This window comes from Capricornis sumatraensis, chromosome 2, assembly GCF_032405125.1.
Source record: "Capricornis sumatraensis isolate serow.1 chromosome 2, serow.2, whole genome shotgun sequence".
Taxonomy (NCBI): Eukaryota; Metazoa; Chordata; class Mammalia; order Artiodactyla; family Bovidae; genus Capricornis; species Capricornis sumatraensis.
The window spans coordinates 121,581,601-121,650,269 of NC_091070.1; the positions used below are offsets into that span (position 1 = coordinate 121,581,601).

Below are 68,669 nucleotides of genomic sequence, written 5' to 3' on the forward strand. Positions count from 1 at the left end.
GGAAGGGATTTCCTGTTAATGCTATTCAGCCAAGACCAGAAGTAATCTGTCAACCTTGTGACTACCTACTGAAGGTTAAGAGATAGACATTCCCTCTCTTTTATCCACTTCTTCCTTCTTCACTCTGTTTCAGGAAAATGGTATTGATCACTTTTGCTCCAAGATGAGGTCAGAAGTTTCCATTATCCAATCATCCATCCATTCATTCATTCACTTATATATACATAAATATCAATGACAAAATTTTCTTTTTCCACAGCAATTGCTAGAAGTCTGGAGGAAAGATCACCTGAAGACCCCAACTCTGATACCTATGAGTGTGTGAAAAATATCATACTGACTTTAAAAATAACTCTTTAATCATATTCACATAAGAGGAATAAAGGGCAGCACCAGGCTGACTAGGGAAGGGAGCAAGTTCTCCCTCTGTCCAGATGTCAGCCTGGCACCGTTCTGAGATCACACACACAAGTAGGGCTGGGTGTGGAAGCAGAATAAGGGAGAGGACTGAAGAGACAAAGGTAAGAGGGGAGAGAAAGGGCTTGCAGTAGTCTCAGTCGGTGGACTCCAACACAGATTCACTCAGCGCAAGGTCCCAGTAGTGCTCAGCCCCATGCTTTTTGAAATGCTCCCGAGCCATGTTCTCTGTAGGGCACTGTTTGAACTTCATCTCCCCAAAGCTCCGGTCTTTGGCTGTACCCTGGGAAAGAGACAAAGCATGTAATAGAGACACTACAATTTCTAACTTAAATCAGATATAATAGTCTCTTATAAAACCTGGTAACACCGTGCAGCAACGTGTCTAGCTGAAAGTGATTTTATGGTAAAAACAATTCTAACCTCTACCCCCCTGGGTATCTGCCAAGTTCTCATGACTTTCTATGGGTTTGTTTTTTTAATTGAATGCAGGATTTCTGTGTTCTGGTACCTGGATGGAAGAGTATGTCAGGAAGGACTATGGGAGATGGGATGAACTTGTTTCCTACCAGGCCTCTAGGACCTTTGAGGAGAAAGGAGTTAGAGGCTAAAAGGACTCTTTTCACAAGACTTAGTGAGATCTTAATACGAGCGGGAGGGTTTGGGGCCCAATGACAAAGAATAATACAGGGGTGAGGGGGAGAGAGGAATGGGCGTGAGGGGGGCTACTTGCAGACAACTACAACAGAAAGATACAGTACTTGGTGGAATCATGTTCTCACCAAAGGCTGCAATGTCAGTCACAAATGCAACCTCAAGAGGCTTTTCAGAGACCAGATTCCACAAAGGAGGCAAGAGCAGAACTTGGCTTGTTTCTGAATCTGAGAGACAATTCCTGAGGACTCTCAGAGGTAAATGAAGAGAATTTTAAAGAGATGATGGGGCTGGAATATTAAATATGCAAGTGGTGACTTATGAGACACAGAAACAGTTATAATGCTTATTATCACCTAATTAGTATGCATAAATTGGAGGAATCTGGGATAAGACAGGACACATGGAAAACAATCAGTAGCAATTACCTATAGAGTGGTCTTAAGGAATCAGGGAGCTGGAAGGGACTATTTCAGTCAGGCTCTGTGTGGTTAGAATGTATTCTAATGAGCATTCACGACTTTTGAATTAAAATACTACTTTTTTTGGCCACACTTCGGGGCATGCAGGATCTTAGTTCTCTAACCAGGGACTGAACCCATGGCCCCTGCAGAAGTGTGGAGTCTTAATCACTGGACCACCAGGGAATTCCCAAAGTACTACTTTTATAATAAAGAACTGGTTCCAAAACATGAGCACATTTTAAAACTAGAAGATACTCATGTATTCAACCTAAAAGAATAAAATGAAAAAATTAAATCAACACAAAGGTAGAAAATACTTACAATGCATAAAATGTATTTTGAAGTGGTAATATAAAGGATTACTGCAGTATATCAAGTTAAGAGTACAGTTACTGAGGAAAGAAACCTTTCATGCTTTCTGGAGAAATAGGACAATATTTTACATTCCACAAAGGGTGAATGAGCCCTTAGTTCACAACTTGGCCTGAACAAGCATATTCACTCATTTATTCATTCTTCAGAACTAATAGTGGTTCACTAAGAAAATTTTAGGGATGAAAGGATTGTACAACCATAAGAATCTTCCATTTAAACAGTAATTTAGTCACATTTTACAAAGCATCATTACATAATAATTAGGTTTTCCACACACACAAAAAAAAACAATAGCGAGGGAAAATAATATCCACATTTTATAGACAAAGTAACATTATTTCATATTAAGTGTTACTTCATTGCCCAGTTGCACAGCTAGTAAGTGGTACTGACAACTTAGTCAACTTTATATTCTTTTTTTTTTTTGGCCATGCCATGCATGATCTTAGTTACCCAGCCAGGGATCAAACCCATACCTCCTGCATTGGGAGTGTAGCATCTTAACACTGGACCACCAAGGAAGTCCGCAACTTTATACTCTTAAGTCTAGTACTTCTCTCACTATATCCAAAGAAAAATCCTACAATTCATTTCCCTCTTTCCAAGTGTCATATCCATGACTGTGAAATAAATAAACGGAGAATTTGTATTCTTGCCACCAGTTTTCCATAGTTTTCCCCAGATGGCATAAACTATATACCCATCAGTTTAACTAGAATATAACCAGGAAGGACTTGCTGCCAAATACTTAACAATGAATTCCAAAAAGAAACACAAATTACTTAAGGGATTAGTTATTATTTATAAACAGTCAGGAATTAGCTAAAGTTTTGCCTCACTGTTTAACAGAGGATCACCTACCTCCCAGACTAGTACACATTTGTTGGTTTTCTTCACAGCTTCCTCATCAGATTCCTCATCATCTGGAAAAGACAATATAGCTAAATCTTGCTCTAGACTTATACTAGACACCAAGATTTAGATTCCAAACAAATAGTATTCAAGCCTACCCAAATTCTTTTAAATATTACCACTTTTTCTCATGTATTGGGATCAACTATCTTCTGTTACTCTTTATTTCCCCCCAATTAGACTGATATCTCCTATCCAGCAGGGACATTAATTAATTCAACAAACATGGATTGAGTACCAACTCTGTGTCAAGAGCTGTGCCAAGTACTGGGAATAAGGAGATAAAAGAACAATAAAAACTTGTCCTAAGCACTTCAGATGCCAAAACAATAGAGTCCATTCTCAAGGAGTTTTTAGGCTAATGAAAAAGGGCAAATATATGGAATGAAAATATCTTAGAACACTTGCAAAACAAAATACAGGTCAATTATCATAAAAAGTGTACTTTAAGTACAAAAATACAATGAGGAAGAACAAAAAGTATAAGGCCAAAGTTATGAGAAATAAGGTTCTCTGCACATGGTAAATGCTAACCCAGGTCTTCAAAGAATAGAAGAATAAATTTTGATGTAAGAATGATGGCCAGGAGGATGTCAAACAAATATATACAAGATAAGCGTGGGGAAACGAAAAGTATATTTTTCTGAATGAAGCAGAACTTTTTTTGGTCTAAAAAATTTTTTTTGCCTTCAATCCTCTAAAAAGCTTTTTATCAAAAAACTATACAATATAGACAATGCACATATGAGCGTGCAGCTTGCTGAAAATTCACAAACTAAATGTACTCATGTAGCCGGTATCCAGATTCTGGGCTAACAGAGAAACCAGCAAGTAGAAAGACCTTACAGGACAGGCAGGAGAATAACTAATATTCATACAGTAAATACTTTATGAATGTCTAGCATATTTAAAGTCCAAAAGGGTTTTTCTAAAATTCTTGAACATTATCTAGTATCTGCAAGAGTGTTAGAGAGAGGGAATAGATGAATGGACCAAGTACCATCCCACCCACCTCCCACTTAATCCCCTCTAACCCCCATTCACCATCTCCCTTTGTATTAGATGTCTGTTCATCCCACTTTATCCGATGCAGCATGAGACGCTTAAATTTCTTCTGGGCCTTGGGGCCTAGAAACAGAGAAGAAGAATTTTGCCAGAGTTGTGGAAGACAATGGGGTAGAAGGAACCTCTGAGCTCACTCAACGCTCAGACATTAATATGGTAGCTGAAGCAATCCCAGGAACCACATCTTAGGTTCTTCTACTTCAATAAATAAAGAAACAGAGGCCCAAGATATTTGACACAGGTGTGACTCTAAGGTGCCATCTTTTCCTCCTTTCTCCCCACCAGGCTCGTCACTCCAAGGCCTAGTTGCCTCACGTGTTTCAGACTCACCCCCTTCCACTACTACCACGTTGACATCCTTGTGCAGTACCACCACCCCTGTCAGGTACAGCTGCCCCGCATTGGCCTCAATCTTGAACTTCTTGGCTGGGTTGCTCAAATTTCGAACTCTGGAGAAGGGAAAGTTTAGTTATGGGCTTCATTTTAGCATCAGTAGCTGACTGAATGGAATGGCAAATAAAGATGGGTCCAAAATAATTTTCTTTCTAAAAACAAAGGCATTTGGAGGAGGCAAATATACTAATGCTTGAAAGGTAGAATTGATGAATCTAGAAGTATTTCTACTGGCTTAAACTTCTTCAAAGTCTAGCACAGTACACTTTACAAAGTAGCAGGTAATCAAAATTTACTCTAAGGAGAGCTATTACCCATCATCCACAAATATTTATATGCTTGTTTATTCTTGACAATATAAAGTTCAACAAATTCTTTGCCCTCTAGATGCTTATAATATAAAGTAGTCACAATGCTATGCATGCAAATTTCTATAAGAATACACGAAAAACTGTTAAGAGACAATTACCCATAGTGAGTGGTCCTGAGGATCAGAGAATAGGAAGGGGACTTTTTCAGTAAGTGTCCTTCTCTATTGCTAGAATGTTTTTTATCTTAGTAAGCATTCACTACTTTTATAATAATGTACCATTTCTATAATAAAGAACTAGTTACTAAACATGAGCACATCTAAATAAAAGACATATATGTACTTGACATAAAAGAGTAAAATGAAAACATTAAATCGACACAAACGGTAGAAAATAATTAGTTAGTTAAGTCGCTCAGTCGTGTCCGACTCTTTGCGACCCCATGGACTGTAGCCCACCAGGCTCCTCCATCCATGGGATTCTCCAGGCAAGAATACTGGAGTGGGTTGCCATTTCCTTCTCCAGGGGATCTTCCCAACCCAGGGATCGAACCCAGGTCTCCTGTATTAGAAGCAGACGCTTTAACCTCTGAGCCACCAGGGAAAATAATTACAACACATAAAGTCCATTTTGGAGTGGAAAATAAAAGGATTACTTCAATACACTAGGATAAGGATACAGTCAACTGAGAAAAAAAACTTTTAATGTTTCCTAGAAAAAGAGTATTTTATGCTTCATAAAGAATGAATGAGCCTTAGTTCACATCTTGACCTGAACAAGCATATTCACATTCATTCTTCAGAACTAACATTAGTTCACTAAGACCTCAGAGACAGAAGAGTAAGTTTTTAACCCTCATCGCTATAAAAGATCTACTAGCTCTTGAAGTATACCAGGATCATTAAAGAGTAGAGTTGATGTTAGGTATGCTTTATACCAGTGATTCTGCCTTGAGCACTTGGAAAATGTTTTGGTATTTCTAAGGGAAAGGCTGGCCCAGTCTGGACACCTACCTATATACAGATATGTGTACCCCCTGTGAAATGTCTTCTTTAAGCTTTTTAATTTTCTTGACCTTTCTCTGTTCTGCTGTAAGTTTTCGGGCAGCATTGGCCTCTTCATGCGCTCTGTCGTGACAGGAAGGACATCCACAAGTGAGAAAGGCATTGAAGATCAGAAGCAGGGCTGAGGGAAAGAGAGAGCAACGGAGAACTCTCCCCTCCCTCCAAATATGGATCCCCCAGAAGAGTTCGGGAAAGGTACCTGCCCTGGGTTTCCACCCAATCCCATGGCACTTACTTCTGTCTTTTTGCCATCTGAGCTCTGACATGGGCTTCTACCTTCGTGGGGTCTTGAACAGCTTCTGTTCCTAAGACTCGCATCAGATTTGAAATTCTCACTGCAGTGAAGAGTTGAGAGAGATTAATTTCCTAAGTCACCACTCCAGCTAGGGTAATCTGGCAATCTCTTCCTACCAATTCATATTGTTCACCTATTTCAAATATGCTCAAAACTCACTTCCTCCAAATACTTCTACCTTGAAAGCCTAATTAATTCAGCATTTGCGGGAGGTCAATTAATCTCAATAACTGGTATACATATATTCACACTGCCTGAAAATTCGTGAAAGAAAACGAACTTAATTTTGTTGGCATTTTTCACGTTCACTGCAGCATTTAGTGAAAGATCCTATACATAACAGTGCTCACTCAAAATACTACTAACTGATACTGGAAACTATAGGAGTGAGGTTTTTTAAACTGCATTTTCATTTTTTAAACATTTAAGAATTATGAATACAACAACTCTGGGCAAATACTCCAACTACTATCTCCATAAACTTCAAGACTATTATTCTTCCAGGAAGGTAAGAATGTTATATGGTCAATATTACTTAAGAAAAAGGCTTAAATGACCTGTACAATAACTGTGTTGACCTGACTTAATAAAGAAAGACAGTAGAAAATTTGGGAAAGGATAAACCAATGAATGATTCTGAGAAACAAAAGGCATTCAAATAGAGAGAGATACTAAAGATCCTCTAGAATGACAGGAAGAAAAACTTGCCACCCTTTCTTCCCTGCCTCTAAGATCTGTACCTTTGGGTTCTGGAGGAGGCATCAGGCCCAGCCTGACTTTCTCTTGTAGCTCCTTCTGTGCTTCCCTCCTCGTTTGCCTTCGAAGTTTCTTCTGTTCCTTCTTGGTCAGATATACTCCCAGAGTAACTGGTGTGTCATTGTCAACTGTCAGGCAGAGAAATGAATATACCAAAGCAAGAAGCATATTACAGGGATATAAGTGAGTATCAATCACATTAAAAAGAACTTTACAGCAACACAGATGGACCTAAAGATTGTCAGACTGAGTGAAGTAAGTCAGACAGATAAAGACAAATATACAATGCTTTTATGTGGAACCTAAAAAAAGAGCACAAATGAACTTATCTTTTAATAAGACAGAAATAGTTACAGCCGCTGAAAACAAACTTAAGCCTACCAGGGACTGTGGGGAGAGGGATAAATTAGAGGACTGGGATTGACGTATACCCATTACTTAATAAGGATCTACTACATAGCATAGGGGACTCTACTCAATACTCTATAATGGCCTATATGAGAAAAGAATCTAAAACAGAGTGGGTTTATGTATAAATGCTATACTTACTGTGCTGTACACCTGAAACTAATACAACATTGTAAATCAATTATGTCCCAATAAAAAATTTTTTTAAAAAAGGACCTTTACCTTGTTTTTAGTTATTTTTAGGTCATCATAGTAGTATTACAGTTATGTTTTTATTAAGTATTCTTGGAACTTCCCTGGTAGTACAGTGCCTAGGACTCTGTGCTCCCAATTCAGGGGGCCTGGATTCAATCCCTGGTCAGGAAAACTAGATCTCACATGGTTCAACTAAGAGTTCGCATGCCGCAACTAAGACCTGGTGCAGCCAAACAAATAAATAAATACTAAAAAAAAAAAAAGGAGTAAAAAGTATTCTTATCTTTCATGAGTCATGTTCTAACTTGTTTTTCTTTAAGCAACTGAACTCTTTAATAAACTGAAATGTGGTGGATATCGAAAAAATGATTAGAGCTGCTCTGACTGCTCTGTGTGAGGATTTGGGGTAGGCAGAGGGCATCCAGAACCCCATCTGGATCCTACCTACTAAACCTCAAGGTGTCTATGGAATCCAACTTGAAAACCACTGGCCAAGATGATGAAATTCTAATTTAAGAGTTACAGGGATTAATTAGGAAAAATCCTCTGGGCTCCCAAGTCAATTTATTAAAACAAACCCCCTACATTCTTCTAATGATTCACACTGAAGACAACTAAATAGATTCTGATTAAGTACAATTCAGTGGTTATTACCTTTTTATTATCTCAAAGTCTCAATCTATTTTTCTGAATTTATTAGAGATCCTGATAAGCAAATTTACTGAGTAAAAACTAACCTTCTCTGTTCATCTCAAATCTGATCAAAGTGTTAGCAACTTCTGTGATCACTTGAAAAAGGAATGTCAGTTAGTGTTATCTGTACATATGAGAAAATTCTGCATTGTAAGTGATTTATCCAGGGGTTTTAGGTACAACTAAAACCCATCTCCTCTGACTAAGCCAACAGACTTTCGATACAAAACAGATAAACAGAAAGGCTGAGGACAAGGCAGACTGAAGATGGCAGGGGTTTAGTGGTGGTTTGCTAGACTAGAGTTGGGAGTCAACACTACTGCAAAAGCCCAATGTGAAATACAGATATACATCCGTGAGGCCATCTCTAGTTTAGACCTCAATGCTCTGTAACAGCTTCACTGTCCAATACTGTAGCCACTAGCCACATGTACTATTTAAACTGAAATTAAAATTGAAAAAAAAATTTAAAAAATCAGTCCCTCAGCTATATTAGTGCAACTCAGTTTTCAAGTTCTCAGTAGTCATGTGTGAATAGCAGCTATAGTACAGACAGCCCAGACAGAGATTACATCCATTATCACATAAATTCCTATGGGCTAATACTTCTCTAGAGCTTTGACCGAGTAATCTCTACATTACCTGGAGGGTTGAGCTGGGCTGGATGTTCAACAAGATTTGTGATTCCAAAATAATCTTCTCTCTTGGGATTTTCCTCTGTACTAAAATTGGAGGAAGAAGGGAAAACAGGATATGTGGGTAGAGACAATTCCAAGAGAGAGGCAATCTCAGAAACACAATGAAAAAATCCACTTGCCATAGTGTATTCTAGTACTTATTAAAAGTATTTGCATATCTATATATGTAATTAGATTACATATAATTTTCAAGATAAGAAAATGGTCCCACTAAGGTTGGATGCACTCTCTACACCAGTCATTCTCAACCTTTTCTACCCTAACACACTTAACAGATACCATATTCTGTCATTAGTAACAATAATTCTCTGGGACAGTGGTTGACAAAGGAGGCATAAGGAAAGGCTGAAGCACAGTCCCCTTAAGTCATGTATCAGAATAATGGAGCAGATATGATTAAAGCTCTCTGAATGTTTCTTATATACTTTATCATTCTCTCCCTCATCAACTAAGAATCCTTTCTCTATTCTAGGACTGGATCTTTAAAAAATTTAAGCATCTGTTATAAGTAGCAAAAGAAGGTAATTAAGAAAACAAATATGCTAAAAACACTAACAATGTATAACAAAGCAAGCAGAAAATATCTGTGTCCAATCCTCCTACACTGATTGACCCAAAAAACTAAAATCAACCTGTAGAACATGTTCTTTATGGAGCCTGTATATGGTTATCTATTTGGCTTAGATTTAAAATTTTTACTTAATGCACAAGTACCATCTTTCGCATTATAACTCTAGCTTTATTAAAAGGTATTAACCAACAAACTCACAGGTCAAAGCCATTGGGAATGATGTAAGAGTCCCACCACTCAATTTCAGGGATGTCACCTTCCTTCAATTCCTTCTTAGGAGCAATGAGGGCCAGTCTAGTTGAAGTATGAATGCCTGTTTTTCGAGCAGCCTGTGAGATCTCTGCCTGCAGCTTCTCTAGTTGAGCCTAAAGACAAGGTAAGACAAGAAGATAAACTGGAATCACAGAAAATAGGGAAGTAGTAGAATCCCAAATCTTAAAACACTCCCTTGTGGAACTCTTTATATATAACACAACAAATTCAGATTTTCTGAAAGCTAAGAAAAAAGAGCTGTTCTGCTTTACTTTATTCATTACTTGGTTGATTTCCATATATTTGGCTCTCATCATCACCCCTCTATCCCAGTGCGTGCCTGCAGCAAATATGCAGAAATGGAATTCTATGGAAAACTTCTGAGAGGATGAAAACAAGAAGGTCAAAGTCATTGAATATATGGTCAATTAAACTATCCAGGAATGTGGACTGTCTGCAGCAAATTTTAATAGCAGGCTAGTTTTCCTCAGACGTCCTGAGGTTTCTGAACAGTTTCCCTCCACTGATTGTTGTATGTAGAGAATTTTCAAATTCAATTTCCTTTCTACCTAAGTAGAACGTAAGTAACTGAGAAACCAAATCACTAAAAATCAAGTATTCCAGGAATACAGTATTTTAAAAATTACTCATTGCTTTACTACTTATTTATCTAATTGCCAAAAACATACAGAGAATTAAGTTGACAGTATTTCAGGATTATATTCAGTTTCCTTTGTCACCTTCCTAACTTCTTCAAATTTCTAGATTTTATTCTAAGCCAGATACCTTTGTCCGTAATCGTTGGGCAATCTTTTCAAATTTGCCCTTGTCATGGAATTTAAAAGTGCGTCTCTGGCGCTGGGAAGGGGCAATAGAGACTCGTGGATCAAAAAAGGTATTAGATTCCATGTCTTCTGATGGCTTTTCTTTTAGCTGCTGCTTGAATTGTTCTCTCTTCACAGCCCGAATATTGGCCTTCAGAGTAGGCATTCTGTGTGTCAGCTCAATTTCCTTGCCTGTTGCATCTACAGTTCGACCTTGTTCATCAAGAATCAGTGGTGTAGGTTTAGTTTGATCTTTTAACTCCACCTTCCTGAAAAAAAGCCCAAAAAAGGAATAAATCCCATATAAAACAATAAGGCAGGCAAACAGACAAAAAATAAAAACAAATCAAAACCCACAAGAGACAATTAGATTACAAAATTCTAAGGAATATAAACCCATCAATGAATAATAACATCTTGACTGAATATATGAAGCTGGACAGTTGAGTATGGAGTATAATCAGATGAAATGAACTTACAAATTACAATGGGAAGAAGTTAGAATCCTATCATTCTTTACTCCTGAATTCTTGAGTCAGGGAATGGCAAACCAATTGAGGTGCTAAAAATAAAGCCTATCACTTTTACCCAGTTGCACAGAACGCTCAGATCTGGTCTCACACAATGTGGTCTAATGGAAATAGCTCTTGAGTTAGGAACCAGGAGACCTGATCCTATTCCTAGCTCTAGTACTGGAGGAATAATCTTAATTTTAGTTTTACCATTCGTAACAAGAAGATAATTAAACTCTGCAACAAGGAAACCAAGAGAATAAATTCAATTGGTATTTACTGAACATATGTAAGAAATATGAAACTAAGAAATGATTTAAGTTCCTTGGAAGAAAAGGATCAGTAACACTTAAAGGTATTTATTGCTTCTCAAGCTTCAGAAAAAAAGAGTTCCATGAAATAGATACTCACGGGGGAGCAATGCCCATAGCATGGAGATTGGCCAGGCCCACCATGTTGGCATTGCCGATGAGACCTGGCTTCAGTGCCAGCTGGGCTTGGATGCGGGCTTGTAGTTCAGCTGCTTTCCTTGCCTTCTCAATGGCATCATTCATGAAAGTGGCAGCCTGAGAGGGCTGAATAGTGTTGCCAATTGGAAGTCGCTCTGGTTGGGAGGATGAAGGAGTCTTTGGCTGTGAGATAGAGAAAAAGAAATCAGAATCAGAAAAAATTAACATAGGCAAACAGATCTCTCTCTTTTACACACACACACACACACACACACACACACACGGAGCGGTGGACTGTGGTAAATTGAGGGTGGAACATGCAGTCATTTTCTGGACTCTCATTTGAGTGGGTGGCAAGAAATTATGTGTTTAACAGTCTTCTTTTCAGAGAAACCTGAAAAGAGGTTACAATACCTGAGGTGTAGGGGGGCTAATGAAGCTCAGTTGCTTTTTCCTTTCCTCAATTTGCCGTGTTGCTGCTTCCATCATCTGTTTGATCTGCTCTCAGTGGAGTAAAAAGTTGAAAAACAGTTAACATCTCTTCTTTATTTCTCCCATACAGGTTCCCAAACTCAAAGGGCTTTTAGATCTAGAGAAACCAGTATTTTTTTAATGATCCCATTATATTCTGCCTGTACCATAGGCTAGCAAATTTAGTAAAGATAAGCTTACACAGTTAATCACTGGAATTTTTCAACCTATCTTCCCAAGGCAGGACTGGCATGTTAAGTAGTAACACAGCTTGATGAGTAAGACTCTGGAGTCAGGGAAACCTGAGTTTGAATCTTAACTCTGCCATTTAATGCCTGTGTGACCCTGAACATGGTATTTAATTCTTAAATCTGCAAGTGTCTAAAAGGAGTAAAAACAGTACCTATCTTACAGGGCAACTGTGAACATTTAAATAATGCATGCAAAACTAATAGAATCCATAACATTATTAAAAAAAAAAAAACCAAAACACTACTGGTCCCTGAGTTCCTAGTTTGGGTAACCAGCGTCCACAATGTAGACTTGCTTCCTAGTCTCCATCAATTCCTTCCTCTGTCCTAAGGAAATTCAGAAAAATTAGCTTTGAGAACATGATCCAGTAACTCTTCTTGAATTTTCCAAAAGAGTCTGCTATCAAGGTGCTTCACGGTTATTTTTTTAAATTTATTTTTAACAATTTCTTAAATAGTGACATATTTACATAGTTTAAAATGCAAAAAGTATATTCTGAAAATATTTACTATTTATATGGTATCAGAATTTTTAAACAATGCCCATTTTAAATACACAGATAATTTCTATTTAAAAAAATACCAAGTCAATCTGAAATTATTTAAGTGGATTAAGCTTTCTGCATTATATTATTTGGAAATTCTTCTCTGCCATCATGCTGAGTTCTACTTATTTCAATAATTTTCTTAATGACACAGTGAGGTAGGTATTTGAGCAAATGACGTATGTAACACACCTTCCTTGAAACATAATAGGTGCTCAAAATGCTATTTCAATAGCCTTCAACTGGGCTGTTGTTGTTGTTATTCAGTCACTAAGTCATGTCTGACTCTGCGACCCCATGGACTATAGCCGGCCAGGATCCTCTGTCCATGAGATTACTCTGGCACGAAAACTAGACTGGGTTGCCATTTCCTTCTCCATTCAACTGGAATCTCTCCTGATTAAACCAAGAAATGATGAAACATAAAGCAGAAAAGAAAGTTTTCCCAATGCTAACATTTAGTTTAAATTAAGGACACAATAAATCCATCTCTTTCTTCTTCAGCTCTCAAAATCACTGCTTCCAGTTCTTAACTACTAACCTGGAGCTTAGTCAGCATGCCAGGACTCTCTGAGGGAGGCCCAGGGATCACTTCTGGCTCCTCTTCTACCTCCTCAAAACGAGGTATCCGTCGCTTCTTTACTCCTGATGATTCCTTGGAGATCTCAGAGTCATCACCAAATACTTCCTAAGGGAACCCAAGGTGAAAGAAGAGTTGTATCCCTGCCCATGGGAGAAGGGAAGAACAATTCTAGTCCTTATCAGTATTCTGTGGCTTTTCCCAGAGTCTTCTATACCCTCCACCAAATGGACCATTCACCCATCTCAACTTCATTATTTTCCTACTCCAGTCAAACAAATTTCATCCCCATATTCTTATAAATGTTCCCATCCCAAGGTCTTTGCAAATCTTACTGCCCACATTTGTAATTATCTCCCTCAACTTTTCCCCTAATCCAAACCCTGCCTAAAACTCACCTCCTCCAGGAAGTTTTCCTCATTAATAATCTCATCCCACTCTGATCATACTGTTGTTTCACATCCTTGTAGCACTTAAGAACTTGGTTCATACTAGGTAAAATTACATTGTTGATATTTGCTTGCCAAGTGTTAAGTCTTTCAATGTCACTATGTACTTTCTCCCAACTAGCGTCTAAGCTCTTCCAGGATAGGGGTTTTCTCTCTTCTTCAATATTCCCCAATAACACTTTGTTCTCATTTAACAATGGGAACTCAAATATGTTGACTAATTTGCAGGATGAACTTAACAGGACCAAGAGTGGCCAACTGGAAGGGACAATGGGAAAAAGCAAATGTACACACCGGTGGTAGGCTTTGGGTGACATCCCCTCTTCACTAGGAGGGCTCGTGTTTTGCAAGGACATATCCTCGGCCAGGGGCGAGCGCTTCCTGGAACTCCTACAGTTCAAGAAAAAGGACTCTCCCATAATATATTGTGTGGGATGGGGACTGAATGGACCAAAATGGGACCCAACTCCCAAGGCTACCTAGATTTCCTTCAATAAACCATTTTTATTAATCCCACCCAATGTAGTCACTTTATTTGTAGCAGGCCCTCAGCACTTATACAGTAGCATGTCCTACCAAAAACATAATCTTCACTCTACAGATCTGTGAATTTCTCCTTAAGTGTAACAAAATTCAACTAAGTCTGCAACTTTATAGTCAACCTTAAAATTTCCATGAAAACTGCTACTTGGATTTTATAATTTTGTGACTGTATTTTGTTCAGCCCTCCCATCCCTAAACCCTTGAACTGTAAATTCCTTTAAGGCAAGGACTATCTTTCATTCTTCTGATCACCCTGCAAAACCCTAAACACAAACAGCACACAAATCTCTATTTCCCTTGGTTCCACAGCTGGGTCAGGGACCAAACAGACACAGCTTATTCACTCTTGTGCCTCAGGAAAAGCAAAAGGATAGCCAAGGAATCAAAAGCACTTTGAAGGTTTGATGGAAGTCACAGAAAAGATTTTAAGAGACAGACAAAGAAAAGAGATAGATCAGCTACTTGACACTGTTAATACTGAAAGAGACCATGACCAATCAGCAGCTACCAGATAAAAAGTGAAGAAAGTAAGGGAGTAATGATGGTCCCTTTAAGTATTCCATTCATGGAGCCAGGTGACCGGCAATATGCTATACAGCAGAGTAGGCTCTCAGGACATACGGTAAAAAGTGAGTTCTTAGGTATCCCGTCTATAAGTCATTGCAGAGAAATATCTGAAAAGCAGGAACAATGAGGTCTATAGCTCAGGCAGCAGTGAAGTCACATTCTGAAGCAATCTATTAGGCCTCAAATAAATCAAAGCATAAAATCTTAAAGTAATCAATTTATTTATTTTTTAAAAAAGGAGATTTAGGGAAACATAAGAACCAAAACTCCTACCCGTATATGAAAAAGGACAAAGCAACCGTTTTCTTGGAACATTTTAACCCATGAACTTAGGCAGTTCATTACCATAAGATGGTGATAATACAATGTCACCCCTTCTACTTCTATATCTAAGTACCTCTCTTAAATATCAGGTATTCTACCAATGGATATTAAAGTGTGAGCCAGGTAAGCTCAGCAACTTTGTTACCATTCACAACACTCATCAGATAGTTAACCGTAACCTACCTTTAGCTCTCGTTTCCTGCTCCGGTCACTGCTGGACTTGGAATGCCTAGAGCTTCGGCCTTCCTCCACAGCTTCAAACAGTTTGTCCACAAATCGGAGAGTAGAATCATCAAGAAAAGGTTTCAGATGGTCTGACAAGAAAAAAAAGAGGTGGCAAGGTTGAAAAGGTATTTCGTCCAGATACCAACACTGGAATTTTATGCCTAGGAGGGAGGGAAATGCTTTCTTAAGTTTTTTGTAGGATTCTCATAAATTCTCTTACACTGAATGATTTTGCCCCATGAGATAAAAATACAGTTTTAATTTTTTGGAGTAGGAAGTAGCAGAGCCAGAGCAACCTGTTTAGGCTGAGCATCAAAGTTTAGGATGAATAACCACTATAACTTTTCCTAAACTGAAAGCTGGAGGAGACTACCATTAACAAAATCTACCTCCTTCAACTTTTTAAATGTATTTTATAGAGACGTCTATATGTTTAGATGTTGACCTGAATATACCCATCTGACCTTAGCATATTTCCTAAGTAAATATAATTTAGGTAACTCAGTGCAGCTGTCAAAGGAAATAAGTCTGAGATTCAAAATATGTCACAAATAGTATTAAAAAAAAAGAAAAAGAAAAATTAATTATTTAGGCTATTTACATTATAATGGAGAGTGAAAAAGCCACCTTAAAACTAAATATTAAAAAAACTAAGAGGATGGCATCTGGCCGCATCATTTCACAGCAAATAGAAGGGGAAAAGCTGGAAGCAGTGACAGATTTCCTCTTCCTGGGCTCTAAAATCACTGCAGATGGTGACTGCAGCCATGAAATTAAAAGACATTTGCTTCTTGGCAGGAAAGCTATGGCAAATCTAGACAGTGTGTTAAAAAGCAAAGACATCACTTTGCTGACAAAGGTCCATACAGTCAAGGCTATGGTCTTTCCAGTAGTCATGTATGGTTGTTGAGAGCTGGACCATAAAGAAGGCAGACAGTTGAAGAACTAATGGTTTCAAACCCTGGTGCTGGAGAAGATTCTTGAAAGTCCCTTGGCCAGCAAGGAAATCAAACTAGTCAATCTTAAAGAAAATCAATTCTGAGTATTTTATTTAGGATTCATGCTAAAGCCAAAGCTCCAATACCCTGGCCACCTGATGCAAACAGCCAACTCACTGGAAAAGACCCTGATGCTGGGAAAGATTGAAGGCAGAAGGAGAAGATGCCAACAGAGGATGAGATGGTTGGATGGCATCACCAATACAATGGACATCAACTTGGGTAAACTCCAGGAGATGCTGAGGGACAGGGAAGCCTGGTGTGCTATAGTCCATGCGGTTATGAAGAGTCGGACACAACTTGGATACTGAACAACAACAATTATAATGCAAGAGAAAATAAAATGTGGCCTGACCTTTTTTTAGATGCTCCTAACATAGAGAATTTTGGGGAAGTTCAAAGCAGCATTTGTAGTCATCTAATATGTTAACCCAAAAGATTCAGAAAGATCACACATACCAGCTGCTTTCTTCTTGTCCATGCCCTTCCCCACACAGTTCAGTGCTGCTGTGACCACTGTGGGCTCCGAGAAACCCAGCACCCTCTTCACTGTCTTCTCTATCCATGGTTTCAATTCATCCAGCTCCCTCTTAGATAGCGCCATTCTTTGGGAAAAGGAGGATAGCTCAAAACAGGATTCAATACTGCACCTAAAAAGAAATCAGTAAAGTTAGAGGACAGGAAAAGACTAAAAGGACCCCAGGCAATGATTAATATATCAGGAACGCTTTCCCCACTGCTATTCTCAATCCTGGGCAAGTTCCTCTAACTTCATTTCAAGCCAAATACTCTCAACTTATACTTCAAAACAGAAAGAACTACATTCTGTTTTTTAACCCTAACTCAGTAATATCATCAGCTAATCAATGAAATCTGTGGAATAAACAAACAACCCTTAGGAAGAACCTAGTCTAAGAAATGAGTTCTAGCTTCTTTTCTGATTATCATATTCAACAAGGACTGTCAAACATATAACATGAAAACAAGACTGAAAAAGCCCACTCACAGGCCAACTTTTCTATTCTTCCTACTTCCAGGCAGGCATTCCTTAACCCAGGGCTTCTTTTAAGGGACACAAATAAGAGATGGCTTATCTGGGTTACATTTTACATTAAAGCTCCTAATCCTCAAGACTGTTCTGTCACATTTCTCTGTATTCATTGTGATCCCAGTGGGAATTCTGTACCCAGATCCTTTTCTTTTGTTCTACAGGGTCTCGGTCATAAATAATCCCTCAGTTCAGAAAAGGTTACCCTCATGCACTGTGGTGACCTGAATGGGAAGGAAGTCCAAAAGGGAGGGGATATATGTATATGTATGGCGGATTCATTCTGCTGTACAGTAGAAACTAACACAACATTGTAAAGCAACTATACTCCAATAAAAATTAATTTAAAAAAAGATTACCCTCATTTTGGATGTACTCTTTTCACCTTTATTCGTCTACTTTTTAGCTTAATAGAGAAACCATCATACAAGACTCTACAACAATCTGTTATTTAATGCAAATTGGTACAATTCTTAAACTTTATTCATGTTTACAGTCTTATCTCCTACTGAAATCTCAAAACTCTACATGAGCAGAAAGAAAATTTTATTTCTATAATTTTCTCCATATTGTCTAAAAGACAATAAATTAGACTGACCTCAATTCCAAGTTAACCTCCTCCCAGAAGTGCCACACATCAGGGTTCGATCTGGGTGTCAATTTTTCAAGATGTTTTAAGACATCTTTTCCCTAAAAGGTACAGCTTGATTAACTTCTAATTGTTGGCAGGTTTATCCTCCAGAAGACCTATTGCTAAATACTGTATGTAATTTTGGTATAACCATATGAAACTAGTAGCTTAAAGTCATGAAACTAGGGGTGTAATATTTTGTGCCTCAGTGACATGTAATATGAATAAATCTGCAGTGGCTTTATTTACCCATCAGGAGATAGCAGGATAGCCTATCAATCTCAACATGTTAACTGTGCATTGCTCAAAAGAAGCACATTCAGACACCATAGAGCGAAGAGCTCACACGCACCTCTAACATTTACCAGCCTTCTGACAAGTAACTCCTCTGAGCCTCAGTTCACTCATCCTACAAAATGAGGACAACTGTCATTCTTATAAGGCACTTAATTCATTCAATAGATATTTACTGCAAACCTAGTAAGTTTCAGGCAGCCTACTGAGTGCTGAGGATACACACAACGGTGAACAAGACAGGAATTCTTGCCTTAACAGAACTTATGTTCCACTGGAACTGAATCATAGGCTAGAAAGGGTAAACAATTTGAAAATCCAGAGTTACAAATGGGGCATCACTCTATTAGATGAAAGGTGTGCCCAAGCACTATACTAACAAATGTACACAACTTCAACCCATTTCTCCGTAAGATAACGTGCAAACTAAACAGCCAATAGGCAAAATAAAAGTTCCAAACAGTAATGAGCTTCGTCACTCATCAATTGTTCATCAGTAACTGCGTGGGGTAGGGGTGGGGTGTGGTTCTGGTGTGGAAGGAGAGGAAGGCAGAATGATCTTTGAATGAGCAGTGAACAGAATTTAATCTTCTGAAGGATTTCCTTTCTCTGTGTTCTTTGCTACAAGTCGAATTTCATCCCTGAAACTCCCATTCGTTTCTTTTTTGCTCTTTCCGTCTCTCTAACCAGCCCCCTACTCACCTGTTCTACCCCAACTCCTCATCTCAGGGCTAGTCCCCTCAGCTCGTCCCTTTCCCGCCCCCGCCCTTTCCCTCTCAACAACCTCATTCCAACCCGTTCTCCCACAGAACCTTGTTCTTTTCTCAGCTTCCTTTCCGCTGAACCTTCCCGTCTCTGTCCTTCTCTCGAACTGAACCCTACCCCAATCACTAGGACAACAGGACACCCTCTCCGGGCCCCGGGCCACTACTCACCTCACAAACTTCAGCCCCTGAGACGGAGCCCGAACGTTACACCGGAACCGGAAACGCTCTGGCCGCCCTCTGGCCTGCCGTCTCTACCGCCAAGGCCGCCGCCACGCCGCGGTCCCACAACGCGTGACGAGGGAGGGTGGGGCCGCCGGTTCGCGCAGCCGTAGTGGCTACTTTCCCCCCAAAGAGGGAGCGCATGCGTAGCGGAGCCCTAAAGTTTAACGTTTGCTAGTTCCTCGCCTCATTGGTTTCCCCAGGTAAAGGTGTGCAAACGTTAGTGTTACCTGAAGCATAAATTGGGCTGCCTGTAGTATTCCTTCCAGGCTTCCCTGGTAGCTCAGACGGTAAAGCGTCTGCCTGCAATGCAGGAGACCTGGGTTCGATCCCTGGATTCGATTCCTGGATGGTGAACATCCCCTGGAGAAGGAAATGGCAACCCAGTCCAATACTCTTGCGTGGAAAACTCCATGGATGGAAGTGCCTGGTAGGCTACAGTCATGGGATCGCAAAGAGTCGGACACGACTGAGCACCTGCACTTTCACGGGTAGTATTCCTAGTGTGGCGAATAAGTGCACTACGGTTATGCTAGAACTAAAAGCAGGGCTTCTGCTTTGGGGCTAAACCTGGACTTTCTAAAACAAAGTAAACCCTCCGAGAGTAGTGATCCCTAGCATCCCCTCCTTAGCTTTTGTCCCTAACTTAACACTGGTGTCGGAGATCACTCAGGAAAAGCGAGTATAGGATTCTGAAGATGGTAGCCCCTCCCCCCTTTTAGTGTTTTTTTTTTTCCCCTTCCATTCTTTCTCAGAACAAATAATGACTATCCATTACTATATGTCATGCATCCACTGAGATTCAGTATTACCTAATGATTTAAGCAAGAGCATGAGTTTTAAAGCCGTCTGTATTTATATTCCAGCTCTCCCACTCATTAGCTGTGACATTAGGCAAGTTCCTTAAGCTGTTTCCTCACCTGTAAAAGAAAAAAAAAAAAAAATCCACCTCATAGGGTTGTTGTGAAGACCACAGAGTGACAGTGCTTCTCAGAGAGTTCAGTAAAGCTGCTTGGTATATAACTATACATGTAGAGGTCCTAAACTTACATGACGAAGTCTAAACTCTTGATTCTAACCACCACCGTCTACCCCAAACCAGCTCCCAACACAGTCTCCCTCATCTCACTTAATGGCCACCATATTTTTACAGGTGATGAAAAATTGAAATTATAATGGAGTAATCATACTTTAAAAACCTTCATGACCCAGATAATCACGATGCTGTGATCACTCACCTAGAGCCAGACATACTAGAATGTGAAATCAAGTGGGCCTTAGAAAGCATCACTACGAACAAAGCTAGTGGAGGTGATGGAATTCCAGTTGAGCTATTTCAAATTCTAAAAGATGATGCTGTGAAAGTGCTGCACTCAATATTTCAGCAAATTTGGAAAACAGCAGTGGCCACAGGACTGGAAAAGGTCAGTTTTCATTCCAATCCCAAAGAAAGGCAATGCCAAAGAATGCTCAAACTACATGGTTGCACTCATCTCACACGCTAGTAAAGTAATGTGCAAAATTCTCCAAGCCAGGCTTCAGCAATACGTGAACTGTGAACTTCCAGATGTTCAAGCTGGTTTTAGAAAAGGCAGAGGAACCAGAGATCAAATTGCCAACATCCGCTGGATCATTGAAAAAGCAAGAGAGAGTTCCAGAAAAACATCTATTTCTGCTTAATTGACCATGCCAAAGCCTTCGACTGTGTGGATCACAATAAACTGTGGAAAATTCTGAGAGAGATGGGAATACCAGACCACCTGACCTGCCTCTTGAGAAACCTGAATGCAGGTCAGGAAGCAACAGTTAGAACTGGATATGGAACAACAGAGTGGTTCCAAATAGGAAAAGGAGTACATCAAGGCTGTATGTTGTCACCCTGCTTATTTAACTTCTATGCAGAGTACATCATGAGAAATGCTGGGCCGGAGGAAGCACAAGCTGGAGTCAAGACTGCAGGGAGAAATATCAATAACCTCAGATATGCAGATGACACCACCCTTATGGCAGAAAGTAAAGAAGAACAAAAGAGCCTCTTGATGAAAGTGAAAGAGGAGAGTGAAAAAGTTGGCTTGAAGCTCAACATTCAGAAAACGAAGATCATGGCATCCGGTCCCATCACTTCATGGCAAATAGTTGGGGAAACAGTGGAAACAGTGGCCAACTTTCTTTGGGGGGGCTTCCAAAATCACTGCCGATGGTGATTGCAGCCATGAAATTAAAAGATGCTTCCTGCTTGGAAGGAAAGTTATGACCAACCTGTTGCTGCTGCTGCTGCTAAGTTGCTTCAGTCATGTCCAACTCTGTGTGACCCCATAGGTGGCAGCCCATCAGGCTCCCGCATCCCTGGGATTCTCCAGGCAAGAACACTGTTGTGGGTTGCCATTTCCGTCTCCAATGCATGAAAGTGAAGTTGCTCAGTTGGGTCCGACTCTTCGTGACCATGGATTGCAGCTCACCAGGCTCCTCCATCCATGGGATTTTCCAGGCAAGAGTACTGGAGTGGGGTGCCATCGCCTTCTCTGTGACCAACCTAGATAGCATATTATAAAGCAGAGACATTACTTTGTCAACAAAGGTCCATCTAGTCAGGGCTATGGTTTTTCCAGTGGTCATGTATGGATGTGAAAGTTGGACTGTGAAGAAAGCTGAGAGCCGAAGAGTTGATGCTTTTGAACTATAGTGTTGGAGAAGACTCTTGAGAGTCCCTTGGACTGCAAGGAGATCCAACCAGTCTATCCTAAAGGAGACCAGTCCTGGGTGTTCATTGGAAGGACATGCTGAAGCTGAAACTTCAATATTTTGGCCACCTGATGCAAAGAGCTGACTCATTTGAAAATACCCTGATGCTGGGAAAGATTGAGGGCGGGAGGAGAAGGGGACAACAGAGGATGAGATGGTTGGATGGCATCACCGACTCAATGAACATGAGTTTGAGTAAACTCTGGGAGTTGGTGATGGACAGGGAGGCCTGGTGTGCTCCGGTTCTTGGGGTTGCGAAGAGTCGGACACGACTGAGCGACTGAACTGAACTGAATCATAGTTCAGATATACAAAAATGCAGCTGGGAGGCCATTAAGGATCTGGTTTCAGACACATCTCTGCCTGACTGAGAACTTGAACTTTCTTCTTTGAATTATACCAGACCCAAGAACACCACTAGTCATATTCAGAACAATACATGCCAGCTGCAACTTACGGTCTCAGGGTCTTCCCTTGTAACCATGCAACAAATCTGACCCCCAGCTGACCCTTACTTAACAAGTACCGCTGGGGATTTCCTGGTGGTCCAGTGGTCAGAACTTTGTGCTTTCACTGCTGAAGTCCAGGATCAGAACTAAGATCCAGCAAGTTGACTGGTACAGCCAAAAAACACACAAAAAAACAAACAACCTTACTTCTTGTCAGCTCCAAAATATAATTATTGATAAATAACTAATGTACCTATAATGTTGTGGGTTTTAACTTCATAAGCCTTCCACATTTTGTAGTCCAATTCAGTTCAGTCACTCAGTCACGTCCGACTCTTTGTGACCCCATAGACTGCAGCACGCCAGGCTTCCCTTTCCATTACCAACTCCCAGGGCTTGCTCAAACTTGTGTCCATCGAGTTGGTGATACCATCCAATCATCTCATTCTCTGTCGTCCCTGTCTCCTACCTTCAATCTTTCCCAGCATCAGGGTGTTTTCCAATGAGTCCGTTCTTCACATTGGTGGCCAAAGTATTGGAGCCTTAGCTTCAGCATCAGTCCTTCCAGTGAATATTCAGGACTGATTTCCTTTAGGATTGGCTTGTTTGATCTCCTTGCAGTCCAAGGGACTCTCAAGAGTCTTCTCCAACACCACAGTTCAAAAGCCTCAATTCTTCTGTGCTCAGTTTTTTTTATAGTCCTACTCCCACATCCATACATGACTACTGGAATAACCATAGCTTTGACTAGATGGACCTTTGTAGGGAAAGTAATGTCTCTGCTTTTTAATATGCTGTCTAGGTCTGTCATAGCTTTTCTTTCAAGGAGCAAGTGTCTGTTAATTTCATGGCTGCAATCACCATCTGCAGTGGTTTTGGAGCCCAAGAAAATAAAGTCTCTCACTGTTTCCATTGTTTCCCCATCTATTTGACATCTATTTGACTGGATGCTATGATCTTAATTTTTTGAGTTTTAAGCCAACTTTTTCACTCTCCTCTTTCACTTTCATCAAGAGGCTCTTTAGTTCTTCTTCACTTTCTGCCAATAAGGGTGGTGTCATCTGCATATCTGAGGTTATTGATATTTCTCCCTGTAGTCTTTTTTTTTTAATTTAATTTTATTTTTTTTATTAAATTTTAAAATCTTTAATTCTTACATGTGTTCCCAAACATGAAACCCCCTCCCCCCTCCCTCCCCTCCCTGCAGTCTTGATTCCAGCTTGTGCTTCCTCCAGCCCAGTGTTTCTCATGATGTACTCTGCATATACGTTAAATACACAGGGTGACAGTCTGACATACAGCCTTGACATACTGCTTTCCCAATATGGAATCATTCCGTTGTTCCATGTCCAGTTCTAACTGTTGCTTCTTGACCTGCATACAGATTTCTCAGGAGGCAGGTAAGGTGGTCTGCTATTCCCATCTCTTTTAAGAATTTTCCAGTTTGTTGTGATCCATACAAAGGCTTTGGCGTAATCAATAAAGATGTTTTTCTGGAACTCTCTTGCTTTTTCAATGATCCAGCGGATGTTGGCAATTTGATCTCTGGTTCCTTTGCCTTTTCTAAATCCAGCTTGAACATCTGGAAGTTCTTGGTTCCTGTACTATTGAAGCCTGGCTTGGAGAATTTTTTGAGCATTAGTTTGCTAGCGTGTGAGGTGAGTACAATTGTGCGATAGTTTGAACATTCTTTGGCATTGCCTTTCTTTGGAATTGGAATGAAAAGTATCTTTCCCAGTCCTGTGGCCACTGCGGAGTTTTCCAAATTTGCTGGCATATTGAGTGCAGCACTTCCACAGCATCATCTTTTAGGATTTGAAATAGCTCAACTGGAATTCCATCACCTCCACTAGCTTTGTTTGTAGTGATGATTCCTAAGGCCCACTTGACTTCACATTCCAGAAGTCTGGCCTTAGGTGCATGATCACACCATCATGGTTATCTGAGTCATTAAGATCTTTTTTATATAGTTCTTCTGTGTATTCTTGCCACTTCTTAATATCTTCTGTTTCTGTTAGGTCCATACCATTTCTTTTATTGTGCCCATCTTTGCATGAAGTGTTACCTTGGTATCTCTAATTTTCTTGAAGAGATCTCTAGTCTTTCCCATTCTGTTGTTTGCCTCTATTTCTTTGCATTGATTGCTGAGGAAAGCTTTATCTTTCCTTGCTATTCTTTGGAACTCTGCATTCAGATGGGTATATCTTTCCTTTTCTCAGCTATTTGTAAGGCCTCCTCAGACAACCTTTTTGCATTTCTTTTTTTGGGGGATGGTCTTGATCACTGCCTCCAGTACAATGTCATGAACCTTCATCTATAGTTCTTCAGGTACTCTATCAGATCTAATCCCTTGAATCTATTTGTCACTTCCACTGTACAATCGTAAGGGATTTGATTTAGGTCATACCTGAATGGTCTAGTAGTTTTCCCTACTTTCTTCAATTTTAGTCTGAATTTTGCAATAAGGAGTTCATGATCTGAGCTGCAGTCAGCTCCCGGTCTTGTTTTTGCTGACTGTATAGAGCTTCTCCATCTTTAAAAAAATTATTTTCAGATTACAAACTACAAAAACCAAAACTACAAAATGTTTAAGAAATTCCAAGATTTTAAGATAATAGGTTCACTGGAAAATTGCAGTTATTCTTTAAGGAGATTATTAGAATTTCCCAGGGAACACAAGATTTTTGTATTTAAAGTCTGGCTTTTAATAAATTTGAGAAAAATGTACTAAAATCAACCTTCTCTGATGGTGCAGCATGAAACAATGAGTAAATTTTGGCTTTGAGTAACAAACTGAAGGTGCTTCTTGCTCAACTTACTCATGCCTATTTGCTCATTGTATCTACGATATTTAAAACTAATGTCTCACATAAATGGTGGTGGTAGTTTAGTCGCTAGGTCTTGTCTGACTCTTGCAGCTCCGAATAGTCACTCCAAAAAGTCTGTTAAATGGGTTAATGAGTTCCAACTCTGTAGTTGTAAATTTAGGTTCAGTGCTTTCAGTCACCTGGATTCAACTCCCCGTAGGGAAATGGGTTTTTAGGAACTGATTTTATTTCCATTATTTGGAATCAGATAGATTTAAATTCTTAGAATTTATGTAAATAATTTGCCAAGGTCATGACTGAATCTAGATCTTTTTGACTATGTAAAAAACTATGTATATTAGATAGCTGGCACATACTAGAAGTTCCAATCTTTTCCTTTTCCTTCAACTACCTTATTTTAATACAGTGATCCATTATTACTTTACTTGTTTAGTGAGTTTTTATTCCTTAGTATTTTCAGTTAACCCATAGGCATACTTATTTTGTACTTAGAGCACTTCTGAAAACTTTAAAAGTGCAATGTGAGTGTTACTCAACAGAGTCCGATTTTAAAGAGGTAGCTGTTTCTGGAGCACTAAAGATAAGATCCTTAAATTATGATCAGAACAGGCCTGCCAGAGGCAATCAGGTAGACATCTAAGAGAGGGCAAAGATGCCTAAGATCAAGGCAGGAGTTATTGAATCTATTATCCTGTAACTGTGTAAATACTAAGCCGTGCCGCATGTATGCTCAGGCACATCCGACTCTTTTCGACCCCATGGACTGTGGCCCACCAGGCTCCTCTGTCCTTGGGAGTATCCAGGCAAGAATACTGGAGTGGGTTGCTATGCCCTCCTCCAGGGGATCTTCCCAACCCAGGGATCAAACCTGCATCTCTTACGTCTCCTGCATTGGCAGGCAGGTTCTTTACCATTAATGCTACCTGGAAATGCAACAGGTACTAAACCACCCCTCTTCTAAAGCTAATGCAGAAATAAAAAGATTAGGACAATCCCTATTCATTAAGTGACCATGAGGTATCTTCTAGCTTCCAGAGCAGGGAGTGGAAGGTCTTTCTTCCTTCCACGACGCACAAGCTGATTAGGACTTCAGCCAGACAGCTACTCCCTTTTCACATACGAGGCCTTTTCAGTTGGCTACCTGCTACAACCCATCATTGTTCACTGCTCCAGGGAACATGGAAGATGGTCAGGACTGGAGATGAGGACAAAAGGGGATAATTTCAGAGAAGAATTCCAGACCTTAGCCACCCATTAGTATTTTGCAGGGAAGACAGAAACAACTTTAGCCTCAGGGAAATGCTGACAAGTGACAGACCCAGTTCTCCTATCTATCATTTTGGCAGAAGCCAGGTCTTTATTCTTTAGCAACAGCAATTGGCAGACGATACCATGCCATGGCTCAAAATCATTCAAAAGTGATGTACTGAAGACAAAATTCAGAGACTGAAAGGTTCAATCAGATTCAGAAGTATAAATATTTCTTATGAAAATGAGATTGTATAAAACTGTTTCATCACATATTTAATCAATAAATATGGTTATCGTGAAAACGAGAAAAAACACTGAGACAATTAAAACCAGAAGAAATCTGAAGTCATGCTGCTGTACCACAAGGGGGCAATGTTTGAGCACTAGTGATGTGGAGAGGTAGGAAGTGAGGCAGTTTGCTCTTTACTTAACTTTTTAATGCTGAGAGGGCTCCAGTCAGGGTCAGGAGAGGTGACTACCCTTTGCATTCTACGGGGGTTGGCACTAACTGTCTTTGTACTAGCAGGCATGACTGTCAGGGGACCAAGGTCAGAAAAAACACAACAGGAGAGGAAGCAGAGCAGCTGGTCTTCCCACAGTGGTCAGCTGCCCCAGCTCTCACCTGGAAGTGCCTGCTGAGGAGAGGGAGGGGTGGCAGTCAGAACCTCCACCTGGAATCTCTTTTGAGTACTACAGGGCAATGATTCTCAAATGTTATCAGGGATCAGAATCACCTGCAGGGCTTATTAAAATAGACTGCTGGGCTCCAACCTCAATTTCCAATTCAGAAAGTCTAAAGTAGGTCTAAAACTTACATTTCAGGCTGTTTTTCAGGTGATGCTGCTGATTTGAAGATCGCATTTTGAGAACCACCACTGTAGGTTTTTCTGGCTTTCTCTTAACACTCCCCCATTCCTTCTTTCCTACCATCCATCTACTGCTTTCATTTCTACCAACCCTCCATTAGCTTCCTTTAGGAAAACTAAAGAAATGACAAAACAGGGGTAAATGTTAAGACTGTCTTAAAGATTCTTCTGGGGAAGGGTTTCAGCTCTCTACTCCTCTGATTGATGGGTGTTTCAGAAGTGGAACTTCCTCTAAATACATTCATGCCTCCTCTCCCTCTACTGAACTGCCTGCCAACAGTTGGAAGGCAGTTCAGTAAAGAGGTCTAGATCCTTTTCCAGTCATAAGATCTTGCTTTGAGTTTCATAAAAATGAGTTAGAACATGGGAGATATACTCTACTACATTTGAGAAAAATTTCCCACCTCAGACTGCTTTTTAAAAAATTACAGTAAAATATACAAAACATAAAATTTACCATAATTGATCATTTAAGCATACAATTCCATGGGATTAAATACATTCACATTGTTGTGCAAGTTCCACCATCATCCATCTCCAGACCTTTTCATCTTCCCAAACTGAAACTCACACTCATTAAACAATAATTTCCCATCCCCCTCCTGTCAAACCAGCCCTTGGCAACCAACATTCTATCCCTAGACTACTTTTTGACTCAGTTTGTCTTTTGACTTAATGAAAGAGAGTATCCACTGCTGACTAGTGGAATTGCTTCTTGTATATATGTGATTGAGTTTATTTTAAGAAAGGTAAACGGGATTGGAGGAAGAAAAGAGGTGCAGACAACTGGTAAGGGTTTTCATACTGGGCCTCCTAACCACAGGCCTCAGCAGCCCTGCCATGGATCCGCCCGATTCTTTCGCATCAAGAAGTTGATCTTGCGAGCCATTTCCATGTTGTAGATCCGCCGGCAGGTTTCATAGCTTTCCCTCTGTCGCCGACGGCAAGGCTTCTCGTAATACCGCCGTCGCTTTATGTCCTCAATGAGCCCATCCATGGTAAGGATTCTGTATAAGGACACGTAATGAAGTTAGAGGCTTGGGCTCATTGTTATTCTTTTCCAGTTTCACAATGATCAGAAGTCAACTGACCAAACAATTGGTATCTCTAAAAATGAGTGCAATGGTGACAATACAGCATTCACTGCCTACATATACAGGCCAGGCCCCAGATAGTAATATGTGGGAAAACAAAAAGGCAATTAATTATACAGTCCTTGTTCTTGGGGAGTTTATCATCATTATCATGTTCTCAACCATTTTTGTTTCCTACCACAACACACCTGAGAGAGATGGCAGTGGCAAGGGGGGTCTCAACCAATGGTCTCAACCATTTCAGAATCTTCAAATGGGACAAGTCATTTCCAGTAGGAAAAAAAATAATTAGAGGTGATTCCTACCTGGTCCTTAAGAGGAGAATGTAGTTCCACCCCTACTGTGTTTAAGAGCTGATGCAGCTCAATTATGAACATTTGAGAAATCTCTGGGCCTACTTCATACAGGGAAAGAAGAGGCCCTTATCACACCAGTGATACAGATAGAAGCATCAAAATAAGAGCCTCAACCATGTTTTTCCCATGTACCACATGCTCCAACCACACATCTGACTACTCCCTGAACACATGAATACTGAGTCTTTTTTTTTAAGTGTTCATAGGAGCTATTTTTTTTTCAATACCAGGTCTTTAACTCAAGGCTGCTTCTTCAGCCTAGAATGCCATCCACAACTCCAAACTGCCAGCCTTCGAGGTTTTCCACGTTTTTTTTCCCCTTGGGAGATTTTCCACATCTTTCTGATGCCAAATCCAGATACCATCTCTCCACAAACCTTTCTCATCTTAGAGAGAAGATAATTTGCTTTGCTGAACACCTATTTAGAGATTATTTCATTTTGCCATTCTGTTAGTTGTCTAACAGATGTCTCCCCCCTTAGACTGAAAATCCTTGAAGGCAGAAAGTGTATTTTATTCATCTTAATTTTGCTCAGTTTGGTTTTTTTCCTGCCCACCTAACTACTTCAACAGTTCCTCTTGCTGGATTCATAACATGCATACCTCAAAATCACCTCTTTGTTCTCGCACTGAGTCAAGAAGACACAGGGGCTTATTCTATTACTTACCTTATCCTGAGGCTCCTGAGAGCTCTGGCTCCAATCTGCAATTTGTCTCTCCCTCTCAACCCATCATCAGCTGGTCCTGAGAAGTCTGGAGGCACCTGCTGCTGCTGCCCTCCAATCTTGCATTGTTTACATGACCCCATTCCTGGCTACTCTTTCCTTTCATTACATGTAAAAAGTCAGTCAGAAACACAATTGGAGATGGCTAAGTCGGTAAAGAATCCGCCTGCAATGCAGGAGACCTTGGTTCGATCCCTGGGTTGGGAATATCCCCTGGAGGAGGGCATGGCAACCCACTCCAGTATTCTTGCCTGGAGAATTCCCATGGACAGAGGAGCTTGCAGGCTGTAGTCCATGGGGTCACACAGAGTCAGACACGACTGAACAACTAAGCACATAATTAGAGGGGAGACAGAAGAAGCAGGAAATAAAAATAAGAGAAACCACCTACTCCTTCTACTCAGTGGGAAACCCTATGTATTGCTGCTATGTTATACCAGAAGCCCAAGGGAACAATAATAGATTGAACATGAGCTTGAAAAGATTTGAGCTTTGGGTACATTACAAATGTGAATAGACATGGGCACCACTGTCCTTCGGGATCTTTTAGACTCCTGCTGATTTCTAAGATCAGTTTGTCTAGGTTTTAATGGGAGGGAGATGGGACGCAAGGGAACTGCCTCAAACTCCCAGAGGTGGAAGGAGCAGATAATTTGGGTTCTATTGAAAACATAGTCATGCCCAGAAGTGGATCCAACACTAGAGTTGCACAGTAGAAAAGGAGGGCACCAAAGACTCAATACCTTTGCCTACAGAGGGTCTCCAATGCTGGCTTTCTTCGTCAACTTACCCTTAAATGTTGATATCGCTCCAGATTCTGACTGTAAATTTCCTCCTTTTCGGTTCTACATGATTCCCTTAAACTATAGCATGGGCCTCAACCCTGCTGCACAACAGAAGCATCTCCTTAAGAGCCTTTAAAAAGTATTCACACCTTGGTCCCATTCCTCAGAGATTCTGATTTAATTGATCTATAGTGGGGTTATATACTGGGTATATTTTAAAAGACCCCACAGGTAATTCTAATGTAAAGACACACTTGAGAACTGATCCAGACACTGCTGACTCTTAAATCGTTATCTCTAGTTCCAGTCTTAAGAGCTAGGCCGATGCTTCCAATTGCCTTAAACCTCACAAAAAACAAACTTATTATCTCCAACTAAAATTCATTCTTCCTCTTCTATACTTTCTCTGTTAATGGCATCATCAGTTACTCAAGCTAAAATCTCATGTTCCTGGACTAGGACTTCTTTTCTTGCTACACCCACATTTACAGTATCTTATAAATTCTATAACCTGAAATAGTTCTTAGACCTCTTCCTTCTCTCTTTTCCTACGGCTACAGGTCTAATGATGATCCTTATTTTATACCTGTACTGAAATAATCACCTAACTGGTGATTTAATCAACAAGTATTTATGAAAATACTGGTATTTATCTATACCAGACACTGCATTAAATGCTGAGGATAGAAAACAAACTTCGATATGGTTTCCTACCCTTGTGGTCTCGTAAAGACAAAAGAATTACAATACAGTGTGACAGATGCAAAGATAAGGGAAATATTGTTATAGAAGCTTGAGAGGACTTGAGGATAAGGTGGTTATGAAAGCTTCCTAAAGGATACTTTATTTGAATTGTGAAGGATAAACAGGTTGCCCTATTTCCACTCTCTTTCCCTACACCAATTATTGTCCTAAAACAAATCAGAGCATGTCACTCTGACGTTAAAAAAAGAAAAATTGTTCCCAATAAACAAAATAGTCTAACCCAGTGGTTCCCACTTGTTTGCACATTAGTATCACCTGGGGATCTTTTAAAAATTCCAAACCCTAGGCCACACTCCAGGCCAATTAAATTACAAGTAGGGAGGGACATGAGCAGGGTTTGTTAAGTTCCCCTAGTAATTGCAAAGTGAACATTTGGGAACCACTAATCTAAGCTCTGGAGAAGGCAATGGCACCCCACTCCAATACTCTTGCCTGGAAAATCCCATGGACAGAGGAGCTTGGTAGGCTACAGTCCATGGGGTCGCTGAGTCAGACATGACAGCGACTTCACTTTCACTCTTCACTTCCATGCATTGGAGAAGGAAATGGCACCCCCCTGTTCTTGCCTGGTGAATCCCAGGGATGGCGGAGCCTTGTAGGCTGCCGTCTATGGGGTCGCGGAGAGTCAGACATGACTGACGTGACTTAGCAGCAGCAGCAGTCTAAGCTCAAAGCCCTAAACAACTGAGGTTCATCCTCCCTTTCTCTCTAGCTTTATCTTTAATATAAACTTGCCCGAAAAAGCCTGTCTAGTCACAATGAACTATGTGTTTACTCCAAACACATTACATATCTATTTTTTACATTTGTTCACAATTCTCTTTAGAAAGATTCCTTTTTTAAAAAACTTTAAAATTTTTGTTTATTTATTTATTTATGGCTGTGCTGGGTCTTCGTTGCTGTGCTCAGGCTTTCTCCGGTTGTGGAAAGCAGGGGCCACTCTCTAGCCTTAGCGTGTGGGTTTCTCATTGCAGTGGCTTCTCTCATCGTGAAGTACAGGCTCTAGGGCTCGCAGGCTTCAGTAGTTGCGGCATGTGGGCTCGACAGTTGTGACGCATGGGCTCAGTTGCCCCGAGGCATGTGGCATCCTCCCAGACCAAAGATCAAATCTGTATCCCCTGCATTGCAAGGCAGACACCTAACCACTGGACCACCAGGGAAACCCGATTCCTTTCTTTTTCTGTTGTATAAGATGCTATTTATTCTTCAAAGGCCCAAACCAATGGGTAATAACATTTGTAAATTGATACAGGAGAAATTAATCATGCCTTCTCTGTTCCCAAAGCACAGTGGTTCTCAAACTAAAGTCTGAGACTCATGCAATAGCCACCTAGAAAACTTGTTAAAACACAGATTGCTGGGACTTTCCTGATGGTCCAGTGGTTAAGAATCTGCCTGCCAATGCAGGGGATATGGGGTTCGATCCCTGGTCTGGGAAGCGGGGAAACTAAGCCTGTGAGCCACAACTACTGAAGCCTGCAAGTCCTAGAGCCCACGCTCTACAACAAGGTAAGTCACAACAATGAGAAGCTGTGTACCGCACCTAGGGAGTGGCCCCCACATGCAGCCACTAGAGAAAGCCCACATGCAGCAACAAACACCCAGTGCAGCCCCAAATAAATAATTTTTAAAAATTAAAAAACCTGCAGATCGCTGTGTCACCTCCAGTTTTTGACTTCATACAGGTCTAAGGTGGAGCCTAAGAATTTGCATTTCTAACAAGCTCCCAGGTGATGTTGTAGCTGATGGTCCAGGGAGAACCAATGCCACAGCACACTGTTAAAACACTGATCAGACAGTGTATTTGGACATGTTTGGTTTAATTTTTAAAATCTCCCTTACTGGGCTGTGTGCTTTCTAAGGTTACAGATTAAGTCTTTCATTTTTGCATTTAATACAATACCAGCAAAGAGCAAATATCAGTAAATGTATGACAAAAATGAATCCTCTAGGTCAGGGGTCCTCAACCCCTGGTCCAGTCCAAAGCCTGTTAGGCAACCGGGCCGCAAAGCAGATGAGCAGTGGATGAGCAGGCAAAGCTTCATCTGCTACTCCTCATTGCTTGAATTACCGCCTGACCCATCCCCCCATCCCAGTCCCCGGTGAAACTGGCCCCTGGGGCCAAACAGGTTGGGGAGTGCTGCTCTAGGTGACTGACAAATGTCCACACCTCAAGAGATTAAGTTACTTTGTAACAGACACAGTTCTTGGGAGTATTAGCTCAGAAGGCCACAACACTACCTTTACTAAAAATGGCACGTTAGAGTTTAGATAGCATTTTCACATCCATGATCCTAATCATAATTCTATGAAAGTGATTAAGCAGGTAACATCATCTTTTTTTTCTTGGCTGCACTGTGCTGCGTTGGAGATCTTACCACTGGATCACCAGGGAAGTCCCCAGCATCTCTTTACAGTTTAGAAAACTGAAGTTCAGTGAGGCTGACCTGCCCAAGATCACGAAATGGAACTAGAAGTAGAATTCAGGCCTTTAGTGCAGTGCTTTATAACAGCACTCTGCTTCTCCAATAAAAACCACAGAGGTTCAAAAGACAAATTACTGCAGTGCCTACAGGCAAGGAGAAAATAAAAGAGGAAAAAAGCTGAGCCAGACTCCTTAATTAGAGTAAAAAGATGCAAGCGAAGAAGACATGGCACACTAAGGGAAAGGCGTTAATCCAAACAACTATTTACTTCTGTCTAAGCTTTGTTTGGGCTTCCCTGGTGGCTCAGTGGTAAAGAATCCACTCATCAATGCAGGAGATGCGGGTTCAATCCCTGGTGTGGGAAGATACTCTGGAGAAGAAAATAGCAACCCACTATATTCTTGCCTGGGAAATCTCATGGACAGAGGAGCCTGGCAGGCTGCAGTCCATGGGGTCACAAAGAGTTGGTCACGACTAAGTGAGTAACACTACACTTTCAGGTGAAAAGAACAGAGACCCTAGATATGACTTCACCTAGGAAGAGGAGCCTACTGGAATGACAAGGACAGTTTAAAAGTACTATGAAAGAGAACTGCAAAAGGAAGAGTTGAGAAACAGACTCAGGTATCCTACTGGAGTTTCGAAAGGGTTCTGAAACAGACAAAAGTGATCATCTTATCAAGTAAATGCCTGTGTGGTCAGGCAAAAAAGAAAAACAAGACAAAAGTATCAAAGGAATATAAGAATAGAGGAAGGGGCAAAAAAATGAAAAGATCAGTGCCCCCTAACATAATGATGAGGTTGCTAAATGGTATTCCTTGGATGGTTCTATTTCCAAAACACATATCAAATAAATTCCAAGGTGCCGGGTGAGGATTTCCTTCCTCACCCTGCACTTTCTAGTTATCCTGAAAATAGCACATATTATCCTCAAATGTTCCAGAATCCCTACAGTAGAGGCATCTACTTATTTCTAATAAACAAGGATGTAGGAAGAGCTTTGTAGAACTCATGAAGTAAATAGAAGTAATGATGCTTCTGCTTCCACAGGTAGTTCAAGGACTAGCAGACCAAGAGGCTCACAGTAAACAGATCAGCCTGGAGTTTGGGTGCCTGGCAACGTCACACTGCAGGACAGGCAGCTGCCAGTTTCAGTGAAATTCAACAGATTATGTAAAAGGAGCTAAGCTGCCCCAGCTGGGGGAATTTGAGGGTGGCAGACACACGTCACTGTAGCCAGCCTGTCAGGACCAGTGTGTACACAGGACGACTCAATGGGCCCAGAAGCTCTCCTACCAGGAATAAAAGGGGTCAACTGGGCACACTTCCAGAGTACTTGACTTTCCTTACTTGGGGGCCAGCCAATCATGCAGGGCTTCCAAGCAACCCTCATTCTCCATCTCTTCATCTCAGGGCACCAATGAGGGCCCTTGGTTATATAACAAGCATTCTGTGGCGATCTCACTGGGCAGACACATAGGCTATTTCCTTCGTAAGACTATATTTGTGCTCTAAACATGCTAAAGCTTTAACCACCTTCCTTTCTTCTCATTTGCTGTCATACCTACTGCTGTAATTAAACGGCAGAACATGCAACTTATTATCAAAAATATGAGAAAAATAAAGAGAAGCCGGAATTTAAGAGAGACATACAGAAAAGGCAGCTAAAGGAGTAAAATACTGGAGAGGGTTGCCATTTCCTCCTTCAGGAGGGCGTTAGGAAGCATTACTACATACAAAGCTAGTGGAGGTGATGGAATTCCAGCTGAGCTATTTAAAATCCTAAAAGGTGATGCTGTTAAAGTGCTGTACTCAATGTCAGCAAATTTGGAAAAGGCAGCAGTGGTCACAGGACTGGAAAGGGTCAGTTTTCATTCCAATCCCAAAGAAGGGCAATGCCAAAGAATGTTCAAACTACTGTACAATTTAACATGCTAGCAAGGTAATGCTCAAAATCCTTCAAGCTAGGCTCCAGCAGTACATGAACCAAGAACTTCCAGATATACAAGCTGGTCTTTGAAGAGGCAAAGGAACCAGAGATCAAATTGCCAACATTTGCTGAATCAGAGAGAAACCAAAGGAATTCCAGAAAAGCATCTACTTCTGCTTCATTGACTATGTATGCTAAAGCCTTTGTCTGTGTGGATCATAATGAACTGTGGAAAATTCTTAAAGAGATGGGAATACCAGACCACCTTAACTGTCTTGTGAGAAACCTGTATTCGGGGTCAAGAGGCAACAATTAGAGCCTTAACAACTGGCTGGTTCAAAATTGGGAAAGGAGTACAACAAGGCTGTATACTGTCACCCTGTTTATTTAACTTATATGCAGAGTACATCACACAAAATGCCAGGCTAGATGAAACACTAGCTGGAATCAAGATTGCCAGGAGAAATATCAACAACCTCAGATATGCAGATAACACCACTCTAATGGGAGAAAGTGAAGAAGAACTAAAGAGCATTTTGATGAAGGTGAAAGAGGGGACTGAAAAAGTTGGCTTAAAACGCAACATTCAAAAATCTAAGATCATGGCATCTGGTCCCACCACTTCATGGTAAACAGAAGAGGAAAAATATGGAAGCAGTGACAGATTTTATTTTCTTAGGCTCCAAAATCATTGTGGATGGTGACTGCAGCCATGAAATTAAGATGCCTGCCCCTTGGAAGGAAAGCTATGACAAACCTGCTGCTGCTGCTGCTGCTGCTAAGTCGCTTCAGTCGTGTCCGACTCTGTGCAACCCCACAGATGGCAGCCCGCCAGGCTCCCCCGTCCCTGGGATTCTCCAGGGAAGAATACTGGAGTGGGTTGCCATTTCCTCCTCCAATGCATGAAAGTAAAAAGTGAAAGTGAAGTCACTCAGTCATGTCCGACTCTTAGCGACCCCATGGACTGCAGCCCACCAGGCTCCTCCGCCCATGGGATTTTCCAGGCAAGAGTACTGGAGTGGGGTGCCATTGCCTTCTCCGATGACAAACCTAGACAGGTATTAAAAAGCAAAGACATCACTTTGCCAACAAAAGTCTGACTAGTCAAAGCCATGGTTTTTCCAGTGGTCATGTACAAATGTGAGAATTGGATAAGGAAAACAGAGTGCTTAAGAATTGATGTTTTTGAACTGTGGTGCTGGAGAAGACTCTTGACAGTCCTTTGGAAAACAAGCAGATTAAACCAGTCAATCCTAAAGGAGATCAACCCTAACTATTCACTGGAAGTATTGATGCTAAAGCTCCAATACTTTGGTTACCTGATGTGAAGAACTGACCCACTGGAAAAGACCCTGATACTAGGAAAGACTTGAAGGCAAAAGAAGAGGGCAGCAGAGGATAAGATGGTTAGATAGCATCATTGACTCAATGGTTAAGAATTTGAGCAAACTCCAGGATATAGTGAAGGACAGGGAAGCCTGGTGTGTTAACAGTCCATGGAGTTGCAAAGAGAGAGACACGGTTTACTGACTGAACAACAACAACAATAAAACCTATCTAAATTCACCAAAATAAACCATACAGAGAAAAACTTATAGGAAGAAGTCAGAAAAAGGGTGAGGTAATCTGGAAGACTTTCCTTCCCCAAATTCATCATTTCATCTCACTAGCTAATTAGCTACAGAATCTGTAAAGATATTCACTTAGTGCTTCCAGTGTACGAGCAGAGATCATTAGACATCTCAACCCTCCTACAGACATGCCACTTAAAGGTCTGAAATAGAAGAGTCTAGAATGAGCAGTTATAGAGAAACATGAAATAGGATTATCTTACTTGCCCTGTTATCCTTTCAACTTAAGTGAAAGTACACTTTCTACTCAAGGATATGACTGGCATGCTCAGACACCATAAGAGGTAAAGACGCTGACTCTTTTAAAAGACATACAAATCATCTTGAGCCTGCAACTGCTTCTCAGTCACACAGCTTCTGACAGCATCTTTGTCCTCACCTACTATGGTCTTCCGCCCTCCACACTGAAAACTCTCTGCTTCACTAAGAAGTAGGTTCTCTTTCATTTATCTTCTCAGTCCCCAAGAACCCCATCTACATTTAAACCTAATCATATAAGAATTCTTAACTGGAGAATGACTGCCATAGGTCTCCCCATTTCCACAGAAGTTAGTAAGTAATCTATAACATGGAGCAAAGAACACTGCACTGGAAAAATGTGTGTGTTTTATACTCCTTTCAACCATTCAATAATTGTAACCCAAGGAATATAACTTTATCTTCCCTGGCTTCTCTTACTTCTTTAATAAAGCAACCACGTTAGTGGCCTTAAGGCAGAAGATCAGCTCATGTATTATCTCTTTCATATAATTCAATTCAATAAGCATTTGTTTCTCTAAACTCTGCTTCACTGGGGAGAGAAAATGATAAATGAAAGTCAAAATCCTTAAAACTAGTGATAAGAGATTAGTGAACTATTTTCTTTAGAAAACATAACTTTATTAGGCATCAACCTAGGTCGGGAAGATCCCCTGGAGAAGGAAATGGCAATCCACTCCAGCACTCTTGCCTGGAAAATCCCATGGACGGAGAAGCCTGATAGGCTACAGTCCATGGGGTCACAAAGAGTTGGACACGACTGAGCGACTTTACTTAGCATTCAAAACCTTTCAATACAGCTCCTCCACTTCAGCCAGTTTATTTCCATGTTTTTGCTTATGTTGTAACCTATTTTCTGAACCTGTTTCAGTCTTCCATCCCTTACTTGCTCCTTTATGATCCCAAACCTGAGTTCACCTTTTCCATTAGCCTTGTCCCACACCAATCTCTCGCTCAGCTTTCCATGTACTATATTCCTGCTCACTAGCAATTTTATAACTTGGTTTTCCCTTTGGGCTCTTTCCTAAAGTCTTGGAGAATTCAGGTTCATCATCAAAGGAATGATTGTGGATGAATATGCCTCACACTGTTAGGATTGGGGAAGAACTTTATTTTTAAGACAGTAAACTGAGAGACTGAGAAGTTCCAAGACTGTGAACATCTGGGCTGGCACTGGTTAGAAACAACCTCACTTTGCCATCAAAGGTCCAAATAGTCAAAGCTATGGTATTTCCAGTAGTCATGTAAGGATGTGAGAGTTGGGCCATAAAGAAGGTTGAGCATTGAAGAACTGATGCTTTTGAATTCTACTGGAGAAGACTCTTGAGTGTCCCTTGGACAGCAAGATCGAACCAGTCAATCCTAAAGGAAATCAACCCTGAATATTCATTGGAAGGACTGATGCTGAAGCTGAAGCTCCAATACTTTGGCCACCTGAGGCAAAGAGCCGACTCACTGGGAAGACTCACTCATCAGTCTTCCCACTGATGTTGGGAAGACTGAGAGTAGGAGGAGAAAGGGGTGACAGAGAATGAAATGGTTGGATGGCATCACCGAATCAATGGATATGAGTTTGAGTTTGAGCAAACTCCAGGAGACAGTGAAGGACGGGGAAGCCTGGCATGCTGCAGTCCATGGGGTGGCAAAGAGGCACGACTGAGCGACTGATCAACAGCAAATGACAGAGGGAGGGATAGAATAACCACCCCACTTCTCAAGAGTTGGCCTAGTCGTGATTCTGGTCCCCAACCAGTTACCTGTTTAGAGTCCTGTATGCACCTTCCACGTTCCCTTCTTGTACCATCACAGTCCTGGCAATGAACTTCAGATGTTTTGCCATGACCTTGGATTTAAGTCTTCAATCTGCAGGACCTAAAGTACGATGGAGAAAGGGGGAGTTAAGTATAGAGACCAGCTAAGAAAGAAACACAGTAGAATACAGAACCGCGTGGCTTATTTAGGGTCTGGAAATGCATCGGGCTCAGAACAGGAGACTGGGACACGTACAAGACCTCATATCCTGGAAGGTACACGTGACTCGTTATCAAGATTCCCCCGCTCTCTTTGCCAATACAAACCCTGCCACAGGGAAGAAACGAGACAGTAGCAGGGTGTACCGATGGAGATTTATTTGGCCGGGCACGGAAGAAACAGGACGCGCCGCGGGTGCCCCCTCCCCTTCCTAATTACCGCAAAAGTTCCCAGGATGGTTTGGGACGGGAATTGGGCACAGTCTCTCTGTGCTTACGAAAGGGGGCAACCGCGCTAAATCTCTCCCTCCCGCCACAACCGCCTTATTTTCACCTCCCAGTAGGAGCCCCTCACCCCTTAGCACCCAGCCAACTGGAAGCCCGCCCCAACAGGAAGCGGAAGTTGCGTCATCGCATGGGGACAACGAAGCCGAAAAGGAAGAGACGCTACGTAGAAACCATGGCAACCTTCTGGCTGGGGTAGGGGGATTTTCGGTTCCCTCAGCCACTGCCAACCCCCGGGCCTGCACTCTACAGCTGGCAAAGCAAAGTACTTGTTGCCTTCAGTTCAGTTCAGTTCAGTTGCTCAGTCGTCTCCGACTCTTTGCGACCCCATGAATCGCAGCACACCAGGCCTCCCTGCTGCTGCTACTGCTGCTGCTAAGTCGCTTAAGTCGTGTCCGACTCTGTGCGACCCCATAGATGGCAGCCCACCAGGCTCCCCCGTCCCTGGGATTCTCCAGGCAAGACCACTGGAGTGGGTTGCCATTTCCTTCTCCAGTGCTTGAAAGGGAAAAGTGAAAGTGAAGTCGCTCAGTCGTGTCTGACTCAGTGACCCCATGGACTGCAGCCTACCAGGCTCCTCAGTCCATGGGATTTTCCAGGCAAGAGTACTGGAGTGGGGTGCCATTCCCTGTCCATCACCATCTCCCGGAGTTCACTCAGACTCACGTTCATCGAGTCAGTGATGCCATCCAGCCATCTCATCCTCTGTCATCCCCTTCTCCTCCCGCCCCCAATCCCTCCCAGCATCAGATTCTTCGCTTTCTCTCAGAGTCACGGTCCTTTGGCCTCTGAGGTCAGCCCGATTCTGTACCCTTTAATCCTATTAAATCTTTTTTTCCCCTTCCAGTTGAAGTAGAGTTGATTTAAAATGTTGTGCCAATCTCTGCTGTAATCCTATTAAACCTTAAATAGATATTTAATCTATTTCTTTTTCCGGACGGAAAATGAGAGAAATAGGCGAAGCTTCCTGAGCATGGTTCCCATTTTCACAAAGGACACAGATTCTTTGAGAGCTGCTCTCAGGGTAGAAGGGGCTTCCATGGTTTCTCAGTGGTAAAGAATCCTCCTGCCAATGCAGGAGACCCGAATTCGATCCCTGGGTGGGGAAGACCCTCTGGAGAAGGAAATGGCAACCCACTGCAGTATGTATCCTTTACTGGGAAATTCCATGGACAGAGGAGCCTGGCGCATTACTACCTACAGTCCATGGGGGCAGGGGTTGGGGGTGGTCACAAAAGAATAGGACACAACTTAGCGAACTGCGGATGGAAAACAGTTTTACATCCGAAAAACTAAGGGCAAGAAATTAAATAACATACTATCAGTTTCCTATATCACTATCTCCCTAGACATTTCACTAAATAAAATAGAATCACTAAAGAATCAGAAAACTCTTCTAAAGGATTTAGAATCAAAGACTCTTTTATGCCAGCTTCTATCCCATTTGTCTCCTAGTGAGACTTAGTAGAAAATTTTTTTTAACTTTTTCCTCATTGTGGAATCAGCTTTCCTTTTATTCATATGTATGTCTACATATATCTTATTTTATGGGTATTCATATAAGTTCAGGTTTACTGGAAATGGCTACTGGAAAACAGTAGAGAAAGGCTCAGAAGAAGAAAGCATGTCAACCAGGTACTTGTGCAATACCGTTCTTTGGGTAACTCCCCTGAAACACACAGGAACATACACAGAGACAGATGCATCCATGTCAGTTATCCTAATAGGACTCACACAAAAACTGAAGCCTGCCTTAGAATAAGCCAGGTTCAAAGTAACCAAAATAGAGTTAGTCTGGGATATGATTATGCTTATCAACAAACTTTTATGGAGTATCTACTTTGTGTCATTCCACTACCTCATTTATTTACTTATTTTTGGTTGGCTTCCCTGATAGCTCAGCTGGTAAAGAATCCACCTGCAATCCAGACCTCAGTTCCATTCCTGGGTTGGGAAGATCCTCTGTAGAAGGGAAAGGCTATCCACTCCAGTATTCTGGCCTAGAGAATTCCCTGAGTTGGACACGACTGAGCGACTATAAGCTCAACATTCAGAAAACTAAGATCTTGGCATCTGGCCCCATCACTTCATGGGAAATAGATGGGGAAATAGTGTCAGACTTTATTTTGGGGGGCTCCAAAATCACTGCAGATGGTGATTGCAGCCATGAAATTAAAAGACGCTTACTCCTTGGAAGGAAAGTTATTAAAAAGGAGAGATATCACTTTGCCAACAAAGGTCTGTCTAGTCAAGGCTACGGTTTTCCCAGTGGTCATGCATGGATGGACTGTGAAGAAAGCTGAGTGTGGAAGAATTGATGCTTTTGAACTGTGGTGTTGGAGAAGACTTGAGAGTCCCTTGGACTGCAAGGAGATCCAACCAGTCCATCCTAAAAGAGATCAGTCCTGGGTGTTCTTTGGAAGGACTGATGCTAAAGCTGAAACTCCAATACTTTGGCCACCTCATGCGAAGAGTTGACTCATTGGAAAAGACCCTGATGCTGGGAGGGATTAGGGGCAGGAGGAGAAGGGGATGACTCGATGGACATGCGTTTGAGTGAACTCCGGGAGTTGGTGATGGACAGGGAGGCCTGGCATGCTGTGATTCATGGGGTCGCAAAGAGTCAGACACGACTGAGCGACTGAACTGAACTGAGTGACTTTCACATCACGTTCACGATTGCGCTATGTCTTTGTTCCTGCATGTAGGTTTTCTCTAGTTGCAGTGAGCAGGGGTTACTCTTCATTGTGGTGCTTGGGCTTCTCATTGCAGTGGCCTCCCCTGATGCAGAGCACAGGCTCTAGGAGCATGAGCTTCAGTAGTTGCGGCACAAGGGCTCATTAGTTGTAGCTTTCCGGCCCTAGAGTGTTCAGGCTTCAGTATTTGTGGCAGGCAGGCATAGCTGCTCTGCAGCATATGGCAACTTCCCTGACCAGGGATCGAACCCTTGTTTCTTGCATTGGCAGGCATATTCTTATCCACTATACCACCTGGGAAGCTCCTCCACTGCCTCTTGAACTACCAAACCATAGTAAGTGTCCAGAAAGATAAATAGTACAACAAGGTAGCGTATGATGAATGCAAAATAAATTATATAGCCAGAGTGAATGTAAGCCAGAACGAAAAACACCAATACAGTATACTAACACATATATATGGAATTTAGAAAGATGTTAAGGATAACCCTGTATGTGAGGCAGCAAAAGAGACACAGATGTATAGAATGGACTTTTGGACTCTGAGGGAGAGGGAAAGGGTGGGATGATTTGGGAGAATGGCATTGAAACATGTATACTATCATGTAAGAAATGAATCGCCAGTCTATGTTCGATACAGGATACAGGATGCTTGGGGCTGGTGCACAGGGATGATCCAGAGAGATGATATGGGGTGGGAGGTGGGAGGGGGGTTCAGGATTGGGAACTCATGTACACCCATGGCGGATTCATGTCAATGTATGGCAAAGCCAATACAGTATTGTAAAATAAAGTAAAAATAAAAATAAAAAAAAAACACCTCAAAAAAAAAAAAAGAAAGAAAAAAAAATTATATAGCCAGCAAGATACTGTAGTAGAAAAACACTGGATTGGAAGTCAGGTGATCTGGATTCTATCAAAATTCTGATACTCATCAGGCATATGACCTTGAACAAGTCACTTAAATTAGTAGTCTGCAAAGTACTGCCTACAGGTCAAATCCAGCCCAATTCTTGTTTTTGTAAGTAAACTTTATTGGGACTTCCCTGGTGGTCAACTGGTTAAGAATCCACCTGCCAATGTAGGGAACATGGGTTCGATCCCTGGTCTGGGAAGATTTCACATGCCTTGGAGGAACTAAGGCCATGTGCCACAACTTCTGAGCCTGAGCACTTAGAGCCTGTGTTCCCCAACAAGAGAAGCCACCACAGCGAGAAGGCTGTGTACTGCAATGAAGAGCAACCCCCACTTGCCTCAACTAGAGAAAGCCTGCTCACATCAACGAAGACCCAGACAGCCAAAAGTAAATAAATTAAAAATGTTAAAAAAGCTTATTGGAAAACAGTTCTGCTGTTTGTTTATATATTAGGTATGACTGTTTGGGCTACAATGACAGAGCTGGGTAGTTGCAGCAAGATGTATGGCCCACAAAGCGTATATCTTGCTTTGCTGACCGCTTATTTAAACTCAGTCTGTTTCCCCATCTGTAAAATTGAACTAATATGTGCCATCAATCACATATAATTTGTCATGGGAATCAAAAGGGATAACATGGAAAAATATTTTGAAAGAAAGGAAGAGGAAAAGTAGTATTTTTGAGAATCTTATACCAGGGTATTAGATACCAAACCATGTACTAGGCAGTTTATATACCTCCTTTCATTTGATGGAGTAAAGGGCCAAAGCCTAAGCATATAGATCGTGTTTAATGGGGCAAACAATTGAGAGGACTTGAGTTAGTCACTGAAAGAAGCGGAGGACTTAGTTAACAGAGGGTGGAAAGGCTGGGCAAGGTGAGTGGCATGAACTAGAGTTTAGAGGCAAAAAGGCTTACAGTTCCTGGGAGCAAGCAACAACAAAACAGCGTGGAACAGAGGGATCATGCATGGGAGCAGAGAGAGAAACAGAGAGCTTGGCTAAATGTTTTGGACTTTCTTCTCAAAATATCAGAGAGCCACTGAATAGGAAATGACATGCAAAGCATTGTTTCAGGAAAATTAATCTGTTTATAAGTGAGAAGGGATTAGAGGTAAGAGAAGCTATTGCTATAGTCAAGGTTTAGACCAAAGAAGTGGTGATGGAATGTAAAGGAAGAAACAGATTTTAAGAGCCATTCCAAATATAGAATAAAAAGGATTTGGTGACTAAATAGCACCAAATTTTAAACTTAGTTATCTAGAAAAATAATGGTACTATAGGCAGCATTAACAGAAGAAAAAGAGGCTGTAAAAAGGCAGAACAGGAAGAATACTAATTTGACTGGTCAACACTAGAAAAGGCATCAGACTGGAAACATTATGTTGTCTTACACAAGCTACCTAAGTGTCCTCATCTATAAAATTACAAATGGTACCCTCTTGGGGCTTCCCTGATGGTTCAGAGGTAAAGAATCTGCCTGCCAATGCAGCAGACATGGGTTGGTCCCTGGGTTGGGAAGATCCTCTGGAGGAAGAAATGGGAACTCACTCCAGTATTCTTGCCTGGAGAATCCCATGGGCAGAGGAGCCTGGCAGGCTACAGTCCATAGGGTTGCAAAGGTTAGCACACAACTGAATAATCACGCTCTCATGTCACCCTCTTGGCTCTAAAATGCTGAAATGTTTAATAAGTTTTAAGTATTAGTAATGAGTAAATGAAACTGTCCAGCAGAAATGTATACATTCAGTATGTCATCTCATGGGGAAGACTGAGACTGGAGAGGAAACCAGAAGTCTTCTAAGTTGAGGTAATAATTAGAGCCATGAAGAAGATGAAAGCTTGAAGTGAAAGAATATAGTTAAAGAGCCAAGGATTGAGCCTAAGGGAATACCCATACTCTGGAGTGGGCAGAAGTGAGGCTATTACGATATATAGAAGTTGTTGCCAGATAGGTAAGAGGAGAATTAGGATAGTGTGCTGACATGAGATCCAAGGGAGAAGAGCTTCAGTAGGCATTACCAAGAGTGTCAAATGATACTGAGAGCACTGAGTACCTAGCCTTTGTAAAGCCCCTGGATCTAGCCATTGATTGGGTGGAAGCTACTTTATGATACTCAAATTCTGTAAGATCATTAGAGACTAAGAAGGTGCAGTGGATGCTAGGCTTTAAGATTTAAGGATTATGTGATAGGACGGAGTCAGAAAGAGTATGATTAGACTACTCTGTCAAGAATTAAAGAAAAGGGACTTCCCCTTAGCCACTGGTGGTCCAGTGGTTAAGAACCTACCTTTCAATGTGGGGGCCACAGTTTCGATCCCTGGTTGGGGAAGAAAGATCCCACAGGCTGTGGGGCAACTAAGCCTGCACAGTGAAGATCCCAGGGGCCACAAATAAAGCCTGGTGTAGCTAAATAAATACATACATAAATAAAAAGAATTATAGAAAAATGATGAGAAAGAGGGCAATTAGAGTCAAGAGATATTATCAAAAAGAAGGTATCTGATCATACTTGCAGGAAGAAGAAAGAATAAATAAATCAATAACAATCGGAAGCTACAAAGTAAAGAAGGGACAAGTAATTCAGCAGAAATTCCAGAGGTGAAAGGTAATCAAAAGCACAACTGGAACAGTTTGCCTTAGAAGAGAGAGCATGTTGTCTGAAATAAAAGGAGACAATAATCTACTGAGAACAGAGGAGTTGAGAAACAGGTGAAAGATGCATAAGTAGCTATGAGAAATATGCTACGCAGCCAATATGCAATATAAGTAAAATGACAAGGTAGCCTGATACATCACCAAGGCTGGGAGAGGACATGGTTGTGATGGAAACTGGGATAGATCAGAAAGAACAATACGTGGAGAGAGCAGAGGTAAGTAAATTCACAGACTTCGCTTTTGTGGTCTGATGACATTGGGTAACATATGTTTAGCAGCTGAAGCTTTTTGAATAATGATAAGGCCAAGCATCTGAGAGGACTTACCATTCTGACAGTTCTAAGGCATCCCTTCCTCTTCAAAACTAGCAACCACGGTGGCTGTTCTGGCTTTGGTGTCCCTTCCCCGGCAGCAGTAGATTACATTATGCATTTAGCCACAAGAATCAACAGCTCCCAGTGAAGCAAAGAGCTACCCCTGAGTGGTAGAACCTGCTAGTCTGGACCAGCTGGAAGGTTACAAGCATGAGAGACACAAAGGGAAAGGTACTAGTTTCTGAGCCTGAATGAAAAAACAGACCCAGCTTTGAACCCCTAACTGTCCCAAAGGTGTTTCCTAGGAATTTAGCAGCAGAGAGTCCCTTTTCCTCTCCCGCAGCACGTATATTGTCCCATCCAGACTTCTAATTTGGTGGAGCTTGGGTTCACACACATTTCCCTCCCCTTTCTTTTCTGCAGGTCAGAGGAGAAACATTGGTATTTGAGGCAAAAGGTTTCAATTTCCCCCAGTGAGTAAACTCTTTAGATATAAAATTTATTTAATCATAAAGGATTTATCTTTCTTCAACACAAATGCACACATTAAAAGTTAAAAAAAAAAAGAGACATATATTTACACAAATTAGAAACTACAGTCTTAGGTCCTGGATTAGGGGTCTAGAGGATGGACAGCAGGAGCAACTGGAGGATGGCTTCTCATCTGTTCCAGGTGTCCTGTGGTCATCTCTCTGGTCAAGATGGGTAGACCAGGAGGGGAAGGGGCACAGCTACAGTTTGATGGCAGAGTTACTAGCAAATTGTGATAATGAGACCCCTCTACAGATAGTTTCTGATGATTACCAGGGATGACAGGAGATGCTGCTGTAGATGGAACTGGAGTGATTGGGGCTGAGTAAGTCAAGGGCTGTACTCCATGCTGGAGGAAAAGAATGACACCAATGCTGGTTCCAGTGCCTAAAGGACCATGGCTAAAGGAGATGGTACCTGGGGAACTGAGAGGGGGATTGCAAATTGGAGTAGTGTGGATCCAAGTGAGGTTCATAGCTGGCCATTCGGTGAGGTGCCAAGGCTGCTTTGGTTTTAATACTAGCTGTCCTAGCTGTGACTGGTCCATCTTTTCCATGGAAGGTGCAGGAGAGGAAGCAGCTGGATAACTGTGGTGGCTTGGAAAATACTAGGGAGGGGGAAGAAAAGAGAAAAAATTTATGTGAGAAAGCTTTCAAATTAATTCCACCTGGCTGCTTAAATCTTGATTTTCCTTGGGAACTCTGTAATGCTAACATACCTTGCTTTATGCAATAGATAATTTCCTGCCAGGCCATGAATAAGTGAAAGTTTTAGTAACCAAATTCTTGAAGGCCTACTATATATACCACACCCTATATAGCACTGGCTATTCAGACATATAAGGGCTTCCCTGGTGGCTCAGTGGTAGAGAATCTGCCTGCCAATGCAGGAGATGCAGGTTTGATCCCTGGGTTGGGAAGATGCCCTGGAAAAGGAAATGGCAACCAACTCTAGTATTCTTGCCTGGCAAACCCATGGACAGAGGAGCTTGTCCAGCTACAGTCCAGACATAACTTAGCAACTAAACAACAATTCAGACATATACAAAATAAAACTAACAGTCTCACAAATTTTCACTCTTTATAAACAAATTCATTTTAGAACGTCTTTCTGATGTTTTTAATTGGAATCATCATTTTCCAATTTCTTTAAGTTCTAATTTTCTATGTTGAGTTCCTTAAGAACTGCGACCATTCCTCAAAACCCATGTTTCCAGAGGGATACAAGGATCCTTGGGTAGGAATTAAAAAGAGAGGAAAAGCGGTTTAGGGGCAGCAGAGGAGAAAAGACTTTCATAGACAAGCTGTGGAACCTCCCTGCATGATTCATTTGGCCAGGTAAACAGTCTTCTGTATCTATACAGAAAGCAGATAAGCTGCAAGATGCGGTATGGGGTTAAACTCCATAGAGTTCTTAGAAATGACCCAAACAAATGGAACCAAAAAACATCTAGAAATCAGACTATGAAGGAATCTAGGCACTCTCTTCCTTGAAAAGAAACTTACTGAAAAGATGAAAAGACCCAGAAGAAAATGGGAGAGGGAGCCCCTTTCTGTATGTACACTTCATTTCTTTGGTTATTTCCCCACCTTTTCCTCAGATAATAACTTCTCACCTTGGTCAGCTGGTGTCTGCTACTACCCAATGATGACTTCTGGGCAGCTATATGAGGAAACCAAGTCTTTAACATTCCTTCCACCTGTAACAGAGTTCCTAGATAACGCTCTCTGTGAGGGAAAGTAAAAAAAAAAAAAAGGCCATTAGGTGTAAAAAAAGCCACAGAACAGGATTGGAAATACCACTTTATGAGAAGAGAAAAGAAGCAAAGGGGACTTACCCCATCTGTGGCTTCTTCAAAACTCCTAAGATACGCTGGATCCTGTCCATTGCCACGCTCTGCTGGAAAGTGCTCAATCCTGGGGTTAGGAGAGAGAAGATGAGATCAAGGATTGAGATTCAAGAATTTAGTGAGCGAAAGGAAAGACAGAAGGGAGTTAAAATCGATTCACCTAAGGAAATTGTCACAGGAGAAAACAGGAATCATCTAGGCCCCAAAGACTTAAGAGAAATACACATTTAAAACACATGTGGAGACAGAGACAGATCTGAACCTAGCTCAAATGAATGCAACTAATCAGATAATTACCTCTCTCAAATCGACCCATCTTCAGCCCCTTCAGTAGGTCTGTGAGAGGGGGTATGAATCCTTGGAGCTCTTTACACTGTAGGGAAACAGGACAAATGGTATGAGAAGACCAAGAATTGCCCACACCAGTACTTATTTTTCCATCCGACCTGGGAGCCAATACTCTCCTTGTGGGGTCCTTATCAACCAAATGAATACTAAGCCACTCTGGTCCCGTTTCCTTTTCCCAGCTTTCTCTTACCTTCTGAGCAAAGAGCAGGTCTCCTTCTGTGGTACAACCCTGGATGTTTATACAGGTCTCCAATTCACCATCTCTTGATCTTTTGACCCCAGATCCTGACATAGAAGAAGCCAAGCCCCGCTGTTTCGAGTGAGATGCTATATGTTGGTTACTGGAAGCCTTGGGTCGTTGCCTGCAGCGGATAGGACCAGGGCTGGGCCGAGAACCTTCCTTCTGCCCAACAGTGTCTGGCTTGGGGCCATGAGCCCACTTGTCCTCCCCCTCACTATCGGAGGGGGAGCCAAAGTCACTGTTCACTGGGGAGGTGGAAAAAGAGGACGAAAGAGAGTAGGAAGAATAGGAAGAAACGCTAGATGGAGAATCCATAGGTTCAGAAGCAGGGTCTGGAGAGCAGCTCCCGGAGTACCCAAAGATCGGGACCTGCAACCGAAGAGCAAAGCGAGGGAGTCTGAAACCAGAATCTGAGGATTGGGAAACGGACTGAGAGACTAGGGTGTACTGTATACGGTAATAACATCTCTTCTGTCCCTTCCCAATATTAATCTTGTCTCGGGCACAACAGAAAAAGTCATCTTCCCCACCTTTCCCCCCTCCACTAAGAACCCGGATTGCCTTTGTGCCCTCTGCGGAGCAGCTCTTAGCCTGACACAGACTGTTCTTTCTTCCCTCAGTTCAGAGTAAATGACATGATATGATCCCTTTCTCCGGTTCTCCTTTCTGGTCTCATCCTGACCCCGTAGCGAGCCTCTCTACCTGAGCTCACTCCACCAGCAAGCCAGAAATCTGCTGCACTTGAACCCACCTAGGGACCCTGTAGGAAACTCCCGCCTCTTCCCAACCTTTCCGATCGCCATCCCTGCACCGGACCACTTCCAGTCGCACCTGCCACGTGATGCGAATCCTTGCTATACCAATATCTGCAACGAGTCCCTAGGCCCACTCCCACCGGGTCTGATCCGCCCGCGCGGATCGCTCCCCGGCGTCAGAGTCTCCTCACCTGTGTCAGTCGGTTCAGTTCAGGCTGTCTGCAGCTCCTACTCAGACTCTCGAGTCTCGGCTACCCACCTCAGGCTCCCTCCCACTGGGTCCCGCCCCTTCCCCCTCCGGGACACGTGCAGCTCCGCACGTGCCTTCCCCCTGCTTACACAGACCTCGCACCCTCATTGGTTGTGTACCCGGTGACACGTGACTCTCGTTATTGAAGTTCACATCCCATTTGCTACAGCATACAGGGGTTCGGCCAATAAAGCGGCTGTCGGGGGACGATTGGTTGGATGGTAAGTATTCTGTGCTCCGCCCCTACATGCGGCTAGCAAGGAGGACCCGGTGATGAGGAAAGGAGGAGGATGGAAAAAGTGGAAAAGAAGGGAGGGGAGAAAAAGGGCGGAGCCCGTGGCCTTAAATAGGATGGTGGTGTGCCGAAGCCGCGCGGTTGGAGTGTGCAGACTAGTAGTGTGATCTGAGGCGTGAGCCTTGCCGTGTGGGACTCTTGGTTTTTCCTTGGTAACCGACCCCTGTCCCCCCTCTTTCAGCGCCTCCGCTCACAAGTGCAGCACGTGGAACCCGTCAGCGACTTGCGTCTGCAACGTGTGTGAGAACATGGACGTGTGCCACTGTGTATCCGCCTCCTCCCCCCCTCCGCTCTCCGTGGCCCAGCCCTCGTGACTCCCCGGTCTCTGTTTCACTCTCCCCTCCTCCTCCTTATCCTACAAGTTGGGTGCCTCCTGCCCTGTTGGGTGAGGAGGGTGGGGACTTCTGCCGAGAACACCGCGTCCTCTCCCCGGCTCCCACTGGGGCGGCTCCTCCAGCCCTTTCCTTACATAACCCGCCACACACGTTACCAGCTCGGATGCCAGCCCGCCATCAGTCTAGAGGTCAAAGCCCAGCCGGGTTGTTCCTGACTTCTACCCGGGTTCCTCAGGCCTTGTACCCTTAATTCTATTTTATTTAGCACAAGGAATGGGGAGGCGGGTAGGTCTCTGATTTCCTAGATTATGCCTTTGTTCAGCTTTAGTTTCTTCATTGGTCCTCAGGAGATTTGAAGAAAGGAGGGTGGCAGACTCCGGAGTTTACTATTCACTGCCCCTTGCAGTTTTTTTTTTTTTTTTTTGCTTTGCTGCACCACCGGGAGGCTTGCAGGATATCAGTTCCCCAACCAGGGGCTGAACCCGGGCAACAGCAGTGAAAGCTCGGAGTACTAACCACTAAGCAACCAGGGAACTCCCCTTGCAGTATTGAGAGCACTGTGAAGAGAAGGGGAAGGGACTCAGGGACTGTGGGCTGATTAAAGCTATGACATTGAAGAGACCGCAAGGGGGCAGCCTAGTTCTGATTAGGGTCGCAAGGATAAAGGGGGGGAAAAATTTTAAGTTTGTCCTTGCATGCCCTAATTACTAACTGAAAAAGGTACATAGAGGCGGGGGTGGGGGGTAGGGGTGGGGAGAGTAAGTAGAAGAGGGTGTGAATTTTTAAAATCTATTCTAAGTAGCTTTTGATGGTTTATGTTTGTTTAACGTGCTTATTTTATAAAAAGGATAAAAGGGTTCTACTGCAACTTTCTCCAAGCATATTGTTTCAATACTGTATATGTTAAGGTAAAACGGTAGAATTAGAGGGAATTATAGGCTGTGAATAAACCTGTTTGTGGGTGCTTTTCTCTGTTCTTCCCAAAATTTAAGTTCCACCCCCCTCCCCACGGTCCTAATAATTCCCTCTAAGTCTGCTGTCACCTAACTCCACAGATGGTGACTGCAGCCATGAAATTAAAAGACGCTTACTCCTTGGAAGGAAAGTTATGACCAACCTAGATAGCATATTCAAAAGCAGAGATATTACTTTGCCAACAAAGGTCTGTCTAGTCAAGGCTATGGTTTTTCCATTGGTCATGTATGGATGTGAGAGTTGGACTGTGAAGAAAGCTGAGCACCAAAGAATTGATGCTTTTGAAGTGTGGTGTTGGAGAAGACTCTTGAGAGTCCCTTGGACTGCAAGGAGATCCAACCAGTCCATCCTAAAGGAGACCAGTCCTGGGTGTTCACTGGAAGGACTGATGCTGAAGCTGAAACTCCAATACTTCACTCCTCATGTGTAGAGTTGACTCACTGGAAAAGATGCTGATGCTGGGAGGGATTGGGGGCAGGAGGAGAAGGGGACAACAGAGGATGAGATGGCTGGATGGCATCACTGACTCGATGCACATAAGTTTGGGTGAACTCCGGGAGTTGATGATGGACAGGGAGGCCTGGGATGCTGTGATTCATGGGGTCACAAAGAGTCGGACATGACTGAGCGGCTGAACTGAATTAAACTCTTGTTTCTAATCCATCCTTCCCACATATCCTGGTGCTCTCTTCAGTGTTGTGGCTTTAGAACTGGCCCTCATAAAGGAGTAGAGAGTAACCAGATTACTTCATTTATTTATTTAATCTTCCACTCTCTTCTTCCCAAATCCCCATCAACGAGTCTTCCTTCTCCTAAAAAAAAGGTGGGGAGGAGGTGGTTTGCAGAAAATCAGGGTCAGGGGACTCAGGAAACCTTCCAGGTTCTCCCACCTCTATGGAAACTGCCCGGATTTTATATTTTGAGCTAGATTTCCTCATGACATCTATTAGATGTGTCCCCCTCCTTCTTTCCTTCCTTCTGCTAAACTTCTTCGTGCCTCTTATTGTGGTTACCAACTTAAATTCCTTCCTTTCCTCCACTGTCTCTCCCCTACATTAGGGAACCATTCCTGCCCCTGCTTCTGAACTTCAGCCTCTCAACTGTCAGGTTGCAGGGCCCCTCCCATTTTGCCCTCTGGCACCTGCAGAACCTTAAACCAGACCAGGCTGAAACCAGCTCTGATTCCTCAAGGCAGACTGGAAATGGAGAAGTTTCTTATCCCTTCCACCTGCTTCTGCTCTAAGAGGTCCTGAAATCATCCCAGTTCAGAAAAAGTAATGACTCTTATTACAAAGGCCTTTGCCTCAACATCTCCTAAACCTCCTTAAAGTTGGCTAAGCTTTTTCTAAATGTGATCCCTCTTCCTTTAAGCAGCTGAGAATTGACCAGGCTGGGAACACTAGCTGGAGATACTGGTAAAACTTCAAAACTCCCCCAAGGCCAGTGACTGCACTCTTACCTTTTACAGGAAATACATCATCCCCTGAACGAGGGCCCAGGACAGAAGGAGTGGACCAGGACTCTGCAGACCGGATACAGCGTCGTTCAGATCTGGACTCTGCTAAAATACAGACATCCCCTCATAGTAGGCTAGTATCATCCTTCCCGCCACCCAGCTCCCACTCTGGAAAGATAACCATCTCTTTACGCCAACCTCTGTCTTCTTTCCTCTGAGCTTAGAGAAAGATCCAGCTCTCCTCCCCATCACTATAAGAAGTCCTTTCCCCTGTGCCTTTCAGCCATTCCTGACCATACTAGGGAGGCCTGACTCCATTCAGTGACATGTTTTTTGTTTCTTAACCTATGCACATGATGCTGTGCTAGGTGCCATATTAGTCACTCAGTAGTGTCCGACTGTGCAACCCCATCGACTATAGCCTGCCAAGCTCCTTGGAATTTTTAAGAATACTTAAGTAGATAATCATTCCCTTCTCCATAGGATCTTCCTGACCCACGGATTGAACCTGGGTCTCCTGCATTGCAGGCAGATTCTTTACTGTCTGAGGCACCAGGTTCAGGCACAGGTGCCATGTGTGCTAAGTCACTTCAGCTGGGTCTAACTTTGAGACCCTATGAACTGTAGCCCACCAGGCTCTTCTGTCCATGGGATTTTCCAGGCATGAATATTGGAATGGGTTGCTGTGCCCTTCTGCAGGGAATCTTCCTGTCCCAGGGAGACCCAAGCCTGGGTCTCCTGTGGCTCCTGCATTGCAGGCAGATTCTTTACCGTTGAGCCACTGGGGAAGCCCGCATAGGGGGATATAAATATGATTAAGACATCGGTCCTACCCTCACAGAGTTTACAATCTAAAGGGAGCCTGCTGCTGCCAAGTCGCTTCAGTCGTGTCCAACTCTGCAACCCCATAGACAGCAGCCCACCAGGTTCCTCCGTCCCTGGGATTCTCCCTGCAAGAATACTTGAGTGGGTTGCCATTTCTGTCTCCAATGCATGCATGCATGTTAAGTCGCTTCAGTCGTGTCCGACTCTGTGCAACCATTTTCCCAGGCAGCCCACCAGGCTCCTCTGTCCACAGGATTCTTCAAGCAAGAATACTGAAGTGGGTTGCCATTTCCTTCTCCGAAAGGGAGCCTACTATATACTTTAAAATATTTATCTGTCCTTGTCGGTCATCAGCTTTCCATTCCTACCGATTCCTCCCATCTATGTACAACTGTCTTCAGACTGCACTTTGGTTCTGTGGCCCTTTCTAGCTGTTGCTCCTCTCTTTCTCTCCTTGGCTGCACCTCATGGCATGGGGGATCTTAGTTCCCCAGCCATGGATTGAACCCATGCCCCTGCATTGGAAGCATAGAGTCTTAACTGCTGGACTTTCAAGGAAGTCCTCTGCTTCTTTTTTCATTACCAGATTTCTCATCTAGTTGGTCTATCCTCTCCCTCCACTTCCTCACAATATATTTCCTCTCTAATGCCACAGAAAGTAGTTTTTGGTACAACCACTCAGTTGAAACTGCTTTCTCTGTGGTTATCGATGACCTCCTTCTCCTTGGCTTATTGGTAGCTTTTGACTGATTATATTAAACTTTCTCTTATATAATACAAATTTGGCTATCTACCTTCCTCTCCAATCAATTTGTTTCCTTTTCCTTGGTTGATTCCTCTCCTACTAACTAAAGGCACAGTCATCGGCCTTTCTGTATTCTGTAAATACTGGATCTACTGAGCTTGTCTGCATTCATAACTTTGCACTTAAGAGCTGGAGCACGGACTTAATTCAGCTACCTTTAGAACACCCTCATAGGCTGTGCAGAGAAGGCAATGGCACTCACTCCAGTACTCTTGCCTGGAGAATCCTATGGACAGAGAAGCCTGGTAGGCTGCTGTCCATGGAGTAGCTAAGAGTCGAACACGACTGAGCGACTTCACCTTCACTTTTCACTTTCATGCATTGGAGAAGGAAATGGCAACCCACTCCAATGCTCTTGCCTGGAGAATCCCAGGGACAGGGGAGCCTGGTGGGCTGCCATCTATGGGGTCGCACAGAGTTGGCCATGGCTGAAGCGACGTAGCAGCAGCCTCATAGGCTGTGACCGTAAATTCAACTTGGCCAATACCAAATTTATAACTTCCCCCCTAAATCACTCTGATCACTATGATCTCTAATCACAGTTCCCATTTCAGTCAACCATTTTCCCAGATGCCCATATTTAAAACTTAAAGTTATTTTTTAAACTCAAGTTATTTTAACTCTCCTCTTATTTATTGCTCATGTGAAATTATCACCAAAGCAAGGCATTTTCTTCAGTGTTTATTTTTCTCTGCTCCATTAAAAATGCCACTTCTGGGGCTTTCCTGATGGCTCAGTGGCAAAGAATCCACCTGTCAATGCAGGAGACATGGGTTCGATCCCTGATCCAGGAAGATCCCACATGCCTTGGAGCAACTAAGCCCGTGGGCCACAACAACTGAGCCTGTGCTCAGGAGCCCAGGAGCTGCAACTACTGAAGCCTGCTTGCCCTAGAGCCTGTGCTCCGCAACAAGGGAAGCCACGGAAGGAGAAGCCCTGGCAGCAATGAAGACTCAGCACAGCCAAGAATAAATAAATAAACAAACAAACATAATCTCACTTCCCTCATCCAGACCTTTAATGGATGCAAATCTCATTAATTTCGCTCCAGTCCATTGCATCCTTCATACGACCAGATAAAGCATTTTTCAAAAATACCACTTTCATTGTGCATTTAGCACATGGGAGAACATACTAGGCCCCCTATTGTTTATAAATCTGAAATTTACCTTGACACTTCAAACTCTGTAATTTGGCCCTGTGTTCCCATATGTGAAATTACCAAGCAAATACGTGTAGCCTTGAACATTTTATTTGTTAATTTCCTATTGTTCCTTTTCATATACCATCTCCTTCAATCAACCTCAACCACTAAATATACCCTTCTTGTTCTATCCTCCTTGTCTGTGCAGCTCTTTCACTCTTGGAAGAACTAATCTTCCGAATTGCTTTCAACCTTTTATAACTTACTGCCAATCAAAAGCTCACCTATTCTTCAAAGAAGTATCTCAAGCACAGTCATCTTCTGAGAGTCTTGCAGACAACTTCAACCTGTACTAATCTCTCTCCTTCTACCGCCTAAAGCACTTGTTTGTTGTATGCTGTCAAATTTGTATGCAATTTAACACTGTTAAAAACCTTTTCATTTTGTTCCAAATGTTTCATAAGTGTAAACTTGAGTTTTATGAATACTTTGAGGACAATAACATAGATTTCTTTTTCATTAGCAGCAACATCCTTAGCAGCTTTACGCATAGGTTACAAAAACATGGTGGCCAAGTGGTAAAGAATCTGCCTGCCAATGCAGGAGACACAAGAGACACGGGTTCAATCCCTGGGTCGGGAAGATCCCTGGAGAAGGAAATGGCAGCCCACTCCAGTATTTCTTGCCTGGAAAATTCCATGGACAGAGGAGCCTGGCGGGCTACAGTCCACGAAATCTAAAAGAGTTGGACATGACAGAGCACTAGACTCTGTATTTGTATATAAACACATTAAACACTATTAAACTGAAATTTAACTGCACCAACTCTTCTTCCCTGTGTTCTGTATTTAAGGTTAGCATTAAATCTCAGTGAAAGAAATGATGGCCAATCTGAGATGAATACCTGCGTTGTAGTGCTAGTTATTTGGTTCCCCCATCCACCAAAGCTTCCCTCTGCTCCACATCACCAGTCTGGGGATCCATCCAGGGTAAGGGATGTCTGTCTCCCTCCCCCCTTAACCCCAGTCCACTCACTGGTTCCATTGTCACTGGTTTCTCTGTTACAGGCTTCTGATGGTCAGCGCGGTCTGTTTCATAACTAATGGTAGTCTCTGATGCTTCCACCTTCTCATCCAACCTGTTCTGCCCTCCGTAGGATTAGGAAACAGAGTTATCATTGCCTCCGTTCAACATCCTCGTAGATTCTCTATTTAGATTTCTTTTTTACTTCACAACCTCTTCTCCCCTCCAACCTCTCATCCAAGACTTACACATAGTAGGGATCTTTCCTACTTCATGTTTGCATGGATTATGTACCCACCCTGTTCACCAACTCCCTTAACTTAAGGACTGTTCCTCCCTTTCAGTGTCTTAGCAAACCTACTGCATTCTGGCTTCATCCCCCGCTGTGGCTAACAAATTTGTTTCAGATTCACGACCTAGTTTCACTTCACCTAACTAGTTTTTATTCCTGTTCATTATTCACATTTCAACAATGTCTAGTTTCTTTTTAACTGCTACCTATCCCGATCCTCCTAGAAGATCGTGTAGATGTCACTCACCACTGTGTTCTCTGACTCGAACATAGAGTAATCAACAGTGAAGTTCACACCAAAGTCATCTGGGGAGGAGAAAAAAAATAAGTAGTTACAAATCAGAAAGGTAGCACTAGATCCGGAAAAGAGAAGAGGAAGAAATTGTTCAGAATACTTCAGTTTGCTCAAGTTATAAAATTAACTGATATAATATAATTCCACAAACTTTAAGGGCTTCCCAGATGGCACAGTGGTAAAGAATCCGCCTGCCAATGCAGGGGATGCGGGAGACTTGGGTTCATCCCTGGGACAGGAGGATACCCTGGAGTGGGAAATGGCAACCAGGTCTAGTATTCTTGCCTGGAAAATTCCATGGACAGAGGAGCCTGATGGGCTGAAGTCCATGGGGTCGAAAAGAGTCAGACAGGACTGAGCAACTCAGCACTTGCACACAACAAACTCTAATGTTAAAAATGTTTGTGAATGTGTATGCATTTATATTTTCAACCTGATATCCAAAATCATGCAGATTTGAAATTTTTCAAATTATTTCAACCAGTTTCTAAAGGATCACTAGTCTGAGAAATAACATCATGAGTTGGATGGCTTTTGCTCAGAGCCAAATTTCTCTCTGATCTAGTTATGCCATTGCAAAAGGAAAAGTCAGAGTCTCAGAACTGAGTTGCTCCCAAACCTCTCTCCAGCCTGTGAAGGATCAGAACCTTATATGTACTCACCATAGTTGGGGGTGATTGTGTAATAATAGATCACCTGATAATAGTCATCCTCCTCCAGTTCTTCTCCATCCTCATATTCTTGTCCTAGGATAAGGACTAGAGGTCAAGGGGCATCTGGAAAGCTTTAGCAACACAAGGACACCAGAGGTTGACCTCAGCTCTATCAGTATTCTTTGTTTCTGCCTCCCCTCTCTTATCTCCCTGCCTCTGTGCCTCTAAACCCTTCTCAGTCTTCTGGGCTCTTTAATGCTGACAAGGCCCATTACTCTGTGCCCTTTCAATCCGGGAATCCCCAGAACTGAAAATGGGTCCCTTCACATACTGGAACCCAAACGAAGCCTTAAAAACGTAGGAAGCAGAGAGACACCAGAAATTAAGACCTCCAAATCTACTCCTCAGTATTATGCTGCAGACCTACTGTATTTGTGAGAGATCTCTTACCAGTGTCCCTCAAAATTAACTAATGCACACGGCCTTAGGCTTTTGGACTTGGGCGTTAGTTCTCGTTGCAATGCTAACTAGCAGGATATCTCTGAAAAACACAGTTAACACCCACTTTCTTCAGATGAGTCAGACGGACTAAATGATCCATCTGCATTAGTTTTTCTTCCTTCCCAGGATTAAAAATATGTGGCTTTGACAGGACTGAGTCAGGAATTCTAGGCCTCCTGCTAGTTTTCTAAACTCCTTGAATGCGCTCTCTTAACCCCAAGCAGTGACACAACAGTCTGGAGGAAAAGGAAACAATGAGAGCACCTGGAAGACAGGGAACAAAGGAGGGAAGAAGCCAAGCTACTTCTGGGACGCTGTCACAGAAGGCAGCCAGTACTCAGTATTCTAAAGGTCACCCCTCCGGGTCTTTACTAATTCAAGGCTTTTTCTCCAGTTCCCTGGTAGAGAAGATACCCTGACTTCCCTCGATAGTTTCAGACTGCTCCACCTTCAAGGAGTCCGCCTCAGTCCACTCTCACTTCAGTCCTCTCATCTCACTCAAGTCTGTGATGATGGCGAGCTGAGTTCACTCTTGTTAGAACCTCCCCATGTCTGGGGCTCCATCCGCACCAGCTGCCTCTTCTTTGACAGGACTCTGCTCTCCTCCCCATTTCCTGTCTCTAATTTCCAGGTCCTCCCTCTGCCCCTGACATCCAACCGATGGGAGAGTGTTGTCCCTCCTTACTGAACTGCACCTCCTGCCCTCTCATTTGCTTTTCTCCCACCATTTATGGTTTCTCCCCATTTATGATTAGAAGACCTGGCTCAAAAGCCCAGGGAGAGACATGGACTTACCCAGGATGAGTGGCACAGCAAGAATGGCTACAAAGAGGACATCCATTCTGGATTCTGCTCTAGTGCCTTGTAAAAAGGAAGTTACAGCGTTTCCCACCAAACTTACCCCGCCTTCTGCCCTCCTCCAAAGCAGCGAAGGAGCTGCAGCAACTCTTCTCCCATGGGGGGAATTCCCGCCCACTTGCTGCCTGGCTAGGCCATCAGCTACTACCGGTGCAGTCCTCAGTCACAGCGGCCCAGATTAGAGAGACAGAGTGAATTTTGATGGGAACATGTTCACTGAGACTCCCTGGCCCTAGACCAGATCCAATCAGGCCACCTGCTGCCACTTTCTGAAACAAAACACACAAACCAAAAGCCAAACCAAACAACAACAAAAAACCCAGCTTACCGTGAAGTTTCCCCTCTCCCCTACTTTCCTTCCTTGTTCCCAGTCCTCACAAAAAGCTCACTCTCCCTCTCACTGTCCCTGACTATCCTCTCCGGAACTGCCCTTCTCCCTGAGACTTCATCACAGTCTCTTTCTTCACAGTCAAAACATTCTGTGGAAGGGATAAGCATTTTTTTCTAGAGTGAGAACAGTCCCCTCCCTCTGTTTATCTCAGACTACGAAGTATGGGAGCAGTGTCAGCATCACCATCCGACTCTACAAGCACCTGCTGCATCGATTCTGATTTAAAAAAAAACAACAGAAACTTTCAGTCAAGACTAGTTCCTTCCTCTCTGCTAAGTACTGACCTCAACTCACCTCTTTCTCAAGTTTCTGCACACAGGATGGGAGAAGGAAGGAAGCAGGTACTCTTTCTCTGTGGTATATGCCACACCTCTTCTCCCCTTTCAGTCATTTGGTGTGTTCCCTTCCTCCTAGCCTACCGGAGTGGAGTTCACCTTATCCTTCTCTCTGCTTTTATACTTCCCATTTTCATTCCATTCAGTGTAGAAACATTTAGTGACATATTGCTGGGCACAGTGTGCTAGGCCTAGTCTGACAGGCAATTTAGGTTTCAGAGGCAAGGAAATAAGAAAAAAAAATTTTTTTAAAGGGAGTTCAGTTCAGTTCAGTCGCTCAGTCATGTCCAACTCTTTGCGGCCCCATGAATCGCAGCACGCCAGGCCTCCCTGTCCATCACCAACTCCCAGAGTTCACTCAAACTCATGTCCATCGAGTCAGTGATGCCATCCAGCCATCTCATCCTCTGTTGTCCCCTTCTTCTCCTGCCCCCAATCCCTCCCAGCATCAGAGTCTTTTCCAATGAGTCAACTCTTTGCATGAGGTAGCCAAAGTACTGGAGTTTCAGCTTTAGCATCATTCCTTCCAAAGAAATCCCAGGGCTGATCTCCTTCAGAATGGACTGGTTGGATCTCCTTGCAGTCCAAGGGACTCTCAAGAGTCTTCTCCAACACCACAGTTCAAAAGCATCAATTCTTTGGTGCTCAGCTTTCTTCACAGTCCAACTCTTGCATCCATACATGACCACTGGAAAAACCATAGCCTTGACTAGACAGACCTTTGTTGGCAAAGTAATATCTCTGCTTTTGAATATGCTATCTAGGTTAATCGTAACTTTTCTTCCAAGGAGTAAGCGTCTTTTAATTTCATGGCTGCAGTCACCATCTGCAGTCATTTTGGAGCCCCCCAAAATAAAGTCTGACACTGTTTCCACTGTTTCCCCTTCTATTTCCCCTAAAGTGATGGGACCAGATGCCATAATCTTCGTTTTCTGAATGTTGAGCTTTAAGCCAACTTTTTCACTCTCCTCTTTCACTTTCATCAAGAGGCTTTTTAGCTCCTCTTTACTTTCTGCCATAAGGTTGGTGTCATCTGCATATCTGAGGTTATTGATATTTCTCCCTGCAATCTTGATTCCAGCTTGTGTTTCTTCCAGCCCAGCATTTCTCATGATGTACCCTGCATAGAAGTTAAATAAGCAGGGTGACAATATACAGCCTTGAAGTACTCCTTTTCCTATGTGGAACCAGTTTATTGTTCCATGTTCAGTTCTAACTGTTGCTTCCTAACCTGCATTCAGGTTTCTCAAGAGTCAGGTCAGGTGGTCTGGTATTCCCATCTCTTTTAGAATTTTCTACAGTTTATTGTGGTCCACACAGTCAAAGGCTTTGGCATAGCCAATAAAGCAGAAATAGATGTTTTTCTGGAACTCTCTTGCTTTTTCGATGATCCAGCGGATGTTGGCAATTTGATCTCTGGTTCCTCTGCCTTTTCTAAATCCAGCTTGAACATCTGGAAGTTCGTGGTTCATGTATTGCTGAAGCCTGTCTTGGAGAATTTTGAGCATTTACTAGCATGTGAGATGAGTGCAACTGTGTGGTAGTCTGAGCATTCTTTTGTATTGCCTTTCTTTGGGATTGAAATGAAAACTGACCTTTTCTAGTTCTGTGGCCACTGCTGAGTTTTCCAAATTTGCTGGCATGTTGAGTGCAGCACTTTCACAGCATCATCTTTCAGGATTTGAAATAGCTCAACTGGAATTCCGTCACCTCCGCTAGCTTTGTTCGTAGTGATGCTTCCTAAGGCCCACTTGACTTCACATTCCAGGATGTCTGGCTCTAGGTGAGTGATCACACCATCGTGATTATCTTGATTGTGAAGATCTTTTTTTGTACAGTTCTTCTGTCTATTCTTGCCACCTCTTCTTAATATCTTTTGCTTCTGTTAGGTCCATACCATTTCTGTCCTTTATGGAGGCCATCTTTGTATGAAATGTTCCCTTGGTATCTCTAATTTTCTTGAAGAGATCTCTTGTTTTTCCCATTCTGTTGTTTTCTTCTATTTCTTTGCATTGATCGCTGAGGAAGCCTTTCTTATCTCTTCTTGCTATTCTTTGGAACTCTGCATTCAGATGTTTACATTTTTCCTTTTCTCCTTTGCTTTTCGCTTCTCTTCTTTTCACAGCTATTTGTAAGGCCTCCCTAGACAGCCATTTTGCTTTTTTGCATTTCTTTTCCATGGGGATGGTCTTGATCCCTGTCCCCTGTACAATGTCATAAACCTCTGTCCATAGTTCATCAGGCACTCTATCTATCAGATCTAGTCCCTTAAATCTATTTCTCACTTCCAGTGTATAATCATAAGAGATTTGATTTAGGTCATACCTGAATGGTCTAGTGACCATTTGTTCTAGTGACCATTTAAGGGAGTTAATAAACAAATAATAAACAAATAAACAATAAAGGCAGTTAATGAACAAATAAACAATGGTCTAGTGACCATTTAAGAGAGTTAATAAACATCTATTCAACATCTACTACGAGCCAGGCACTATGCAAGTCTCCGTGGAAACACTAATGAACAAGATAGGTTTGACGCCTGTTCCTACGTCAGAAGATGCTGTGATAACAGCTCAGAGGAGAGATGATGTCTTCTCCACATCTCTTCTGGATTGCTATGCTCAGAAGCAAAACAATATAGAGTCTTGAGCACCAACCAGGATGTTCTCATATAATTCTATATAATCTACTCCTTCAGCTGCTTTCCAGAATCTTCCAGAAAAAATGTAAAACTCTTAGGTGGATATACATCTATGCATTGCCATAAATCATTTCCAGAAGGAAAGGAAGCCTGGCGCTCTTTGAACAATTTTTATAGTGTTTGGGCGTACTTTGATAACTTTCTCAAAAGCAATGTTCCGGTTTTCCTCACCTTCCCATCCTGGCACTCTTTTGCCAAAATATCCTTCCTAAGGACTACTCCTACCCCCATCCAAATGAAGTACAGTACCCTCTTACATTTTAACTTTCTTTCACTCTAAAATGCATCCCTTGTGCCTTCCCTTCCCCCAGTCTGAGGAAAAGACACCACTGATATTCATTTTCAGAAAATAAATAGAGGAAGTATGACATAAAGGGAACTGAGTAACTTTGGTGGTGTGGGGGGAGGGGGATAGTTTTCCTTCAACTCCACAGCTATAATTGCTTTTTACAAACAGCTTTAACTCCCAATTCTAACTCAAAATCCCCTCTAACCTACCTAACATTGCTATCCAGGCTCCTTTTCTTTCTTTCTTATTCGCTTGTCATAACAGATGAAAGCTTCATTAGTGACACCGTATTGTATTTTTCCTACACTAGCCTGTTGAAAGCACACCTACTTTTAAGTGTAACCTTCATTTCTTGGGCAGTATCTCCAGTTCATTTCCTCTCATTCAAGTAAGAACAATACCCGTCCCTATCTCCCGGCACCCTCTATCCTGTGATTTCTTTGTATTTGTTCTTTAGTTTCTAACAGGATCTTCCCCCTCTGCAGCTCTTCAAGAAAAGGTAGGGTTGCTACCACCCTGCCCCATAAAATAACGAAAGGAAACAGCGACCAAAGCTGAACCGAACCGAACCAAGGAACCTGGGCAGGGCCCAGCCCACTGCTTTAACCGGCAGGAGCCACTCCCAGGTCCGAGGTCCAGCGCAAGGAAAGCTGGACTACAACTCCCAGCAGGTTGTGAAGCCACGCCCCACCTCGGCAGCTCCGCCCCCACGGATTCTCCCTCCATTGGCCTCCAGGGGGTGGGGATTAGATGGGAGGTGGCCATGAGACTGCAAAGGGGTTTGTTCCCTCCTCGGCTTCCGTAGAGGAAGTCGCGCGGATTTGTGTCTGGGGTTTCGATATCCCCGCCTTCCCCGGGGGTCCGGGGGTGACATTGCACCGCGCCCCTCACGGGGTCGCGTCGCCACCCCACGCGGACACCCTAGCTGGCTCCTCCCCTTCCCCGCTCTTGGCCGGGTCTCCACCCCGCCCCCAGCTGCCCAGCCATGGGGGCCGCAGTGTTTTTTGGATGCACTTTTGTCGCTTTCGGCCCGGCCTTTGCGCTTTTCTTGATCACTGTGGCTGGAGACCCGCTTCGCGTCATCATCTTGGTCGCCGGGTGAGTTAGGGGGTTGGGGAGACGCGGAAGGACGCCGAAGAGTGAGATCCGAGAGGAGCTTGAGGACCTGGGGCGAGCCTGGGAACCTGAGTCTTGCTCCTGCTCAGTGGTGTCCGATTCTTTTGCGACCCTATGGACTGTAGCCCGCCAGGCTCTTCTGTCCATGAGATTTTCCAGGCGAGAATACTGGAGTAGGTTGCCGTACTGGAGATCCTACTTCAGGGAATCTTCCCTACCCAGGGATGGAAACCGCGTCTCCTGAGTCTGCTGCATTAGCGGGCGGATTCTTTACCACTGAGCCGCCTGGGGCGCTCCAAGGGAAGCCTGAGTAGGGGGAGACAAGTTGGAGGTGAAGATTGGGAAGGGTCGAGTCAGGGATCTGATTGATTTGCCCTTTCCCGCAGTTGGTTTCCTCCTTGCAGGGATCGCACAGATTCCTCTTATACTCCTCCCGGCGACGTCAGAAGAGGCCCAGGGCCAAGACTAGTGAAGGGGCTGTGCTGACCTCACCCGTCCCTACGGGAGTATCCAGGAATGGATACCTCGCCCTCTTGTGCTCCTACACTCTGGCTTTCATAGCTCTGCAGACCCTTTAATCAGATTTCTAAGCCTTCCCCTGCATTCAGATCTCTACAAACTCCCTTGGTGGAGACACCTATCCTATCTCCTCCCTGTCTCCCTGGCCATCCGGAAGTCTAAGTTCCGCTTTTTACGCTGCAGCCTTGATTGGTTTCCCTCTTTGATTTCTCAGGATGCCCTCTATCCTTGCTTGTCTGATTGCCCTTGTCTTTCCTCAGGGCGTTTTTCTGGCTGGTCTCCCTGCTCCTGGCCTCTGTGGTCTGGTTCATCTTGGTCCATGTGACCGACCGGTCAGATGCCCGGCTACAGTATGGCCTTCTGATATTTGGTGCTGCAGTCTCCGTCCTTCTACAGGAGGTGTTCCGCTTTGCCTACTACAAGCTGCTTAAGTAAGAAGATGGGATGGTCTGGAGGGGAGAAGGGCAGAGGACTGAACTATAAATGGGGCAGCCCTGGGTGGTGGTTTGGACGAGGAAGCACTAAGGGAAGACATTAGAGGGAAAGGAGATTCCTGCCCTCCCTCATGTTTCCCCTGTCCCACCCACCCCACCACACCCCAGGAAGGCAGATGAAGGGTTAGCATCGCTGAGTGAGGACGGAAGATCACCCATCTCCATCCGCCAGATGGCCTATGGTGAGCCAAGGGAGAGGGACTGGAGGAGGGAGTTGGACACTCGTCTCTCCCAGGGAACCCTCTAAACGTCCACTTGTCCTAAGTGGCTTCTTGTTTTTCTTCACACCTGACTTCCAAGGCTAGGTTGCCTGGAGGGAGAGAAGGTGGGGGGGAAATTGTGCCTGGGAATGGGGAGGGATCACTGGCAGTCAGGCTATAGCGATCTCTGGCATTGATGAGACCCTCCCTCCCCCCAGTTTCTGGTCTTTCCTTCGGTATCATCAGTGGTGTCTTCTCTGTTATCAATATTTTGGCTGATGCACTTGGGCCAGGTGTGGTTGGGATCCATGGAGACTCACCCTATTACTTCTTGACTTCAGGTAAGGTCCACTTTCTTTCTTGTCGTCCTGCCCCATCCATCCCTTAGCCCTCACCTGATTTACTGGCCCTCCCTGGGAGACTTCTTTGGCTCAGCATCTCAGGAGGCTGGGAGAAGACGAGGGATGTATCTCATCCCCATCTCCCCCCTGCAGCCTTTCTGACAGCAGCCATTATCCTGCTCCATACCTTTTGGGGAGTTGTGTTCTTTGATGCCTGTGAGAGGAGACGGTACTGGGCTTTGGGCCTGGTGGTTGGGAGTCACCTACTGACATCGGGACTGGTGAGTTGGGGACAGGGGCCTGAGTTAGAGAGAAAAGAACTTAATGGTGAGTGGGATGGAGGGGAAATACATCCTCACTTCTTAACGTTTAAAAATCTGTATTGAGAGGAGGCAGAAAGGTGAGTCTTGAGACGTCTCTCACCTCAGCGTCAATTATATATCCTGCTCTGGGGATTCTCTGGGGAGGAGTTTGAATGGATTAATCAAACCATAATGCAGATGGCCTGAGGTGAGCAGGAATAGCAGAAACCTTTGGGGGAGCTGAAGATCACAAGATACTTACTGGTGCTCTGAAGGACTGGGGGACTTGAGGGAGATCTCTGGGGAGGTTTGGGTCAAAGGCACAATGGGAATATAGGGATTAGAGGGAGAATCTAACTTCTTTTCTACTCTTCCCCCATCACCAGACATTCCTGAACCCCTGGTATGAGGCCAGCCTGCTGCCCATCTATGCAGTCACTGTTTCCATGGGGCTCTGGGCCTTCACCACAGCTGGAGGGTCCTTCCGAAGTATCCAGCGCAGTCTCTCGTGTAAGGACTGACTACCTGGACCGATCGCCTGACAGATCCCACCTGCCTGCCCAGTGCCCATGACTGAGCCCAGCCCCAGCCCAGTCCATTGCCCAGCATTCTCTGTCTCCTCGTCGGTCTGTTCCACCACCTTCAGGGTCTTGCTTTGTCCACTCGTGTGTGACCTTTAGTCTCTAGGCTTTACCAGGAGCAGTCTGGGTTCAGCCAGTCAGTGACTGGTGGGTTTGAATCTGCACTTGTCCCCACCATCTGGGGACCCCCCTTCCCCTTGTTGTCCAGGACTCCCCATGTGTCAGTGCTCTGCCCTCACTCTGCCCAAGACTCACCCCCCTTCCCCTCTGCAGGCCGACGGCAGGAGGACAGTCGGGTGATGGTGTATTCTGCCCTGCGCATCCCACCCGAGGACTGAGGGAACCTTGGGGGGGACCCCTGGGCCTGGGGTGCCCTCCTGATCTCCTCGCCCTGTATTTCTCCATCTCCAGTTCTGGACAGTGCAGGTGGCCAAGAAAAGGGACCTAGTTTAGCCATTGCCGTGGAGATGAAGTCAATGGAGGTTCAAGGGTAGACGAGCTCTGAGTTTCCCAGTACCCCCTCCCCAGACTGGACATCTTGGTCTTTTTCTCAGGTCTGAGGGGAACTATTTTTGGTGTGATAAAGACCCCAAATTGCCTTTTTTTTTTTTGAGTGGGGGGAGGGAGGAGGTATGTTGGAATTCTTCTTCTAACCTCCTTGGACTGTATTTTCCCTCCTCAACTTGCTCCTTATGACTGGGCTTATACCTGTCCAGCTTTCCCCTTGGTCCCAGGCTTTGGGGGAAAGGAAGGAAGTGCATGTTTGGGAACTGGTATTACTGGAACTAATGTTTTAACCTCCTTGACCACCAGCATCCCTCCTCTCCCCAAGGTGAAGTGGAGGGTGCTGCGGGGAGCTGGCCCACTCCAGAGTTGCAGTGCTCCTGGAGGAGTCAGCCTACCGTGACATCACAGGGAAGGAGGGCAGATTTTTTTCTAGTTTTTAATTGGGGTGTGTGGGGGCGGGGAGGTTTTCTATAAACTGTATCATTTTCTGCTGAGGGTGGTGTATCCCATCCTTTTAATCGAGGTGTTTGTGATTTTGACTAATAAAAAGGACTTTATAATTGTGGGGGAACTTGGCTTTAAAAGGAGGGGATAACGTGTTAATGAGGTTTCTGTCCTCTCATGGCTCTTTTCCAACCTCCTTTCTAACCTGGCAATTTCTGGTTCCCTCCAAGGATAGCTTCGATGCGAGGGCAGGGAATCTGAACTCATGTCAGAAACTCTGGGTTAAGCATCTTCCAGAAGTGGATCTCCCCTCCTCCAGGACTGGAGTCAAAGGAGTTACTCACCCATGCTTCCGTTTGCCCACCTATGCCATCTGGGGCATTAAGCAACACTCCCGTTCTCAAGAGCTCCAGGAGTAAAACCAGACGTGGGGTCAGCAGCTTTAATTTCCAAATATATTGAGCAAAAAAAAAAAAACCCAAAATAAACAGCAGCAACCCTTTTTCCTAAGGGGAGCTCTTACAGCTCTATCTAGGGACAGGGTTATAAAGATGAGGGGACGGGGGACTGTGGGCCACATCCCCCTACAGCTACACACAGTTGAGCCTCCGCATTGTCACCGTAGGGCTGTCCTGATCTCCATGTTCTGAGAGGCTGAAGGTTCTGTTCTTCCTTGAATGAAAGCCTGTCCATACCGCTGTGTAGGGACTGTCTGGAGGAAAGAGGGGTGTTGGCCTACTCCTACAGTATTTTCTGGCCAGTTCCAGCGCCTCACTTGACAAGCGCCGTGACAGCCGAGCAAGTGGAAGGCATCTGAAGTGTCCAGGAAGGAGTCTATGCCTCGGTGGCTCGT

General features: G+C 43.2%; 6 protein-coding genes across 13 annotated transcripts in view; 1 reads left to right on the forward strand and 5 right to left on the reverse strand.

Annotated features, from left to right (window-relative positions):
* Nucleotides 1-461: 461 nt before the first annotated feature.
* Nucleotides 462-19,217, reverse strand: PRPF3 (pre-mRNA processing factor 3). Of its 3 annotated transcripts, XM_068963753.1 has the most exons (17): nt 19,170-19,189; nt 17,908-17,999; nt 16,721-16,911; nt 15,222-15,352; nt 13,117-13,263; nt 11,723-11,806; nt 11,271-11,491; nt 10,310-10,616; nt 9,470-9,636; nt 8,645-8,724; nt 6,691-6,834; nt 5,891-5,990; nt 5,605-5,718; nt 4,218-4,336; nt 3,867-3,950; nt 2,772-2,833; nt 462-700 (listed from the first exon to the last, which is right to left on the reverse strand). In XM_068963753.1, the coding sequence occupies exons 3-17, from the start codon at nt 16,863-16,865 to the stop codon at nt 554-556; spliced, it is 2,052 nt and encodes a 683-aa protein (XP_068819854.1). In that variant the 5' UTR covers nt 16,866-16,911; nt 17,908-17,999; nt 19,170-19,189; the 3' UTR covers nt 462-553. The 3 variants fall into 3 exon arrangements, with proteins under 3 accessions (XP_068819854.1, XP_068819855.1, XP_068819856.1); XM_068963754.1 differs by lacking the exon at nt 17,908-17,999 and having other exon boundaries at nt 19,170-19,217; XM_068963755.1 differs by lacking the exons at nt 16,721-16,911; nt 17,908-17,999; nt 19,170-19,189 and adding an exon at nt 13,899-13,994 and having other exon boundaries at nt 15,222-15,279.
* A 7,463-nt stretch (nt 19,218-26,680) lies between these two features.
* On the reverse strand, nt 26,681-39,674 carry MRPS21 (mitochondrial ribosomal protein S21). Of its 3 annotated transcripts, none has more exons than XM_068965362.1 (3): nt 39,652-39,674; nt 39,084-39,198; nt 26,681-28,363 (listed from the first exon to the last, which is right to left on the reverse strand). In XM_068965362.1, the coding sequence occupies exons 2-3, from the start codon at nt 39,164-39,166 to the stop codon at nt 28,183-28,185; spliced, it is 264 nt and encodes an 87-aa protein (XP_068821463.1). In that variant the 5' UTR covers nt 39,167-39,198; nt 39,652-39,674; the 3' UTR covers nt 26,681-28,182. The 3 variants fall into 3 exon arrangements, with proteins under 3 accessions (XP_068821463.1, XP_068821465.1, XP_068821466.1); XM_068965364.1 differs by lacking the exon at nt 39,652-39,674 and adding an exon at nt 39,517-39,644; XM_068965365.1 differs by lacking the exon at nt 39,652-39,674 and adding an exon at nt 39,334-39,373.
* A 7,104-nt stretch (nt 39,675-46,778) lies between these two features.
* Nucleotides 46,779-49,526, reverse strand: CIART (circadian associated repressor of transcription). Its single transcript, XM_068960439.1, has 5 exons — nt 49,084-49,526; nt 48,843-48,918; nt 48,534-48,612; nt 48,312-48,423; nt 46,779-47,303 (listed from the first exon to the last, which is right to left on the reverse strand). Exons 1-5 carry the CDS (start codon nt 49,447-49,449, stop codon nt 46,779-46,781), a joined length of 1,158 nt encoding a protein of 385 aa, XP_068816540.1. The 5' UTR covers nt 49,450-49,526.
* Nucleotides 49,527-52,528: 3,002 nt separating this feature from the next.
* Nucleotides 52,529-59,587, reverse strand: C2H1orf54 (chromosome 2 C1orf54 homolog). 2 transcript variants are annotated; one of them, XM_068966285.1, is made up of 6 exons: nt 59,534-59,587; nt 58,247-58,330; nt 57,537-57,595; nt 57,010-57,117; nt 53,204-53,305; nt 52,529-52,556 (listed from the first exon to the last, which is right to left on the reverse strand). In XM_068966285.1, the coding sequence occupies exons 1-5, from the start codon at nt 59,577-59,579 to the stop codon at nt 53,207-53,209; spliced, it is 396 nt and encodes a 131-aa protein (XP_068822386.1). In that variant the 5' UTR covers nt 59,580-59,587; the 3' UTR covers nt 52,529-52,556; nt 53,204-53,206. The 2 variants fall into 2 exon arrangements, with proteins under 2 accessions (XP_068822386.1, XP_068822387.1); XM_068966286.1 differs by having other exon boundaries at nt 52,544-52,556; nt 53,204-53,302.
* Nucleotides 59,588-64,122: 4,535 nt separating this feature from the next.
* Nucleotides 64,123-67,906, forward strand: APH1A (aph-1 homolog A, gamma-secretase subunit). Of its 3 annotated transcripts, XM_068964831.1 has the most exons (7): nt 64,123-64,410; nt 65,208-65,378; nt 65,550-65,623; nt 65,860-65,982; nt 66,136-66,263; nt 66,671-66,794; nt 67,139-67,906. In XM_068964831.1, the coding sequence occupies exons 1-7, from the start codon at nt 64,298-64,300 to the stop codon at nt 67,201-67,203; spliced, it is 798 nt and encodes a 265-aa protein (XP_068820932.1). In that variant the 5' UTR covers nt 64,123-64,297; the 3' UTR covers nt 67,204-67,906. The 3 variants fall into 3 exon arrangements, with proteins under 3 accessions (XP_068820932.1, XP_068820934.1, XP_068820933.1); XM_068964833.1 differs by lacking the exon at nt 65,550-65,623 and having other exon boundaries at nt 65,344-65,378; XM_068964832.1 differs by lacking the exon at nt 65,208-65,378 and having other exon boundaries at nt 66,671-67,906.
* A 355-nt stretch (nt 67,907-68,261) lies between these two features.
* Nucleotides 68,262-68,669, reverse strand: part of CA14 (carbonic anhydrase 14) — a 6,318-nt gene continuing 5,910 nt past the window's right edge. The window contains exon 11 of the mRNA XM_068965463.1: nt 68,262-68,669. This exon is cut by the window's right edge and continues 45 nt beyond it. Coding sequence (XP_068821564.1) covers nt 68,651-68,669 — 19 coding nt within the window. The 3' untranslated portion in view covers nt 68,262-68,650.

Coding starts and splice junctions, on each gene's coding strand:
- C2H1orf54 (XM_068966285.1), bottom strand. CDS start 59,579: ATGGATGTCCTCTTTGTAGCCATTCTTGCTGTGCCACTCATCCTGG. Junction 58,331..59,533: donor TGCTGTGCCACTCATCCTGG/GTAAGTCCATGT, acceptor TCCTTATCCTAG/GACAAGAATATGAGGATGGA. Junction 57,596..58,246: donor CACAATCACCCCCAACTATG/GTGAGTACATAT, acceptor TCTCCTCCCCAG/ATGACTTTGGTGTGAACTTC.
- CIART (XM_068960439.1), bottom strand. CDS start 49,449: ATGGATTCTCCATCTAGCGTTTCTTCCTATTCTTCCTACTCTCTTTCG. Junction 48,919..49,083: donor ACCTGCTCTTTGCTCAGAAG/GTAAGAGAAAGC, acceptor GTTTCCCTACAG/TGTAAAGAGCTCCAAGGATT. Junction 48,613..48,842: donor GATGGGTCGATTTGAGAGAG/GTAATTATCTGA, acceptor TCCTAACCCCAG/GATTGAGCACTTTCCAGCAG.
- PRPF3 (XM_068963754.1), bottom strand. CDS start 16,865: ATGGCGCTATCTAAGAGGGAGCTGGATGAATTGAAACCATGGATAGAG. Junction 13,264..15,221: donor GCAGGAAACGAGAGCTAAAG/GTAGGTTACGGT, acceptor GGGTTCCCTTAG/GAAGTATTTGGTGATGACTC. Junction 5,719..5,890: donor CAGATGGCAAAAAGACAGAA/GTAAGTGCCATG, acceptor CTGTCACGACAG/AGCGCATGAAGAGGCCAATG.
- MRPS21 (XM_068965362.1), bottom strand. CDS start 39,166: ATGGCAAAACATCTGAAGTTCATTGCCAGGACTGTGATGGTACAAGAA. Junction 28,364..39,083: donor GCATACAGGACTCTAAACAG/GTAACTGGTTGG, acceptor GTCCTTATACAG/AATCCTTACCATGGATGGGC.
- APH1A (XM_068964831.1), top strand. CDS start 64,298: ATGGGGGCCGCAGTGTTTTTTGGATGCACTTTTGTCGCTTTCGGCCCG. Junction 65,379..65,549: donor GCCTACTACAAGCTGCTTAA/GTAAGAAGATGG, acceptor ACCACACCCCAG/GAAGGCAGATGAAGGGTTAG. Junction 66,264..66,670: donor ACCTACTGACATCGGGACTG/GTGAGTTGGGGA, acceptor CCCCATCACCAG/ACATTCCTGAACCCCTGGTA.